This window comes from Humulus lupulus, chromosome 7, assembly GCF_963169125.1.
Source record: "Humulus lupulus chromosome 7, drHumLupu1.1, whole genome shotgun sequence".
Classification (NCBI taxonomy): Eukaryota; Viridiplantae; Streptophyta; class Magnoliopsida; order Rosales; family Cannabaceae; genus Humulus; species Humulus lupulus.
The window spans coordinates 59,910,258-59,982,346 of record NC_084799.1 but is presented as its reverse complement, the minus strand read 5'-3'; the positions used below and the strand labels follow the sequence as shown (position 1 = coordinate 59,982,346).

The following is a 72,089-nucleotide window of genomic DNA, read 5'->3' as shown; positions in this document are numbered from 1 at the left end:
ATGGAGTCCCCTCCCTAAAAGTAGGGGACATCCTCGAAAGGTCCCTATAGACGTTGGTGTTGGGGGAAGTGAGATAACACCACCACAAGAAATAAAATCTACACGAAATTTGGATTGACAGAGACTTTAAAAAGATTGAGAAAGAACATGCAAACCCAAGTAGAACAATGGTGTTCTTCAACTTTGATGAAGCTTCACACCCTAGGCAAGATCACCACATTGAACCAATCCTTTGAGCAAACCAAACACACACCAAGGCTTATACACGTTGCAAAACACTGTCCTAATACTCAATTTCCCAGCCACCATTGATCCTTGAGGTCTTCTCTATAGGAAATGAGGATTGAGATTGAACAAGCCATCAACTCTCAAAGTCAAGCACTTTCTTGGAGAGTTCTTGGAGAAAACTTAGAGATTCTTGGAGCTAGAGAGAGACGATAGAGAGAGATTGGAGAGAGTGATCAAGTATTCCAAATCATTATTTTTGACCCTTATATAGAGTAGGCACCGTAATTATGTCTAACCAATAGAATTAGACTTGAAAATGCGTCATTTAGGGCATTTACGATATTTCATGTAATACAGTAGATGATGTGTCGCCTGCATGCAGGCGATGCATCATGTAACATCCCAAATTTGTTAATAAGGCTTAGCGCCTTTGATTGACGTGTCCGGAGGGCAATAATTGATTTAATTATGTTATTATGTGGACTAAATGATTATGTGATTAGAAATGCATGTGTTTGGTGAATTAAATATGCATGTGGGCCCATTCTGGTTAATAGGGGCATAATTGTAATTTTGGCCCGTTTAGGTCATAAATGTGATTATATGCGTGTTGTGTTTGATACCACACGATGGTGGTGATGTATTTGTGGTGTGTGATCCAAGACGGTCCTAGGAAGTGGAATAGCGAAATAGTCACAACGGGGTCGAATACCGGCTCGGGGTGAGCCTAGGGGTATTATGGGTACATAGTGTGTGTTCGGGATTACGGGGTAACGGGTAGCGATTTAGTGATTGTTTAAGTATGTCGAGGATTATAAGAACACTCGAGGAATAAGCGGAATGTGCCAAATGACAGGATTGCCCTTGGTGGCATTAAAGAATTAAGGATAAACTTGGGGGCATTTTTGGTACTTAGGCAGCTGAGGATAGACCCAAGCCAAAATACAATTCTGGAACTAAGGACAAACCAAGGAAAAAAAAAAAGAACCCCCTCAGCCTTGTTACTCTCTCTCTCTCTCTCTCGACACGTTCTCTCTCCCTGTCTAAGCTTAGAAGCTTGGTGAATTTTGAGGATTTAGCTAAGGAATTGAAGAACTAGAAGTTTGAAGTGCTTGGAGATTAGCTCAGTTGAATTCTCAATGAGGTAAGGGTTTCAAACTTGATCTTTTCTGTTGATCCTACTGTGATTTTTGATAAGTTTTCTTAGGTTCAAGCTTAGTTTGATTTTTCGGTTTTGATGAGATTATGAGCTAGTTCTTGGAATGATTTTGCTGACGAAGTTGCCTAGACATGAATTATGAGTTTAATTTTGAGTATAGGGGTTGAATTAGGTGAGAATTTATAAGTTTTTCTAGGGTAAAACGCAATAGAAATACATGGATTTCTGGGTTTTTGGGGCTCGCGTCGCAACCCTATTAATCAGGCGCCGCAACCCGTGTGTGCAAAGAGGCTTGGGAAGCCTCTGAGTTTGCCCAAGCACCATGGTGTAGGCAAGGCGCGCCGCGGACCATGTCCCGCAGGTGAGAGAGCCAATGCTCTCTGACTTGCAGCGTGTCGCAGCTCAAATTAGGGGAAAAGGCCAATTGAAGGTTTTAAGCTTGGGAACCCAAATGTTAAGGCTCGAGAAGGATTCTACTACCCAGTTTAGTATAATTTGAGTCCCTGAAGGCTAGTATTATAATCTGAAGTTTTAATTGGTTAGGTATTGGTTGATATCTATTTATTGTGGCGTTGTGAGTATGTTTTACGTCAAAGCTCGGGTTTAGGGGATCGTGCTCAGGATCGCATTAATTTGTCAGCTCGGGACATCGGTAAGAAAACTTTTTATGCCCGTAGAGCAGGGCATGGCCCTATTATTTGTGTTTCAGGGCATGGCCCTAATATTTGTGTTTAATATATGTGTGAATACTTGTAAATACTATGCTACGTTGTACATGATTATGAATAAACGGCGAAGGCCTAGAACCGCAAAGAGCTGAGAACTGCGAAGACCGAGAACGACAAAGGTCAGAAATGGTGAAAGCATGCTGAGTGCAGGCCGCTAGGGCGAGAGCCTCTGAGGGTGTTGTATATGCCCGCTCGCTGAAGACTGCGAACCCAGGGCTTGGTAAAGCACATGCGTCGGCATAGGCCGCTATATGTTTAATCTACTGATTGTTTAAATTGTACATTATTGGATTGATTGTGACATGTTATGTGTTGAGTTTTCTTGCTGAGCTTCAGCTCACGGGTGATCTATGGTGCAAGTAAGGGCAAGGGAAAGGTCAATCAACCATGAGTTGGAGAGTGTGGAGTGACATGTACATGTTCGGCATACTTGGCTGCCACGGTCAGGGTTGTTAGATGGCTAATTTTGTCTGGTAGGTCAACTATATTATTAATGTTTACCCTAAAAACGGCTACTGATGACATGGCAAGGATTTCTCCTACATAGTTGACACGTGGCAGGAGTACTGCTCGACTATCGACCAGAAGCACATCGTTTCGCCAGGGGTTAAATTTTAGATACAACCAGGCTGGTCGTATAACCTGACTTATTTCGTTCTTAAACTGTAATCTTATAATAATTGTGTGGAATATTTCTTCACTATTATCCTGATACGCAAAGATAGGGCACGTTGGCATATGTAACCCTCCTTGAGCCTATAAATATACATGAAATAGCTCAAGGAAGGGACTTTTGATTCCAGAATCTTTTTGCTAAGATAGAGAAAAAGAGAGAGCTATAGTGCAATTATCCATTGTTTTATTGTATTTCTTCCAAGGTTTGTGAAACTCAAGAACCCTAGTTCTTTGATCACGGCTTTGAGATTCAATCTTAATAATAGCACTAAGTGGACGTAGGTCATTACCATCTTTTGGGGCCGAACCACTATAAATCCTTGGTGTTTTCTTCTCTTCCATTAGATCATCTTTCTTACTTGCCATTTTATCCTTTGTCGTATATTTGACTCCGTGTCATTGGTCAAATCTTGGGTCAACATTCTGGTGCTTTCATTGAGAGTTTGACAAAAAACTGTGAAAAAATCTAATGGCGAAAACATCCAAGAAGACTGGATATGTTGTTGGCGCTGCACCGTCCCAACTTCCTCCCCCAAATGTGGCTGAGAATGAACCACATTTGGAGTTTGATGAGGAGGAATTAGATTCTGAAACACTAAGGGCAATGCTAGGAGTGTTGCAAGATGAGTTGGCTAATCTGAGGGTCAATCAGGAGAATGTTGCGGAGACGATGGCACTGGAGCAAAGGGAAATAGAGCGCCAGCGCCAAGAGTTGAGTGAGCGGCAAGTGGAAATGGATCATCGGCAGAGGGATGCCATGGCCGCCCTTGAAGCAGCCATTCAACTGGCTAGGAGTTAGGCTGTGCCAGCTTCCCAGCTAGTTCAGCCATCAAGTGCACCACCTCAAAGAGGTCCCAATCCAAGCCCTCCGCTCTAGCCAGCAAGCCTTCAAAGGCCAGAGAAGCCGCCTATGTCTCAGGATGAGGTCCTGCCTAGGGATCCTGAGCAACAGCCTCCAACCTAGGCTGGTCGAGGCAATCCCCAGCGCCTGAGGCAGAATAGGGCAGCCGCCCCGTAGCCCTAGACGCCCAGGGGACGAAGAGCCAAATCCATCGAGCAGGGGGCATCGTCCTTCTGCCAACAGGAGGAACATCGAGTCAGGCTCTACGATTAGGGGCCCCCACGGCATAACAATGCATGGGGACCCAACGACCAGCGCAGGCCTCCCCCTGACGCTCGGGAAATGCCAGCCTGAGGAGGAAATAGCGTGAACAGCTGGTCATGCCATAGTCAGCCATGATTCAGAGATGGCCATGACTATAACGAAGCTGATTTTGGCAGAGGAAATGCTGGCCGGAGAAATAAAGAGAGGGGTGGAGGTAGAAGCCCCCCACCTAGAGAAAATAGGCCAGCTAGCCACAACGCTGGGGGGCAACCCAGGCAGCCGAACGTCTTTAGTCGGCTAGGAGCTAGCGAGCAGAGACAAAGAGACGATGATCTGAGGGACGTACTCAACGACCACCGTGACAGGCACGACGAGTATGCTCCCCCGACACAGGTGGCCCCAGTAGTCTCAGAAGCTGTTCAGGCTCAGATTGATGCCTTGAACCAGGCAGTATAGCAGCTGGTCGGGGGACGAGTGTCCCATATCGAGTACCATAGGAGGAGGGGCACCCCTTTTGTACAGAGGATTGTTGCAGCCAAAACCCCCAGTAAGTTCAAGATGCCTACATTGCCGAACTTCGACGGGTATGGAGATCCAGTATCTCATGTTAATAAGTTTGAGATACAAATGGACATACAAAAAGTGTCTGAAGACGCCCGCTGCCGAATCTTCCCTGTGACACTATCTAACATCGCTCAGGAGTGGTTCTTCAAGTTCCCTCCTGCTAGTATAGTATCTTGGGAAATGTTCGTGAAGGAATTTTACGGACAGTTCTACGCGGGTCATGTACACCCCATAGAGGCCAACCAGCTAGTCGAGATATGCCAGAAAGAGGGAGAGCCCTTCAAAGAATATGTCCAACGCTTCATGTGAGCAACAGCTGGAGCCAAGATAGTGGGCGATGAAGCTAAGATGATTGCTCTAACTGCTGGAGTTAGGTGCCATTCTCCCCTCTAGAGTAGCCTCAGAAAGCATGGGGTTAGAAGTACCCAAGAATTCTTGGATCGTGCTAATCAGTATATCAAGCTCGAAGATGCGATTGCCAATGAAGGGAAATCGCCAACAAAAGACAAGGGGCCCAAAGAACCCGCCAAAGCTGCCAACGGGTCAGAAAAGCCCAAATGGCAACGGCAAAGGCAACGGGAATGGAAATGGTAGGAATGGAGGAAAACGGGCGAACAATGAACCCTAAACCTTTGAGAGTAAGCGCCCCAAAGGCAATCGATATGAGTCGAGATTCACCAACTACACGGCCCTTGTCGAAAGCCAAGCTGAAGTCTACCAGGCAACCAGCTCAAGCGTGCCTTACAAACGACCCACAACTATAAGGAAAGATATCTCTAAGAGAGATACAACAAAGTTCTGTCGTTTTCACAATGACTACCGGCACGACACCAATGAGTGTAACCAGTTGAAAGACGAGATTGGGTTCCTGATTAGGCAGGGACATTTGAGAAGATATGTGCGAGCCGCAGGAGGGTCTCAGCGAGAGGCTCAAGGTGGCAATGAGCAGGCGCATGCATGCCAAAGCTCGCCACCTTTACACCCAACTCATGTGGCAGGCACTTTACTCACCATCTGCGAAGGCCCACATCTTGCAGGAGACAGTGGGAAGGCAAGGGAACGATACGCTCAAACCCTATGCCACGACTAGGACATCGAGATGATGGGTGTGGAAGATCGAGCACCAAAAAAGGCTCGTACAGAGGAGGAATTCATAACCTTCTCTGATGGCGATACCCATCACGTACAATTCCCACACTCCGATCCGCTGGTCGTAGACGTACAAATTGCCAACATGATGGTGAAAAGGGTGTTGGTCGACACAGGGAGTTCGGTTAACATCCTATACAAGTCTTCGCTAGAAAGAATGAAGCTGTCCGTCAAAGACCTGGAGCCATGTAACCAAACCATTTATGGTTTTTCCAGTGAAGGGCTCGCCCCAAAAGGGTCGATTAGGCTTCCAGTTACAGCAGGTACTACACCCGCTAATAGGACATTACTCACTACTTTTATAGTAGTTGATTATCCTTCAGCATACAATGCTTTGATTGGGAGACCAATTCTGGTCGACCTACGAGCCGTCACCTCGATATGGCACCTCGCCATGAAATTCCCAACAGACGCAAGGATAGGTTGCGTATTGGGAAATCAACGGGAAGTGAGGGAGTGCTACAACGCCTCGATCACCAAGGCGAAGAAGGGTGTATCAAGAGATGTTCGCGGGAAAGAGTTGCAAATGGAAACTAATGCTCAGGCCCACTCAGGTGATAATGTCACCAAATAAGGCGTTGCCCAAAGTGAGGATAGGGATTTAGATCCTCGCTTTGGGAATTTTGATGAAGAAGTTGGGCCCATCGAGGACCTTGAAGAGGTCCAACTCAATGAAGAAAAACCGACCAGGGTTGTAAAAGTCGGTAAAAACTTAGAGACAACAACAAAACGAGCACTGGTGGAATTTTTAAAGAGGAACTATGAATTTTTTGCTTGGTCGCACAAAGACATGGTCGGGATAGATCCTGCAGTCATCAGCCATGTCCTAAACATCGACAAGAGTTTTCCACCAGTGCAACAAAAAAGAAGGTTACTCGACAAAGATAGATCAAGGGCCTTAAAATAAGAAGTCGAGAAGCTGAAGGAGAATGGGTTCATCAGGGTGGCGTTTTATCCATCGTGGGTCTCTAATCTCATGCTAGTTCCCAAGCTGAATGGCAAGTGGCGTACGTGCGTGGATTTTACAGACTTAAATAAAGCCTGCCTCAAAGATTGTTTCCCACTTCCAAGAATCGACCAGCTGGTCGATGCCACTGCAGGACATGAGATCCTCTCATTCATGGATGCATACTCCGGGTATAATCAGATTAGTATGCATCCCCCTGATGAGGATCACACTAGCTTTCGGACTAATACAGGGCTCTATTATTACAAAGTGATGCCCTTTAGTTTGAAAAACGCTGGTGCAACTTACTAGCGACTAGTCAACCACATGTTTAAGGAGCTGATTGGCACAAACATGGAGGTCTACGTCGATGACATGCTAGTTAAGTCGAAGAAAGCAGAAAGGCATATAAAGGATTTGCAGGAGTGCTTCAACTTCTTGAACAAATTTCAGATGAAATTGAATCCCCTTAAATGCTCTTTCGGAGTAGGATCAGGGAAGTTCTTGGGATTTATAGTTAACTCGAGAGGAATTGAAGCCAATCCTGAGAAAATTAAAGCCCTGATCGATATGAAATCGCCAGCAAAGATTAAGGATGTTCAAAGTTTAACCGAAAGAATTGCCGCTCTTAGTAGATTCATTTCAAAGTCAACAGATAAATGCGTTCCATTTTTTAATCTACTTAGAGGCAACAAAAAGTTTGAGTGGACGGAGGAATGCGAGCAGGCCTTTCAAGCATTAAAAATTCATATGGCGCAACCACCCATCATGTCAAAGTCGGTCGATAAAGAAACTTTGTTCATCTACCTGGCAATCACGGAACATGCTGCTAGTGCCGTTTTAGTAAGGGAGGAAAAAGGCGTGCAGAAGGTCATTTACTATGTAAGCAAAAGGCTAATCAGGTTTATGGAATCGTGCTCAGGATCGCATTAATTTTTCAGCTCGGGACACCGGTAAGAAAACTATTTGTGCCCGTAGAGCAAGGCATGGCCCTATTATTTGTGTTTTAGGGCGTGGCCCTAATATTTGTGTTTAATATATGTGTGAATACTTGTAAATACTATGCTACATTGTACATGATTATGAATAAACAGCGAAGGCCTAGAACGGCAAAGAGCCGAGAACTGTGAAGACCGAGAACGACAAAGGTCAGAAACGGTGAAAGCATGCTGAGTGCAGGCCGCTAGGGCAAGAGCCTCTAAAGGTGTTGTATCCACTCGCTTGCTGAAGACTGCGAACCTAGGGCATGGTAAAGCACATGCGTCGGCATAGGTCATTATATGTTTAATCTACTGATTGTTTAAATTGTACATTATAGGATTGATTGTGATATGTTATGTGTTGAGTTTTCTTGCTAAGCTTCAGCTCACGGATCATCTATGGTGCAAGTAAGGGCAAGGGAAAGGTCAATCAACCATGAGTTGGAGAGTGTAAAGCAGCGTGTACATGTTCGGCATACTTGGCTACCACGGTCAGGGTTGTTAGATGGTTGATTTCGTCGCGTAGGTCGACTATATTATTATTGTTTACCCTAAAAACGGCTACTGATGACATGGCAAGGATTTCTCCTACATAGTTGACACGTGGCATGAGTACTGCTCGACTTTTCGCCAGGAGTTAAATTTTAGATACGACCAGGCTGGTCGTATAACCTGACTTATTTCCTTCTTAAACTGTAATCTTATAATAATTGCGTGGAATATTTCTTCATTATTATCCTGATACGCAAAGATAGGGCACGTTGGCATATGTAACCCTCCTTGAGCCTATAAATATACATGAAATAGCTCAAGGAAGGAACTTTTGATTCCTGAATCTTTTTGCTAAGATAGAGAAAAAGAGAGAGCTATAGTGAAATTATCCATCGTTTTATTGTATTTCTTCCAAGGTTTGTGAAACTCAAGAACCCTAGTTCTTTGATCACTGCTTTGAGATTCAATCTTAATAATAGCACTGAGTGGACGTAGGTAATTACCATCTTTTGGGGCCGAACCACTATAAATTTGGTGTTTTCTTCTCTTCCATTTGATCATCTTTCTTAATTGACGTTTTATCCTTTGTCGTATATTTGACTCCGTGTCATTGGCCAAATCTTGGGTCAACAATTACCCTTTTATATTGTAATACATTTTGAAACAGTATTTTTGGGATCCCAAATGTATAAATTTTATGATTTTAATGAATGTCCAAATATTTAATGATTAATGTTTTCAAATGAGTCTTTATTTCAATTTAAGTACACTTTTTAACCTAAACCTCGATTAGTGAGCTAGTGGCACATTTATAAATCACACGTTAACGACTCTAAGGTATTATGGCATTACAACTTGGTATCAGAGCGTGCCAAGGTTTATGGTTCCTGGAGATCGACTGAACGTGTACACTCGCTGCCAGTGATAAGCTCGACTCAGGGTTTGTCGGTATTAAATGAACTTTGTGTTTAACTGCTTGTCTGAGTTGCTCTATTTTCCTGAATAGTGTAGATAGAGCATGATGAATGTGTTTATATATGCATGATGCCAGGGCACGACCCCTTGATTGCTTTATGCTTATGTTGTGTGCGATATGTTGATTTGTTGTTTGTGACTGATTGATGGGACTGGGAGGTGGTTTTTGGATGTTGTTATCATGCCTGATGTGCGACGTCGTTAATTGCAAGCATATTGTAATTATTCCTCGGTGATCGATCAGACTCCACGGCAATAGGGCCAAAGATGATAACCAGAGTCAGGACCCTCCACCTGCCCCACAGAATTGGCAACAGTTGCTTGCCGAAATGGAAGCCAGACTTCAACGAACGAAAGATGAGCTCCGAGAGTTAAGGCAACAGGCCCCTCCTCGGGGTATTGGATTACAAATTTCTTCGGCTGTGGCACCAGTGCCAGCCCAGCCTGTGATGGAGAATAGGTGGGAGCCTTTATATGAAAGATTCAGGAAGAAACACCCTCCCACCTTTGAGGGTGGTCTAGACCCACTGCGGGCAGAGCAGTGGATGAATATGATTTCTTCCATCTTGGATTTCATGAGGGTGGAAGGAAATGACAGGGTGGCCTGCGCCAGCTACATGTTGAGAGAAGACGCCCGCATCTGGTGGGACATTGTGTCCTAGAGGAGGGATGTCGCAGTTATGACTTGGGAAGAATTTAGGGACATCTTCAATGATAAATACTATTGTGTTGCAGTCCGACCTACAAAGGTGGATGAGTTTGTTAATTTGACTCAAAACTGAATGACGATTACAGAGTATGCACTGAAGTTTGACCAGTTGGTGAAGTTTGCGCCGGACTTGGTGCCTACTGATATGGCACGGAGAGATCAGTTTATGTGGGGATTGAATGTCACGATAGCCCGTGACATCAAGATAACATTAGATCCGAAGACTACCACCTATGCACAGGTAGTGGAGAAGGCCCTTATAGCAAAGGGGGCTGAAGATCAGATATGAAGAGAGAGTGCCGCAAGGCGCGATGCTTGGAGGACGGTGCCTCCTTTCACTGGTTCTAGTCTGGGCAGTGGCCCCAATGAGCAGAAGAGAAAGGTCCCACATTCTTTTTTTCCTCCTGGTTCAGATAGGAGGGCACGGGGTGCTTTCAGTGGCCATCGGGGCGGGGGAGAAAACTGGAGGAGCTTCCTAGAGTGTCCTTGGTGTAGGCGATGACATCAGGGAGAGTGTAGGGTCAGAACCTACTTCACTTGTGGGAGTATTAGTCATATGAGGAAGGACTGCCCACAAGCCAGAAAAGAAGAACCAAAGAAGAGCGACAGCTTCACTCCAGCTAAAGTATTCACCTTAACCTAGACTGAGGCTGAGGCTAAGGCTAGTCCCTCGGTCGTGACATGTCAGATTTCTAGTGCCGGTTCTTCATTTACTGCATTGATAGATTAGGGAGCTACTCATTCATTTGTATCTACTAGAGTGATAGACCATTTCTGTAGACCTAGTGATATGTATGCTAGGGGATTCAGGACTTTGTTGCCAACCAGGGAACTGGTAGTCTCTAGGAGATGGGTTAGAGAATTACCAATAAAGATAGATGATAGGGAGTTGTCTGTGGACCTGATTGAGTTAGGGATGGATGACTTTGATATGATTGGTTATCAAAGTATGGGGCGATGATAGACTGCAAGCGAAGGATGGTGACTTTTGAACCGAAAGGGGAGGTACCCTTTGTATTTGTGGGGATAGTGAGTGGACCACGAGTACCCATGATCTCTGCACTGAAGGCTAAAGATCTAATGTAGGAAGGTTGCATAGGATTCTAAGCAAACATAGTAGATACCTCTAGGATTGTTTCGGTTGGACCGAATGAGACCAGATTAGTATGCGAGTTTCTTGATGTGTTCCCAGCAGACTTTCCAGGGTCGTCGCCACCACATCGAGAGATTGAGTTCGTCATAGAGTTGGCATCAGGGGTGGAGCAAGTATCTAGGACACATTATAGAATGGCTCCAGCACAGTTGTAGGAACTGAAGATTCATTTACAGAAGTTATTGGATTTAGGATTCATCAGACCTAGTTTTTTTTCCATGGGGTGCTCCAATGTTGTTTGTCAAGAAGAAGGATGGATCCTTAAGGATGTGCATTGACTACAGAGAGCTAAACAAGTTGACCATTAAGAATAAGTACCCACTACGCAAGATCAATGACTTGTTTGACCAGCTACATGGGAAGACGGTATTCTCCAAAATTGACCTTCGGTCCGATTACCACCAGTGAAGGATTAGAGAGAACATACCAAAGACCACATTCCGCACAAGGTATGGACATTATGAATTCCTGGTCATGTCCTTTAGATAAACCAATGCCGTAGCAACCTTTATGGACTTGATGAATAGGGTCTTCAGGGATTATTTGGACAAGTTTGTGATCGTATTCATCGATGATATACTGGTGTACTCCGGGTCAGAGACAGAGCACGAGCAACATCTTCGTTTGGTACTATAGCGATTGAGAGAGCATAAGCTATATGCTAAATTCAGCAAGTGTGAGTTTGGTTACCCCATGTAACATTTCTGGGCCACATTGTAAGTAAGGAGGGGATTCTGGTGGACCCAAGCAAGATTGAGGCAGTGAGAGATTGGCCTAGGTCGAGCAGTGTACCAGAGGTTTGGAGTTTCTTGGGATTGGCAGGGTACTATCGGTAGTTCCTTGAGGGATTCTCCATAATAGCTACACTGTTGACTAAGCTGACGCATAAGAAAACCAAGTATGCCTGGACAGATAAATGTGAGAACAGCTTCAACGAGTTTAAGCGGCGACTGATCACCGTTCCAGTATTGAGTCTACCATCAAACAATGAGAAGTTTGTAGTCTACTACGATGCTTCAAGGCAGGGTTTGGGGTATGTATTGATGCAAGCTGGAAAGGTGATAGCCTACGCATCAAGACAGCTGAAGGAGTATGAGCAGAGGTATCCCACTCACGACCTAGAACTGGCAGTGGTGGTATTTTCACTGAAGGTTTGGAGGCATTATCTGTATGGAGAGAAGTGTAAAATATACACCGACCATAAGAGTTTAATATATTTCTTTACCCAGAAGGATCTGAAATGCACAAAAGGCATTGGCTAGAATTGGTAAAGGACTACGACTGCGACATTTTATACCACCCAGGGAAGGCCAATGTGGTGGCCGGCACATTGAGTCGAAAGGGCCCAGGGCAGTTATTTTGTTCGAGGCAGATATCAGAGAGGTTAGTTGAAGAGATGACCAGAGCAGGAATTGAATTGGTAGTTGGTCAGCTAGTCAATATCACCCTTCAGTCCACGCTCTTTGAGAGGATCAAGGAAGCACAGAAGGAGGATCTAAGATTGAAAAAGCACACAGAGGATGTCTTAGCCAGAGTGGCTAAGGACTTCTCTATTTCAGAGATGGGTTTACTGAAGTATAAGGGTCAGATTTGGGTTTAATGGATTCTGGTATCAAGCGAGAGATTCTAGAAGAGTCTTATACTAATCCCTACTCCTTACATCCGGGCATGACGAAGATGTACCAAGACTTGAGAACTTTGTATTGGTGGTCGTGAATGAAGAGGGATGTAGTAGATTATATGGCCAAGTGTTTAACTTGTCAGCAGGTGAAGGCTAAACATCAGAGGGCAGCAGGGTTGCTGCAGCCTTTAGGGATTCCGGAGTGGAAATGGGAGGATATCACTATGGACTTCGTGGTTGGATTATCAAAGACAATAGGGTAGTATGATTCGGTGTGGGTGATTGTGGATAGATACACCAAATCAGCCCACTTTTTGCCTGTTAAGACAACTTATACAGTAGAGTAGTATGCTAAGTTGTATGTAAAGGAAATTGTGCGACTTCATGGGGCTCCGAGGTCAATAGTATCTGACAGGGACCCCACCTTTACCTCCAAGTTTTGGGAGAGCCTGCAAAAGGCTATGGGTACGCAGTTGCGATTTAGTACCGTCTATCATCCTCAGACGGATGGATAGTTGGAGAGGATGATTCAGATACTGGAGGATATGTTGTGAGCCTGTGTGCTGGATTTTGGGGGATCTTGGAGTAAGTATCCTTTTATTGATTTTTCATATAATAACAGCTATCAGGTGACTATCGAAGTGGCTCCATATGAAATGTTATATGGGAGGAAGTGCATATCACCCATCCATTGGGATGAGACGGGTGAGAGAAAGTATTTAGCTCTTGATGCTGTTTAGAGGACCAATGAGGTGATTGAGAAGATTAGAGCTTGAATGCTTGCCTCCCAGAGTCAACAGAAGAGTTACTCAAACTTGAGATGCCGGAGGGTAGAGTTTCAAGTCGGTGATCACGTGTTTCTCAGAGTTTCTCCCTAGAGAGGGTGAAACAATTTGGAGTGAGAGGCAAGTTGAGCCCTAGGTTTGTTGGCCCCTTTGAGATTATGGAACGGGTTGGAGAGGTAGCCTATAGGTTGGCATGCCTCCAGCTTTATCAAGGGTTCACAACGTATTTCATGTGTACATGCTTAGAAAGTATGTATTAGATTCTACGCATGTGCCGAGTTATGAGAACATAGAGCTAGATCAAGATTTGTCTTATGAGGAGAAGCCGTGTCAGATTCTAGACCGAAAAAGATAAAGTCTTGCAGAACAAGACCATTGCCTTAGTAAAAGTGTTGTGGAGGAACAAAAAAAGTGGAAGAGGCAACTTGGGAACTTGAGACTGATATGCGGGATCGATATCCCGAGTTATTTAGGTAAATTTTGAGGACAAAATTTCTATAAGGAGGGGATAGTTGTAACGTCCCAAATTTGTTAATAAGGCTTAGGGCCTTAATTAACGTGTCATGAGGGAAATAATTGATTTAATTATGTTATTATGTGGATTAAATGATTATGCGATTAGAATGCATGTGTTAGGTGAATTAAATATGCATGTGGGCCCATTCTAGTCAATAGGGGCATAATTGTAATTTTGGCCCGTTTAGGGCATTAATGTGAATTATATGTGTACTGTGTTGGATACCACAGGGTTGTGGTGATTTATTTGTGATGTGTGATCCGAAATGGTCCTAGGGAGCAGAATAGCGAAATAGTCACAACGGGGTCGAATACCCGGCTCGGGGTGAGCCTAGGGGTATTATGGGTACATAGTGTGTGTTCAGGATTACCGGGTGACGAGTAGCGATTTAGTGATTGTTTAAGTATGTCGGGGATTATAGGAACACTCAAGGAATAAGCGAGATGTGGCAAATGATGGGATTTCCCTTGGTGTCATTAAAAGATTAATGATAAACTTGGGGTTATTTTTGGGACTTAGGCAGTTGAGGATAGACCCAAGTCAAAACACAATTCTGGAACTAAGGAGAAACCAAGGAAAAAACAAAACCCCTTCAGCCTTGTTACTCTCTCTCTCTCTCGGCACTTTCTCTCTCCCTCTCTAAGCTTGGAAGCTTGGTGAATTTTGAGGATTTAGGTAAGGAATTGAAGAACTGGAGATTTAAAGTGCTTGGAGATTAGCTCAGTTGAATTCTCAATGATGTAAGGGTTTTAAACTTGATCTTTTATGTTGATTCTGCTGTGATTTTTGATAAGTTTGCTTAGGTTCAAGCTTAGTTTGATTTTTAGGTTTTGATGAGATTATGAGCTGGTTCTTGGAATGATTTTGCTGACTAAGTTGACTAGACATGAATTCTAGGTTTAATTTTGAGCATAGGGGTTTTTATTGGGTGAGAATTTATAGGTTTGGCTGGGGGAAAATGCAGTAAAAATGCATGGATTTATGGGTTTTTAGGGCTCACGCCACATCCCTGTTCTTCAGGCACCGTGGCCTGTGTGTGCGAAGAGGCTTGGGAAGCCTTTGAGTTTGCCCAGGCACCGTGACGCTATATGTTTAATCTGCTGACTGTTTAAACTGTACATTATTGGATTGATTGCGATACGTTATGTGTTGAGTTTTCTGTTAGGATTAATGCCCTAAAAGCATGAAATACATTTTATTGGTTTTAAATAAAAGTACAATTTTATTATATTTGAATGTTATAATTATTGATTGAATTAATTATATATTAATATCAAGAAAATTCAATATCCATTCATGAGAATATGATCTTGTATTAGTACGAGAGAATTAAGATCATATATAATGAATAAAATAGTCAATAACATATTAAAGTAAGGAATCTTTAATGAATGGTTACTAGTACGGTTTGCTAAGCATACGAGATGCAAGTAATCTAGATTCAGATTACTCATATGGATAGACATCTTAGAAAAGGTGTTGTATATAATAGAGATTATATATGACAGGATCGATGAGAATTAATTATCCTTATAAACTTATCGTTCGACGTAAATATTTAATTTTTATCATAATAGATGATCATTTGTAGATCAGTCTAAATCCTGAGTATTCATGAACTCCTGTTTATGTTTATTGGATCTATTGATTCACTCATTAAGGTCTCTTAGAATAATGAGGCTAATGACTTTTGTTTTGGAGATTCAATATCATGGATGGCTTGGAACATGAATTACAATAATGGAATCCATGCTTTCCTAACGGATTGAATATTGGTTCCCTTAAGGGTTAATTATGGAATTGAATAGTTATTGAGCTCAAATCTATAATTAGATTATAGATTAATTATTCGCTAATGAATTAATGGTACTTAAGGATCAAGAGGTAAATAGAAGGGTAAGATGGTAATTTTCACCAGCTCTAATTAACGAACCAATAATGGAGGGCATTAGGGGTGAGCATCTAAACTGGCAAACCACGGTGACCGACCGCACCGCACCGCACCACACTACACCACAAACCACTGTGTCAAAAGTGGAATGGTTCGGTATGGTTTGTATCTTAGCTAAACCGCACGGTGTGGTGCGGTGCGCGGTTTGGCAGTGTGAAATTTTGGTTTGCACCACACCGCACCATATACTTACAAATATGTTAAAAAAAATTAAACTTTACATATTTTCCATTTTTTAGTAACCCAATCTGAAACTAGGAGTCCACTTAAATTAGGAGCCCACTTAAATTAGAGTATAACATTATTATCTAACACATCATACACGACAACAACTCATTCCTCTCTCATCTCGTTTGCGCCTCCTCCATATCACCATCTCCATCTCACACATATTTTTTAACACACTTACACTGTGGAAAACCACCCAAACCACACCGCAAAAAATGGTTTGGTTTGGTCGGTTTGGTGCAACGAAATCACACCGCACGGTGTGTTCTAGCTTCTATACCGCACTTGTGGCGTGGTGTATTAAAAAGTGTTCAAACCGCCCAAACCACACCGTGCACACCCCTAGAGGACATAACTACGTATAATGATTATATCAATGGACTACTAGAGAAAACTCTGTAAATATAATTCTATAAACACTTAGAGTGCAATTCCATATGTATAGTGGAGTAATCATGGAATTAATAAATAAGATTATTAGATTAAAGAGTTTAATTAATAATCTGGTTTATTAGAGCTTCATATTATAGATCCATGCTCCCCAAATCACCTATGTCCTACACTGTCAAGGGTAATGATGTCAAAAGAAAGATTTTTAAAGAGAAATGACTAAATTACAAAGGAATTAATTTTCCAGGGTAAGGAAATAATTATGTGATAATTATGGATAATTGATTAATTGTGAATTAATTAATTATTTAACTATATAGTTTTTATTTAAAAAACTATAGGTTAAAATTAATATTAATCTTGTTTGGATTAATATAAAGAGAGAGAGAGAGAATAATAAATATTTTGTTTATAATATGATATTTATTTATTTAATTTAAAACTAATATTTTAAGATAAAGTTAATTTTGAATTAACTGATATTTATGTTGGGATAAATATACTGTCTTAAAGATTGATTAAACAAACAAATGAGAAAATCAGGGAAACCTGATACAGGCTTGGGCGACACACACTGTATTGTATAGTGTGTCGCGCCTAGCATTTGGGATTTGAATTTTGAATTTCAAATAATTTTGTTTAATCAGTTATTCAATTATTCTTTTTAAATGTGATTTAAATAAATAATTAAATGAAAATATCTAATTAGTTTTAATTTGAATTATATTTTAATTAAATAAATATTATTTAATTAGATTAAATATCTTTATAAGTCTGATAGTATGTGACTTTAAAAAAAAAGTTTGATTATTATTTTGAAAAATAAAAAATAGACCCTCTATGTAAAGCAATAGTTTTCTCTAAACCTAAAAACTATTTTAAACCTTCTCTTTGTCAAAACTCTCTATATCTCATGTGTTGAGTACATCTAGGGAGTCACATAAATCAACATTTTGAATCCTACGTGCCTACACACGTTCTTGTGTGTTTGAGGATTGGTCTGGAAGATCAGGGTGTGAGATCTCAGAACACGAAGATCGTTAATTTATACAAAAAGACTCAAGGACACTTGATAGAATACAAGAGGTAATCCCTGATCTATTTGTATGTGATGTAATATTTATATATGTGTATGATCCTAGTTGGTATTAATATTCATTAAAATGGGTCCATATATTCTGCTGCGTACCTTTGATTTGATCATTTAATACCAACATTTTCTTGTTGGGCTTCGACTCCCGGGTGCTCTATGGTGCAGGTAAGGGCAAGGGAAAGGTCGATCAACCATGAGTTGGAGAGCGTGGAGCGGTGTGTACATGTTCAACCTACCTGGCCACTAATCATGTTTGTTCTTCCATGCAGATACTTGAGTCATTAAGGGAGCTGGCAGATGGTGAGGTGACCATGCGAGTTGGAAGTGGAGCGCTTGTCTCAGCAAGAGCAAAGGGAACAGTCCGTTTAATTTTGGGAAATAATTATTTAGTTTTGAACAATGTTTATTTTATTCCTGGATTTTCTAGAAACTTAGTTTCTTTATCTATGTTGCATGAACAATTTTTTTATATTTCTTTTAGTAATAATGCGATTGTTATTTCAAAGAATGGTTTCAAAATATGTCAAGCAGAACATAATAACAGACTGTATATGCTTAAACCAAATGAACGAACGCTCAATAATTCAGAATTATTTAAAGTAGCAAAACTGCAAGGTAACAAAAGACAAAAAGTTTCTAACGAATATGACACATATCTTTTGACCTCTGAGAGAACTAAGAGTTGGAACTCTTCCGGTTTGTGGATCTTGTCTAGAAGGAAAAATGACCAAACGTCATTTCTCAGCGAAAGACAATAGAGCTAAAGAACCTTTGGAGCATATACACACTGATGTTTGTGGTCCAATCAATGTACAAGCAAGAGGTGGGTATGAGTATTTGTTACTTTTATTGACAATTAATCAAGATATGGTCATACTTATCTAATGCTTAGGAAATCTGAAACCTTTGGTAAGTTTCAAGAATTCAAAGCTTAGGTTGAGAAGCAATTAGGTACGACTCTAAAGACACTTTGATCTAATCGAGGTGGAGAATATTTGGATTTATAATTCAAATATTTATTGCTGGAACATGGTATTCTATCCCAACTCACAGCACTAGGAACGTCGCAACAAAATTGTGTTTCTAAAAGAAGAAACATGACCTTGTTGGACTTGGTCAGGTCTATGTTAAAATACTCTTCACTTCCTCTCTCATTCTAGGGACGCACATTTTGAATGTAGTCCCATCTAAGACCATTAGAAAAATGCCACTGTAATTGTGGAATGGAAACAAACCTAGTTTGCATCATTTCTACATTTGGGGCTATCCTGCTCATGTTCTTAGACCTAAATTAGAGAAACTTGAATCATGGTCGGAAGTGTACATTTTTGTTGGCTACGCTCCAGAAATAAGAGGTGGTTATTTCTATAGTCCCAAGGATCAAAAGGTATTTGCTTCCACAAATGCGACCTTCCTTGAACTTGACTATATGAATAACTATAACCTCGGAGCAAGGTAGTATTGGAGGAACTCACAGCTGATAAGATTCCATCACAACCATCTTCATCATTAAATGATAAACGAAAAACCGAGGAAACCATGATTCCTGAAAAAGAATCCCCGGTGCAATGTCGTAGTGGGAGGATTGTGAGACAACCTGTTCGCTATGAACATGAGGCACATGTCCTTGTTTCTAATACAGACAAGGACGATCCATTAACCTTTAAAGAGGCACTAGATGATCCTGAAAAGGAGAAATGACAAGAAGCCATGAACCAAGAAATGGAATCGATGTATTCCAATTCTGTCTGGGAACTTGTGGATCCAACTGAATATGTCAGGCTCATAGGGTGTAACTGGATATACAAGAAGAAAAGAGGTGTGGATAGGAAAGTAGAGACATTCAAACCAAGGCTTGTAGCCAAAGGTTACCCTCAGAGAGAAGGTGTTGATTATGAAGAAACATTTTCTCCTGTGGCCATGCTCAAATCCATCTGTATCCTCTTATCCATAACGGCTGCCAATGATTATGAGATATGTAAAATGGACGTCAAGACAACATTTTTGAATGGCTATCTTGATGAAAGTATCTATATGGTACAACCAAAAAGAGAAAGGGGAAGATTAAAAGGTGAGGAAGTTGCTGAAATCCATTTATGGATTAAAGCAAGCATCTAGATATTGGAATATCACTTTTGATGAAACAATTAAAACATATGGCTTCGAACAGAATGTCGACAAAGCATGTGTGTATAAATACATCAAAGGAAAAGTGGTGGTTTTCTTAGTTCTTTACACTGATGACATTTTGATCATTGGGAACAATGTAGAGACATTGTCAAATGTGAAGAAGTGGTTAGCTAAAAAGTTCCAAATGAAAGATTTGGGTAAGGCAAGCTATGTTCTGGGAATCCAAATCCTAAGGGATAGGAAGAACAAGCTCTTGGCACTTTCTCAGGCTAATTATATAGATAAGGTGCTTGAAAGATTCTCTATGGATGTTGACGGTGAAATCTCGTCAATGAAATTAGATCGGAAAACTCAAAGGTAAGTCGGGTGATATTTATATAAGAACTTAGGATAAACTTTAAGGACAAGTAAAAACAGATCAACAATGGAGCAAGCCTCTGTATATTTCTCAATAGCCTCTGTACACAATGAATTCTCCAACCCCTTTTCAGGTGGAGTTACAGTTCATTTTATAGTAGGCTCTAATGGCCCTGGGTACATGGTGGTCCAGGAGACCAAGTTGTACATAAGTACATTGTCAGGATTGTGGTTCCAGAGGTTGTGGTCGTGCATCCAGTACAGGGGCAGGCGTCAGGAAGATGTCTCCACTACTTGTTCGTACTCATGTCAGAGGAGTGGTGGCAGACGTAGTGGTGCAGGTGGTAGTGGTGTCGACTCTGACTCCTGGCCGTAGACGTACGGGCCATAACTCCTATCCCTGCATTCCCACTCCCCCACTGGTACGGGTGTCCGTATTTCGACATACAAGGTCTTATGGGTCGTACCCAGTATGAGATCGTACAGGTACGTTCCGTTCAACTCATACCCAGGCCCCTACGCATTGGGGTCCCAAGGTATAGGGAACGGGACACTTGGCGCGCGTAAAGGTGGTGGCGTGAGGCGAGGCTCTCAGGTCCTTGACACGAGATGCCTGAAGCAGCCTGAGGTCACCTGCATGCATAAGTGATAGGCATGGGGCCTTGACAGACGGGTGCGAGGTGAGATGACTTCCTCGCGAGCCCCTTGGTGGCGAGGATCCTTTGATGCGTGGCCTCATTCGCGTGGCCACCTGGTGGTTCGGGCGTGGTTGTGCGAGGCCGAGGGCTTGCTGGGGCGCGAGGCCACCTGGTGTCACGGGCGTGGCTGCGCGAGGCCGAGGGCCTGCTGGGGCGCGAGGCCACCTGGTGCCGCGGGCGTGGCTGCGCGAGGCCAAGGGCCTGCTGGGGCACGAGGCCACCTGGAGCCGCGGGCGTGGCTGCACGAGGCCGAGGGCCCGCTGGGGCGCGAGGCCACGGCGCTGGGGCGCGAGCCTGGGTGCACGAGATCATCTCGCAGGGCACGGTCCTAAGCATGCGAGGCCGTTGCGAGAAGGTTATGGCTCGAGCATCTCGTGGCTCACGCATGCATTTAGGCCTTTAAGGGACCTCAGCGCACGTCTTGGTTTTTTTTATGGGCATGGAATATTGAGCATCCACAAAGGCCATACTTCAGGGCTCACTAAGTAATGCTTCCCTTAGGACAATCTCCCGGTTTCACAAGACTTATAGGTCTGAGCCTGATAATGTGACTAAGTGACCTTTAGCCTTGTATTTTCACCATGTACTGGGGATTTTTTTCTGGGTGGATTTTTGGCATCCATGATGGAGAATTCCAAGAAAGGTCAATTACCGATCAGACATGGAATTGCCCTCTCCAAGGAACAATGTCCCAAGACACCTCAGGTGGAAGAAGATGTGAGAAAGTATCCCTATGCTTCAGCAGTTGGGAGCCTGATGTATGTTATGTTGTGTACTAGGCCCGCCATATGTTATGCAGTTGGGATTGTAAGTCGTTATCAATCAAATCCTGGTTTGTAACACTGGATTGCAGTAAAGCACATTCTCAAGTATCTTAGGAGAATGAGAGACTATATGCTGGTATATTCAGGGGTGAGCAAAACCCTACTGGATACACTGATTCTGATTTCTAATCAAATAAAGAAAGTCAAAAATTGACATCTGGGTCAGTGTTCACTCTTGGTTGAGGAGCTGTTGTCTGGAGAAGCATAACAATCCAGCATAGCTGATTCAACCATGGAAGTTGAATACATAGCGGCTTGTGAAGCAGCTAAGGAGGCGATTTGGTTGAGGAAGTTCTACACCGATCTATAAGTTGTTCAATATATGGATAAGCCACTAATCTTATACTGTGACAATAGTGGAGCAGTAGCTAATTCCAAAGAACCGAGAATTCACAAGAAAGGGAAGCATATAGAAAGGAAATACCATCTAGTAAGAGAGATTATACACCGAGGTGATGTGACTATTATGAAGATAGTGTCGGAATAGAATCTCGCTGATCCGTTTACCAAGACACTTCCTGCAAAGTCGTTCATGAGTCATGTGCGCAATATGAGATTAAGGGAAATGACTCACTTTCTTTGAGGGAAAGTGGGAGAATGTTTGGATTAATGCCCTAAAAGCATGTAAAGACATTTTATTGGTTTTGAATAAAAGTACAATTTTATTATATTTGAATGTTATAATTATTGTTTGAATTAATTATATATTAATATCAAGAAAACTTCATATTCATTCATGAGAACATAATGTTGTATTAGTAGGAGAAAAATAAGATCATATATAATGAATAAAATAGTTAGTAACATATTAAAGTAAGAAATCTTTAATTAATGGTTACTAGTACGGTTTGCTAAGCATACGAGATGTAAGTAATCTAGATTCGGATAACTGATATGGATAGACATCTTAGTAAAGGTATTGTATATAATAGAGATTATATATGACATGACCGATGAGAACTAATTATCTTTGTAAACTTGTCGTTTGATGTAAAGATTTAATTCTTATCATAATAGATGATCATTTGTAGATCAATCTAAATCCTGAGTATTCATGAACTCCAGTTTATGTTTATTGGATCTTTTGATTTACTCGTTAAGGTCTCTTAGAATAATGAGGCTAATGACTTTTGTTTTGGAGATTCAATATCATGGATGGCTGGGAACATGAATTACAATAATGGAATCCATTCTTTACTAACACATCGAATATTGGTTCCCTTAAGGGTTGATTATGGAACTGAATAGTTATTGAGCTCAAATCTATAATTAGATTATAGATTAATTAATGGTACTTAAGGATCAAGAGGTAATTAGAAGAGTAAAATGGTAATTTTTACCAGCTCTAATTAACGAACCAATAATGGAGGACATAACTACATACATTGATTATATCAATGGACTACTAGAGAAAACTATGTAAATATAATTCTATAAATACTGGAATTAATAAATAAGAATATTAGATTTAAGAGTTTAATTAATAATCTGGTTTATTGGAGCTTCATATTATAGGTCCATGGTCGCCAGATCACCTTTGTCCTACACTGTCAAGGGTAAGGATGTCAAAAGACAGATTTGTAAAGTGAAATGACTAAATTACAAAGGAATTAATTTTCCAGGGCAAGGAAATAATTATGTGATAATTATGGGTAATTGATTAATTATGAATTAATTAATTATTTAACTATATAGTTTTTATTTTGAAAAACTATAGGTTAAAATTAATATTAATCTTGTTTGGATTAATATAAAGAGAGAATAATAAATATATTATTTATAATATTATATTTAATTTAATTTAATTTAATTTAAAACTGATATTTTAAGATAAAGTTAATTTTGAATTAACTGATATTTATGTTGGGATAAATATATTGTCTTAAAGATTGATTAAACAAACAAATGAGAAAATCAACCTGATACAGGCTTGGGCGACACACACTGTATTGTATAGTGTGTGGCGCCTAGCATCAGGGATTTAATCCCTGGGATTTTAATTTTGAATTTAAAATAATTTTGCTTAACCAGTTATTCAATTATTCTTTTTAAATATGATTTAAATAAATAATTAAATGAAAATATCTAACTAGTTTTAATTTGAAGTATATTTTAATTAAATAAAGATCACTTAATTAGATTAAATATCTTTATAAGTCTGATAGTACGTGACTTTAAAAAAAATGCTTGATTATTATTTTTGAAAAATAAAAAGATAGACTCTCTCTCTAAAGCGATAGTAGTTTCTCTAAACGTGAAAACTATTCTAAACCTTCTCTCTGTCAAAACTCTCTAGATCTCATGTGTTGAGTACATCTAGGGAGTCACATAAATCAACATTTTGAATCATACGTGCCCACACACGTCCTTGTGTGTTTGAGGATTGGTCTGGAAGATCAAGGTATGAGATCTTAGAATACTGGATAGGAAGATCATTTATTTATACAATAAGACTCAAGGACACTTGATAGGCTACAAGAGGTAATCATTGATCTATTTGTATGTGATGTAATATTTATATATGTGTATGATCCTGACTGGTATTAATATTTATTAAAAGTGGGTCCATATATTCCCCTGCGTACCTTTGATTTGATCATTTAATACCAACATTTTCTTGCAGGGCTTTGACTCACGGGTGCTCTATGGTGCAGGTAAGGACAAGGGAAAGGTCGATCAACCATGAGTTGGAGAGCGTGGAGCAGCGTGTACATGTTCGGCCTACCTGGCTGCCATGGGCAGGGTTGTTTGAGGAATTTACTGTAGATGGATGATTTTGTCGCTTAGGTCGACTGTATTATTACCTTTTGAATTGTAATACATTTTGAAATAATATTTTTGGGGATCCCAAATGTATAACTTTTCTTATTTTAATGAATGTCCAAATCTTTTATGATTAATGTTGTCAAATGAGTCTTTATTTCAATTTAAGTACACTTTTTAACCTAAACCTCAATTAGCGAGCTAGTGACACATTTATAAATCATATGGTAATGGCTCTAAGGTAGTAGGGCGTTACACATCGCCTGTTAGGGTTTATGGAAACCCTAGCTTTTAGGTGATGTCTCACCTCTTGGGTGGCGATGACACTTCCAAAGGTCCCAAAATTGCTCCAAATGCCACCAAACTTTTTGGGAACCCTTAGATACTCTCATGTATCACTTTTGACCCAAATTTGCATTTTATAAGTGCCGACAATTGAAACTCAAACTCATATCTTCATTATGTGAATTCTACTAAGTGTTTATACCTTGCTTGTATTTTAACACTTATCATTTGTATTTAACCAATCATAACAGTTGGTCCCATACTAGCGGCTATCCCATCCCAAACTTCGTTTAGACTGTACATCGTTTGGTATTTCCCCAACCAGCTATCAAACCTATGTACTTTAAGGTCTACCCCTGACGAGACCATGAAATTGTTCTGGGGATTGTTAAATAAAACTATGGTAGTGGATTCCTATCTAAGCAAAGTGGGAGACCATTTGGACAGGTCGAGCACAACTTTGCCTCCTTCAGACGAGCTCATTGAGGCCTCATCTTGTGCTTCGTTACCCAAGCATGAAGGTTCGACGGGCTGAGGTACCAGTTTGCATGAGCTCGAACCCACATGTTTACTCTGGTGGGGAGCTTGGCCATTGGCACTAGGAATTCTTCCCACCTCGCATATTTGTAGATTCCTGAGTTATCTGTAGACTCGCCATCACCAAGGAGGCCACAAAGTTGGAGCTTGTCCTCGTGAAGAAGGTAGTTGAGAGATCGTCGACCGTAGGGGAGCTTAAGGATTGCTTCGCTGTGGTCCTTCATGGCCTTGGTAGGCTATGGGCAATGATAATTGGCTACAAGAAAAGATTGGATGAGAATTTTGAGCTTAAAATAAAATAGGAAATCAAAGACCCATGACAGGATACTTATGAATCTGTTGGAATGAGTAAAAATGGGAGGGAGCGAGACCGTCTATCCAGAAGAACATGGTCTTGAAGTTGGGAGGATGGTTGGGGATATCCTTGAACTATCGTCTCTCCTTTGGATAGCTCGATAGGTAGTAAAACCCGTCTCTACCATGAGCTCGAGAGGGGTTGCTCTTGAGCCAGAAGAAGTATAGAATCTCCCGTGCCGAAGGCCCATACCACTTCATCACGTGGTATAAGGATCTAAGAGAGGCCAAGATCCTATATGAGTTGGTTTGGAGCTGGAACGAGGTGATGCTAGCATAGTCCATGAAGCTCCGGAAGTAGTCCCTTAGGGTCAGTAAGGCCCCAACTCGCATGTGCTTGTGACTCCAGGCTGCAAGCTTGAACTTCCTCTCAGGATCGCCTTCGCCTCAAGTGAAGCAGCTCCTCTCATCGGAGCTGGAGGGTCGGCACATCAGCTTGCCGGATAACTTTAACCTATGGCAGGATAATAACTCTGATATCTGCCTAGTTGAGGTAATGGAACTTTGGTAATGCTCAGCCTCAAAGAAACTGTCCTCCAAGACTGGAATGGAAAGGGGCTTAGAAGTGGTTGGTTGGTTCGAAACATTCTCCATGAGGTTGAATGACAGTGCAGCAGGTGAGCAGGCTACGGTGACTTTAAGCTTAGGATCTAGTAGAATTGGCCGGATCTAGGGGTCCGGATCGGGATACACAGCAACCTGAAGCTTATTTCTTTTTCCCTCTTCGACCTTGTCGATGTGACGTCAAAAATGGGCTTAGATGTCCTCTCTTTTGAGTTGTTCCCTGTGCTCGCGGATTAGCCGTTGGTTTCGTAAACGGTGATTCAGATCGAGGAGAGGGTGGATAGTAAGGGATGGCAAGCTCGGGCCCCCACCAATTCTCTAAAGACTGCGATATCTAACAAGAAAGAAAAATGGGAGGGCCCATTATAAAAAAGAAAATGGAAAAGATTAAGATCTTGATAACTCGAGTTTGCAAGCTCGAGATAACAAGATCACTTTAATCGAGCCTAAAAGCTTGAAATAGTGAGATTAACCCAAATGCCAACACCGAACTATTGAAAAGTTCAGAGCATCGAGAGTGTACCCACACGAGAGTGGGACAGTTAGTATCAGTTTGGAGTATCCCGAGTTTCTAGGGAAAAATGGGCAGTTACCCAAAAAAGGAGATACTATTGGGATGCATGCATTAAAACCCTATCCAAAACCCTTTTTCTTAAGCTACACGAAAATTATAACCTAACACCCCATAACCTAAAAGGTTCCATTTTTATCAGTTTTTACCATAATTTTTTGCCTAAAACGTATCTCCGATCTATGCAAGTCTACACAATCAAAAACTATCTATTACAAAAGGGATTTCAAGAATTTGGTAAAAACCAGAAAAGTGTTCTTATGTACAGAGGAAACGTATACAAAAAAATTATGAGTAGTAAAGACCAGAAAACTTACACAAGGTTGTTTGTGGAGACGAGGAGATCGTCGACTGAAGAAGAGGAACCAAGAGTGATCCCACAGAGCCAAAGGTGGTGAGGTTGCTTTGTTTCTTCGATTTGGAAAACATGCAAAGAGAAGAGCTATGGTTCGTGTTTCTTTTTTTGAAAACTAAAATGTAAAAGTGAATGAAGTGATGAAGGAGAAAGGGCATATATATGCAAACAAAATGGTATAATTCGAATGGATCTGGACCATTGCATGATGAATTGAAAAATGCTGACGGGTCCTATTCAATCTTGAAAATGGTGACAAAAAGGGAATAGGAGAGGACATGTGCAGGTTAAAGGGTACTCAAGTACTCTCAGTAAGCTATCCCCCAGCGACGCGTGTCCACACTCGAGTGTGGTAGATAGGCACGTTTTCTGAAAAGTTTCATTCTCAGAGGATTCGAACCAACACTTTTGAGGGGGCAAAATGTTACACCCAAATTTCGAGAATAAATTAAATAGCCTTGAACTGTAGGCTCGAAAAAGTTAAGCTTGTACCTACAAATGTTAGCAGTACACTTATACAAATTGTCAAGTGGTTTAAGATCTGTTATTAGCACTCGAGCACGAGTCGCATTGTTCGAGCCTGAGTTGTAGGCTCAAAGGCACCAATCTTCTCTGAGATACAAGTTCGACCAAATTACTAGATAAGGAGGAGGTTATAACTGGAACAATGGCCAGTCTCAAAAGCGCGTCAGCACAACGATCGAGCTCAGTGACGCGTTTTGCACGCAAAAATACTGTTAGGAAATCCCTATTTCATAGGAATTCGTTATTATCATATATTAAATCCCTATTGTCATGAGATATTGTGTAATTAACGCATTTATAGTATTTATTTTCAATTTATTTGATTGATTGTAAGTTCCATGAATTAAAGGAAGATATTCTCACAACCAGGTCTATAAAAAGCCTGGAGTATTTCATTTGTATTCACACACAAATTGTACTAAAGAATACTCTGCCAAATTGCTTTCACCCAAAGCTTTGAGAGAGTAGTGACTCATGGAGTAGACAGATTTTAACTGCTGAACCACGTAAAAAACCTTCGAATTCTTCTACTTTTTATATATTCTTGTTTAGTATTCTTCATATTTAAGTTGACGAAAAACAACGTCAACAAGATTATTAATTAAACTCTTTAATCTGATAATCTTATTTATTAATTCCATGATTACTCCACTATAAATGTGAAATTGCACTCTAAGTATTTATACAATTATATTTACAGAGTTTTCTCTTGTAGTTCATTGATATATTCAATAAATGTACTTATGTCCTCGATTTATTGGTTCGTTAATTAGAGTTGGTCAATACTACCATTTTACCATTCTAATTACCTATTGATCCTTAAATACCATTAATTCACTAGCGAATAATTAATCTATAATCATATTATAGATTGAGCTCAATAACTATTCAGTTCCAGAATTAACCCTTAAGATAACCAATATTCGATCCGTTTGGAAAGTATGGATTCCATTATTGTAAATCATGTTCCCAGCAATTCATGATATTGAATCTTCAAAACAAAAGTCATTAGCCTCACTATACTAAGAAACCTTAATGAGTGAATCAAAAGATCCAATAATCATAAACAGGAGTTCATGAATACTCGGGAATTAGACTGATCTACAAATGATCATCTATTATGATAAGAATTAAATATTTATGTCAATCGGCAAGTTTATAAAGATAATTAATTCTCATCGGTCCTGTCATATATAATCTGTATTATATACAACACATTTACTAAGATGGTGTCGATGTGAGCTTGAAGAGGTTCATAGAGTAAGTGGGTATTGATTGGAAGACAGCCTTGAGTAGTACCTCTCTACCTCCTATAGAGAAAAGTTTTTCCTTTCAACTGAAGAGCTTTTGCCAAATATGGTCTCGAATTGATTGGAAGAGGCTTTTTTTTTATTGGCCCCTGCAAAACAAGGAAGTCCTAGATACTTCTCATGGCAAGCTACTATGTTAACATCCAGAATATTCGCCATAGAAGCTCGGTCTGCTGTAGAAATAGTAGAACTGAAATAGACAACAGATTTAGAAAAGTTAACCAATTGACCAGAAGCTTGACTGTACAAACCAAGGATTTCCTTGAAACAAGTGCAAGCCTCCATAGATGCTCTGAAAAAGAATAAACTGTCATATGCAAAAAATAGGTGAGAGACTGAGAGGCCAATTCTACCACAAGATATACCCGAGAGTAATCTAGAATCACAGTCCCTTTTAACAAGCGTAGATAAGCCTTCGGCACACAACAAGAACAAAAAAGGGGATAGGGTCACCTTGTCTGAGACCACGTTCAAGAGCAATGTGGCAAGTGATCTCTCCATTGACAATGACTGAATAGTGAACAATTGAGATACATGAAGAGATCTTTTTAACCCAGTTCTCATGGAAACCAAGCTTTCTCATAATACTACACAAAAAGGGGCCACTCAACACGGTCATAAACTTTGGACATGTCAAGCTTCAAAGAAAAAGCACCAGATTTACTAGAGATGCATCGTTTAAGGGCATTCGCACATTCAAAACCTATCATTGTGTTATCAGTGATGAGTCTTCCACGAATGAAAGCACTCTGTTCTCCTGATATGACTGCATCGAGGATCTCTCTCAACCTATTGGTCATAGCTTTGGCAATAATTTTATTGATAACATTGCACAAGCTATTAGACTTGAATTTTGTAGGGCTACATGGGTCATTTACTTTCGGAATAAGGGCAATGAGGGTTTTATTAATGTTTTTGAATATCACAATCACCATCCAGAAAAGCTAAGCAAAACTCATTAACATCAGTGTCAACGATATCCCATAATTTTTTATACAAACCTGTACTCAAGCCATCTTCGCCAGGATTAGTGTTGGGGTTCATTTGAAAAAAGAGCAAACTTTACCTCGTTTACTGTGAAAGGCTTGATAAGTTGATCATTCATTAGTTTTGAGACTTTATTTGGGATGGCATTGAGAGCGGGTAGTAGAAACTACATTTTGTTGGCCTGAAGTGAAAAGTTGGCTGACATTTCATCATAGCAAATTTGTAAGAAGTATTATCAACTAAAGGCATTCTATATAAGGAAAAAAAATAACATTGGTGAGTGAGGGATATGTATTATACTAAAATGAACTTATTTAGGATCAAATTGTAACAAGCCACATAACTAAGGGACTAATAAAAAAAAAAGACAAGCCAAGCCAAACGATAATCTTGATATCAATCAAACGACAAGTCGTATAGTGCGAGAAAATAGACAAAACCGACAAGTCGTCTTCAACAAATAAACGACATCGAATTCTTGAAAAGCCGTTTTGAGTAACCAGAAATTGGCGGGTAAAACCATTGAAGACATTGTCAATTTCCATAATAGCCCTCAGAAAATTTCTCAATCTTCAAATCCCACCCTTCTATTTTCTTGATTAAGAATGGGGCTGCTTACGTTGAAACCTACTCTCCTTAGATATTATCTCTTACGAGTCCTCTCCTTCAGTGTTTTAATACTAGCCGTTAGATTCGCTTTCATCGTCACCGTCGCCGGCGGCTACTGTGGCTCCGACAATGGCGGCCGCTGCTTCTTCCCCAAGAACGATGCTCTCCCCGGAGGCGAAGACGTATGTCAACGACATACTAGCGCCGGAGAATCTCTAACCCGTGACCTCTTTACCACTAAGAGATACCGGAAAACCGTCGATTATTATTCCTCCGTATTCCAAGATTTGGTAGACGAAGGCTTCTTATCGTCCGATTCTAAGGCTCTCTGTGTCGAAACCCTAACCGGTGAGGACGTGGTGGCCCTTAGAGAGATTGGCGTGTTTGATTCTATAGGAATCTCCAAGAATCCCTCGCCGCCGTTGCTTTTCTCCGGAGAAGCCTATCGCCACCCTTTCGATAATAACACCTTCGATTTCGAGTTCGCCGGAAAAAACCATCTGGACGGGTCAGGTCGACCTGGGGATTTTGCTTCGGAGGTTTGTCGGACTTTGAAACCGGGTGGGTTTTTTGTGGTTCACACCATGGCTAAAGATTTGTACAGCTTCAATTCTTTTCTTGATTTGTTCAGCTGTTGCAGACTGGTTAGGGCTCTTGAAATCGATGGCTTTGATTCTTCATCAATTCGCGAGATTGTGATGAGGAAGGAGACTGAATTTCTTGGCCGTGGAGATGGAATATCCATTGGGAATAATTGCTCGGTTCCGGCGTATAAACGAGTTATTATTGGGAATGCAGAGCCATTGATCGAGGAAGAGCCATTAAAGCCTTGGATTTCATTGAAGAGGAGCATAAAGAGCATAAAGTACCTGACTTCAATGGTGGACATTAGCTTTAAGCAGAGGTATGTTTACGTTGATGTCGGAGCTCGTAATTATGGTTCAAGCATAGGAAATTGGTTTTTGAAACAGTATCCAAAACAGAACAAGACCTTTGAAATTTATGCAATTGAGGCAGATAATGTTTTTCATGAAGAGTACAAGAGGAAGAAAGGGGTAATTCTTTTGCCTCATGCTGCGTGGATCAGGAACGAGACTCTATTTTTCGAGATTTCGAGAGACACAAGCAACGTAATTGGGAAAGAAAGAAGACGCAGAGGGATGGGTAGGATTCAGCCAGTGATGCCTTCAACAAGTTATATGCAAGACCTAGATAAGATTCAGGGATTTGATTTCGCTAATTGGTTGAAGAACACGGTGACTCGGAACGATTTTGTGGTGGTGAAGATGGATGCAGAAGGAGCTGAGTTTTATCTGATACCCAAGTTGATTAAAACAGGAGCAATATGTTTGATTGATGAGCTTTTTTTAGTATGTCATTACAATAAGATGCAAAGATGCTGCCCTGGTGTGAGGAGTTCCAAGTATGAGAAGACATATGGTCAATGCTTGGACTTGTTCAATTCGCTTAGAAAGAGTGGAGTTCTTGTACATCAATGGTGGTGACGACGGGTAACACAAAACTCTGTCTCTGCTATATTTCTTATTTTCTTTATATGATAGGCTGGATATTCTTGATAGTGAGAGAACCATGTACATGTTCTTCTTTCTTTTTTCTTTATTGATTCAATTGTGACGATTTTTAAAGGAAGAATGAATCAAACACACATTCTTTTGTATCAATTTTTCAACTCCTTTATCATTACTATTTATTTTCTTTGTTCTCTGGTTTGCTGGTTAACACATAATCTTTGTTGAGTTTGTAAAAATGGTGATGATGGTTTGTTTTGTTAGACTTCTCAGTTTGTCCTAATCATGATTCTAATTAATCAACGTCCAATTTTTCTTACCTTCCGCCCAAATCGGGGTTCAGTTTCTACATGTCTATCCTCAGTAGGCTCATTACCTTCTCTCTAAACAAAGGAGAGTATAAAATATAAAATGTAACGAATAAAGGGGAAAATAAAATAAAATTTCCGGGTACATCTCATAAATACTAAGCGGGGTGTATGGAAAGGCCAAATTGACAAATAATTGTCCTTTGCCAAGTGGATTGGTCAAAGGTCTCGACGTATAAGAAGGAACAACTACCTCTCATTTTTGGCTCTTTTGTTTCCATATGTCTTTCAATTTTTCCCATGCAACAGCCATAGCGTTGCCTCTCTTTTCTCTCCGTTGCTTTCTCCGTAAACCAAAAAAGTAGAGGGTTTGTCCACACCTCTCTGTATTATGCTGCAAGGTTGAACTAGCCATTGACGCTGGCAGGGGCAAGCCGGTACCGGACCCAATGCTTATGGGTAAGGGTGCTCTTAAGGGAGAGGTTACAACCTCATACATTTGCCATCTTGTTGATCAGATCAACTCCGGCGGTATATGGTTTGGAGATGATCCTCTGGCCTTCTCTGTTCCATTGTTGCTGCTGCAGCTGTCCCTCGTATCAATTTTCACCCGCTCCATCTACTTCGTCCTCAAGCCATTTGGCCAGCCCTTAATTGTTTCTCAGATTCTTGTAAGTGAATACCTTGTTGTGGATTTGTGATACATTAATGTATACATAACTCATGTCTAATTTATGTTTTTTATTGGACTTTTGTTACCAGGGTGGTTTTATTTTAGGCCCCTCAGTTATAGGAAGAAGCCCAACATTTGCAACCAAAGTTTTCCCACCTAAAGGGAGAGCTTTATTTGAGACATTATCACTTTTTGGTTTCATGCTCTCTGTTTTCTTAATTGGGGTGAAGATGGATCCTTACATTCTTCTAAGATCAGGTAAGAGGGCCATTGCTGTAGGATTCTTAGCCTTTTCTGTTCCTTATGCCTTGGCTGGATTTGTTGCCTTCGTCCTCGACCATTTTCTCTCTTTGGATCCTGATGTTTCCAGTGCGCTTCCCTTTGTGGTTGCACTACAAACCCTAACAGCCTTCCCTACTGTAGCTTGCTTTCTCGATGAGCTCAGGCTTCTCAATTCAGAGATTGGACGTCTAGCGTCTTCTTCATCGATAGTATGTGATGTGTGCCACTGGTCCATCTTTGCCATGAAGTTTCTAACACACTTAGCTTCACAGAGGTCGATAAGAATATCATTTGGGTTTTTATTGTCAGTTGCCCTTTTTGTTGTAATAGTATTCTTCGGAGTCCGTCCAGCAGTTTTGTGGGCAATTCGTCAGACCCCAGAAGGAGAACCTGTGAAAGAGGCATATGTTTTTGCTGTTCTGATCAGTGTACTGGTATGCGGGTTTATTGGAGAAGTTATTGGTCTAAATGCTTTTATCCCATCTTTCCTTTTGGGTTTGGTCATTCCAGACGGCCCCCCTCTTGGAGCTGCTTTAGTAGAGAAACTCGATTGCTTCGTCTCAGATATACTCATGCCCATCTTTTTCACCGTGTGTGGATTAAGAATGGATATATTCGCCATTCAACAGTTTAAGAATGTGGCCACTATTCAATTGATCGTTTTCCTTGCTTTTACCGGGAAGATTATTGGATCAGCACTGCCTCCCCTCTTCTGCAGAATGCCTGTCCTAGATGCTATCTCTCTTGGTCTCATCATGAACTCCAAAGGCGTAGTTGAACTTTTCTTGCTTATGGCTTGGAAAACTGAAGAAGTAAGTCACCTATATAGCATCCTACTTTTTGGTCTAAACTATAACAATTTGGTTGCTTAATCAAAATATAAATGACCCTATAAATTAATGTGCAGGTACTAAACGAAGAATGCTTCGCCATTATGATTATCTCTGTGGTGATTGTTACAGGAATTGTCTCACCTCTTGTGAAAGTTCTCTACGATCCGTCAAAGCGTTTCCTGGCATATAGAAGGAGGACTATTCTACACCATAGGCAAGGGGAAGAGTTGAGGATGCTAGCTTGTGTCCACAGGCAAGAGAATGTATCTGCCATTTTGGACCTTCTCGCAGCCTCCAATCCCACCAAGGAAAGCCCCATCAATCTAGTCGTCCTCCACTTGATCAAGCTTGTTGGCCGAGCCTCGTCCCTCCTTGTCTCCCACCAGCCGCGCGAAAAGCCGTCTTCTACTCAGTACCCGTCTCAATCTGAGCGGATCTTCAACGCATTCCACAAGTTCGAAAAACACTACAGCGAGCACGTGACGGTGCATTGCTTTAAGGGCATTTCTCCTTCCTCGACAATGCACAACGACGTCTGTTCTTTGGCTCTCGAAAAGCGGTCGACCTTCATTATCATCCCTTTCCACAGGATTTGGGTAAACGGTTCGGTTGCGGAGACCTCTCACTCTCTTCGCCACCTCAACAAAAATGTTCTTGAAAAGGCTCCTTGCTCCGTAGGGGTGCTAGTCGACCGAGTGAACCGCCGGAAGTATCTTTCCTCTCTTCGCATAAACACGTCGTTGTATAGGGTTGCAGTGCTCTTCTTTGGTGGGGCAGACGACCGAGAGGCATTGGCGTACGCAGGCCACATGTCGAAGCATTCCAACATCCTGACCACTCTCTTCTGCTTCTCTTCTTCAACGGACATAGTGGAGGGCAGCGCCAGGAGCAAGGCACTCGACACTGATGTCTTGAGCAAGTTTAGGCTCAGCGCCTTTCGCGACGACCGAGTGTCATTCGAGGAGGTGGGGGTCAGTAGTGGGGAGGAAGTGCTTGACGTGCTGAGGTCGATGGATGGCGCTTATGAACTTATCATGGTTGGAAGGCGCCATGGGGAGTCGTGGTTGATGGCTCAGATAGCGAAATGGAAAGACCGTGGTGATCTTGGGGCGATCGGTGAGCTTCTTGCTAGCTCTGATATAAGAGTTGCTGCTTCAATTTTGGTAGTGCAACAACAAACCAGAGTTTGGGGGCTGCGTGATCCTGAGGAGTCTATGCATTTGCAAAGAGACAGTACTAATCCTAGACAAGATGCTTAGCATGTCCTATTGTATTATGTACAGGCTTAGATCTAGCAGTGTTTGTCAAACTCAATATTATACTACACATTTCCATATATGGTTTGGTACTCTCATGTTTATGCATGATCACAATTATATTCTGTGAAGTTAACAACGAGAGTATGAATCATTAACCAAGAGAGAAAGAGAGTGATTGTGCTTACAAAGAGCATTAACTCGGTTGATGAGCCACTTCCAAAATGTGCTTTCGCTAATATATAGACTTCCTCTTAAGCTACTAAATATCTAGTGATCAGGAGGCTGAACTTAATTATCAATGGAATGCACAATTTAATGATTTTGCTTATTGAGTATAATAATTAGAGCCTACAAAGATAATAACTCAAGGGCAATTTTAATAACTATTCAATTTCCTCTTTTTTTTTTTAATTTTTTATTGTAGAGAATAGAGCATTGTTATTTATGTTTTTTTGTTCCCATAAACTATTATAATTCATATAATACACCAGCGGTTAAGAATTATATTCTTTTTGCTGTTAGATGTTTTTTTATAAATTGTAAGGTGCTATAATATAATGGTTTAAATTAAGGAAAATGGATTGACAATATATCAAGAACAAACTGAACAAAGTACTTATAGAAAGACTAGGGAAAGGACTTCTCGGAATAAATAAGGTGTTAACGAAAAATCAAAGATAAATGTGACTTGTTTGGAAAAAAAAAATAATAGAAGAAGAAGCAATGGTAGGAAGATTAGTAACTAAAGAAGGTATAACTCCTAGGTTAGGAGGAGAAGAATCCCAACCAATAATTATATATAGACAAAAAGAGTGTAAAGAAGAGATAAGATTAGACAAACAAAAAAGGAATGAAAGAAAGAAAAAGAAAAGGCTGGCATATAAAAAATAACTATACAAGGAAATTAGAAGCCTGCAAAGAAGAGAGCAAAGAGAAACAAATAAAACCATTCAGGAAAAAGTGACAACAAAAGGGGATTCTAAGAAAAAAGAAGAAATACTAGCTCTTCAATTGAAAAAGAAATAAAAAAGAAAAAGTGATCAAGAACTCAAAAAAAAAATGCACAGGTGATTCTATCTACATGAATAATGAGAATATTTGTAGTGTGCTTCTATACAATTATAAAAGAATTCTCAATAGAACATCAGGATGTATCTTCGAGTTGCTCCATCCATATATTCAACACCTCCGAACAAGTGAATTATTATGAATGAAATGTTTCCTATTTAATGACAGAACTATTCTCTGTTCTGTTTTTTTCTCTAGAAAAACTCTAGTGAATTATGAAAATATTCAGAGTAAACAACTATGGCTTAGAAGCTATTAGTATTTGGGCTTGCATGGCTGCATGGGTTATAAAGAAGATTTTATATTTCATTGCTGGTTGTAGTGTACTGTGAGTTGATAAAATCACATTGGTCATATTATATACACCAGCTTATGAAATGTAAATAGTATTTGTAAATACACAAGTAAATACTCGTTAGGGAACTCACGTATGACATTAAAAAATTACACTCAATAATATCAATATAATGTGCTGTGGATTTCAATGATTCTTCTTATTTAGGACCAAGTTACTTTAAATATATATACACAAAATCCTAATTCTTGTATGGTTGGTTGTCTAATCCTAGTATTAATTTAAACGTAATTGTCAACCTCATGACTTGAGCCAAATAAGTGGTCAATTATGAAACCTTAACATTTGAAATAAAATAGAGTAAATATAAAGCATTAGAGATATTTGGCCAACAATACCCGCTTCATTCTCTCACCCACTCATTCCCATGCACCATGCAATCCCATAATCCCAAAAACAAAAATAACATTGGGCCTGTTTGGCATTGTTTTCTGTTTTTTGTTTTCAAAATTTTGTTCTCAGAAATGAGAACAGAAAACTATTTTTGTAGTTTTCAAAAAATAAGAGGTGTTTGGTTAATGTTTTCTAAAAACAATTTTTTAGTTTTATTTTTTTTTAAATCTTAAATAAAAAAATTAACAAATATATTTACAAAGAGAAAAATATTTTAAAAGTTTGTAATAAATAATGAGATAAAATAATTTGAAAGAAAAAATGATGAAAAATAAGAAGTAAAGTTATGAAATTTTTTTTGAGAACAACAGAAAACAACTTTTTGTTGTTCTCAAAATTTTCTGTTTTTTGTAACTTTGTTTTTAAAAATTGTTTTCTGAAAACAATGCCAAACACCCCCACTTGTTTTCAGAAAACAGTTTTTAGCTTTTAAAAACAAAAAACAGTTTTTTAGTTAAGGTACCAAACACCCCCATTATATCTCTCTCTTTCTCTCTCTGTTTTTAGTTTGGTTTCTCTGATAATTTTCCAAGAAAATTTTTTGTTAGTTATTTGGAAGCTGCAAGGAGCAAGCGGGGCATAAACTAATTTCTCTGTGCCCAGATTGTTGAAATGAATGAGTCGACGACTGGGGATAAGAGATGGGTTTGCGCGGATCTCAAGGTTGTAAGGTCCGCAGGCATCTTTTTTGGCGACAATCCTTTCGATTCCTCTACTTCGGTCCTTTATGTACAGCTCTCTATATCTGCCTTGCTCACCGCTTTCCTTCAATTGATTCTCAACCCACTTGGCCAAAGTGCTTTCATTTCTCAAATGCTCGTACGTACATTTCTATATATATATATATATATATATTTTTTTTTCTCAATATTTTTAATGACATTGCTGGCCTAGTATTAACTTCGCCACACAGCCCACATGTGTTTGTTTATATGCCCCAATGGTTTTTCTTATACAAAATATGACCAGGGGAAATGGGCATGCATAAAGAGTTGTATCTTGAATACTTTTATCCCTTATTTGCTCAAGCTAATTCTGATAAATGTTACTCAAAACTGCAGGTAGGCATTGCTCTGGGACCATCGGTTATAGGGGATAATACATTTGTAAGGACAATCTTCCCTGAGACCAGCTTTTATATCAGTGGAACGTTTGCCTTCTTCGGGTGCATGCTCTTTATGTTCCTTGTGGGAGTTAAAATGGATTTGGGTTCGGTGTTAACTTCAGGTAGGAAAGCAGTGGCAATCGGCCTCTGTTGTTTTATTCTTCCTTTTTTGGTGAACACGTCCGTAGCTGTAATTTTAAAGCGCTCGGTGAAAATGGATTCAGTATTAGATAATTCCTTATTTAGCATAGCATGCTTTCAGTCCATGAGTTCTTTTTACGTCACGGCATGTCTTCTAACCGATCTGAAGCTCCTCAACTCGGAACTCGGCCGCTTAGCTGTGTCTTCTTCAATGATCAGTGGGACGCTGTCTTGGCTTGTGATTCTCATGGCGTTCACTGTTAGACAGAGTACTTTTGGAAATGGACACCCTCTGCCACATTTGGCAATAAGTTTGTGCGTTATGTTGGTTGTCATAGTGGGTGTCCTCAGGCCTGTTATGCGCTTCATGGTTAGAAATACAAACAGAGGAAGAGCAGTCCAAGAGCATTACATTGTTTCTGTTTTTTTAATGGTGTTATGGTGTGCGTTCCTGGGCGAGTTTGTTGGGCAGCATTTCATGTTGGGGCCTATGATTTTGGGTCTGGCTGTACCAGATGGGCCGCCATTGGGATCGGCCTTAGTCGATAAGCTAGAGTCTTATGTTTCTTCAATTCTGTTGCCAAGTTACTTTGTGTACAGCGGTTCCTCAATCGATCTAGATACGATTGACATGAGAACATTTGGGATTGTTTGGCTTTTGGTCTTTTCTAGCTTCTTTGCAAAACTTGTAGCAGCTATGGTGCCTTCATTCTTGTGCCAAATGCCTTTGGTTGAATCCCTAGCGCTTGGCCTTGTCTTGAGTACCCAAGGCATCACTGACATTCTGATATGGCAACATGGCATGATGCTCCGGGTAATCAACTCATGAAATTCCTTTTGCTAATTCTTATACAGTTTATCAAAGTATTTTTTTAAAAAAAAAAAAAGAAAAGAGAAAAATATGAGCAAAGGGATAAAAAATAGAATGAATCTTAAAATGCAAACCAAAAAAACCATATGATTAACAAGCAGCCTAGTTACATACATGAATCTTAAAACTGATTAAGATATACACACACGCACGCACGTACATGATTACTTGGATCAATCTGAATGTTTTTTCTAGCTAAGTATTAACGTGTGCTTTTGTATGCATATCTTTGATTTTCAGTTGGTCGACAAGAGATCATATGGTATCATGGTTATATCAACCATCGTAATGACTGGAACCATAACACCACTAATTAAACTACTCTACAACCCATCAAAGAAATACGCATCCAGCAAAAGGAGGACCATTGAGCATGCCTCCGAAAACGATTCCGAGCTCCGGATGCTTGCCTGCATCCACCGCCAAGACAACACACCTTCCATCATCCATCTCCTACAGCTCTCCAACCCCACAATGAAGAAACCCATCTGCTTCTACGTCGTCCACCTAATCCGGCTCGTTGGCCGATCCTCCGCGCTTCTCATAACTCACCGGCCAGGCAAAAGAAAGTCTTCTCACTCCATCCACTCCAGCCACATAATCAACGCATTCCACCACTTCGAGGAGGGAAACGAAGGCAAAGTCATAATCACCGCCATCACGGCCATGGCACCCTCCGCCAGCATGCACAACGACGTGTGCACTCTCGCTATGGAGAAAAGGGTTTCCATGGTGATCATCCCTTTTCACAAGCAGTGGACTCGACACGGCGCAGACGAAACATTGATGAGCAACCCTGTGAGGACAGTGAACCTTAACATCCTCAGAAACGCACCCTGCTCAGTCGGGATCCTGGTCGACCGTGGCGCCTTGAGTGGCAGCATGAATCCTCCTGGCTTTTCCTCCAAGACAATGCACTCGGTCGGAATGATCTTCGTTGAAGGGCCCGACGACCGCGAAGCATTAGCCTACGCAACTCGAATGGCTGAGCAGCCGACGGTGGGCGTGACTGTCGTTCGACTCAGAGATTTGAGCAAAGATGTAAGAGGGGTTGATTCAGAGGACGATAAAAACATACTGCTTGATTCCAATATGTTAGAAAAGTTCATGGTGGTGGCGAAGGAAGCCGGGGGGAAGAAGCGGCATCACTTCAAATACAAAGGTGTGAAGAACTGCTTGGAAATGATCGACGTGATTCGGTCAATGGAGAAGTTATACGAGTTGATTGTGGTGGGGAGACGCCATTCGAGCGAGTCGCCATTGTTCTCTGGGCTTATGGAGTGGAGTGAGTATCCTGAGCTGGGTTTCATAGGAGATCTTTTGGCATCATCGCATAATGATCGTGGGGTCTCGCTTTTGGTAATTCAACAACAGTCCGATGAGGGCAAAACGAAGCCTAAGAGCCCCAGGCTCATTCTTACCAATAATGTAGGCTCGGTTCGTGTTGATATACCGCGTAGTCATAGTCATAAAGTGCACCCACTTTCTCAGGAAACAAACAGACAATCATTAGTGGTATAGTTCAAGTGTGTACATATTTACATGTGCTTATATATTACAAACGTACATATATTGTATATGTATATTTATAGTATTTTCACTCAATATTTTAGGGATACATATGCATTAATAATTAATACACTTTTTTTATATCTATACATGCATACGTATAGAACTAATATTTTAGATGATTTTGATCATTAATTTGTTAATTATTTCAAATTTGTTAGTATATGCATTTTAATGGAAAAAAGTAATGGTACACTTCGTAAAATCATCAGGTCTGATTATATATAAATAAATATATAGCACTGCGCATATGTTAAAAAATGGAAAGATAAAAATGAAACAGCTAGCAAAGAAATAACATAGAAATGAAAAATAATGATGTCGTTTTATTAATTATGTAATCCAAAATACCAAAACATGAATATATATTTATGAATCACTACTACAAAAACATCCTTTTGGTACACTTTTTTAGATACTCACGTATATATGAGTCTTAAAAACAGCTCCTGGAGCGAGTCCTAAAATCTCTGTGTCCTAAAAAAGTTTGATTTTTTGTTTTAAAAAAACACCTCCTGGACTTTTTAGGACTCGCTTAGGACACTCATTGCAAGTCCTAAAAACTTATGTGTCTCCTAAAATTTTGAATTTTAAAAAATCACAAATTCCCTCCAATCTCATGGACTTTTTAGGACTCGCGTTGCGAGTCCTAAAAACTAATATGTGTCCTAAAAACAAATTAAAGTTTTATAAATAACTAAATTAAAAAAAACAAACCCACACTTATCAGCCCCCTCTTCTTTCTCTCTCCTCTCTCTCGCCTGAAAGTTTGTCGAGCCTGACCGTCGCCTTCCCCGCCGCCACCAGCAACATGCGCCGGCCAGGGAGCTTCAGAGGCCACCGAAGCTTTGACCCCCGCGAGCTCGAGCTCGAGCACTCACGCCCCACCTAAGACGGACAACAGAGAAGATCAGTTTGGGTTTTCCCAAAGTTTCCGACGAGATTCCGACCACCTTGGGTCGTTGTGAGTCGAGCCACCACCACCATCGTACTCAACACTTTCATGCGAGCAAAACCCAACCAAGGATTCGGTTAGAAGTCGCCGGATTTCATTTTTGGTGTTCGTCGGAATCTATGGAGTCCGAAACTTTTTACCTCCAATCCGGCCACCACATTCCATTCCACGAAGAACCACCACCACCACGATGTTCCTCAAGCCTTAGGCTTCGAAAGCCAATCATTGTTTTCTCGAACCACCATCGTCGGGTGGTGGCGTCGCCGCTGTTGCCAGAGCTCTGGCAGGAGCTTTGGCTACCAATTCATTTTTTTAAAATTAATAATAAAATGCGAGTCCTAAAAACATTCTTTTAGGACTCGCACATTCTTTTAAGACTCGCCTAAAAAACCTCAGTTTTTAAAGCTCTCAAATAGAGGACTCGCGTCCCGTGAGTCCTAAAAACCCTTTTTTGTAGTAGTGAATAAATAGTATTTTTGGTCTGAACTATGACTAGTATATGTCTGTGTGCCCCTGAATGATTCCTTTTCGCCCTAAGTGGCTAACAGATTAATGATGTGGCATTTTGTCTGTTGATGTGGTAGTGTCATGTGTAGAATAATTAGTAATTTTTCTGCCGAACTTTGACCACTACCAAATTGTGCCATTTATATAAAAACTAAATTAGTTTTTTTTTTTTAAAGAAAATGTAATTTTTTTCTTAAAAATAATATAATTAAATCTTAAAATTTTAAAAAAAATCATTTTAAAAAATTAAGAAAATAAACAATACTAAAAGTTTCAAATTAATTAAATAAATTTTCAAATATTCAAAAATTAAAAATTTAATTAAAAACAAATATTTTTTTTACTTTTTTTTACAATATAAAATAAATATATCTTAAAATAAAAATTAAAAATAAATCGAAAAACAAAGTTTTTTCCCCTTCATAGCCCTTGTTGACGGTGAAATCTCGTCAACGATATAAGGTTAGAAAACTAAGAATATATTGCCAAAGGTATCTCAGAAGAAGATGGAGAAAACTTAAATGAGCAAAAATGTAGAACTGCAATGGAGTCGAAATTGTATATTACTTAACATCCTTTGCATACAATCAATTTTCCAACCCCCCTCCAAATGGAAGTGGAGTTTATTTTATAGTGGGCTCTAATGGCCCTGGGTACATGGTGGTCCAGGGGACCAAATGGTACACAAGTACACTAACAGGAGAGTGGTTCCAGGGGTAGTGGTGTCGGCTCTGGTACATGGTCAGAGTTTGTGGGAGCACCTCAGATTTTGTACCCGGTCATGACTCCACTACATGGTCGTACGAATGTCAGAGGCGTGGTACCAGGTGTAGTGGCACTGGTGGTCCTGATGCATGGTCAGAGAGATGCACGGAGTGCCTCCACCATTGGTACTAACTTGTACCATCGTTGCCTGTCTGGTACGGATGTTCAGAGCTACGCCTCTTAACTCCTCATCCTCGCATAGCCGGTTTCCGTACGTGTGCCTTGCATCTAAAGGTTGCTCTCGTGTAGCCATGAGCGAGATAAGCGTGCAGGAGTCGAGCCCCGCAGATGACACCTTCCTTAGAAAATAGAGAAAAGCCTCATCAGCGGGGCACATCCTTACACCATGGAGGCGCATCCTGCGAGACGGTGCGTGTGGCCTAAGCATGGCCGAGACATGGCCTCGCGGGTCATACGGGCCCCCCACGAGATACTGAGAGGGTGGCACGGCCTTGCGTGGGCGCGCTGAGATGACGGGCCTCGCGCCTGGGCACGGGTCTCGCATGGCCAGGGCGAGGCGCTGAGATGTTGGGCCTCGCGTGGCCGAGGCTGAGCGCAAGGCGGGGAGATGACGGGCCTCGCATGGCCGAGGCGAGGCGCTGAGACGTTGGGCCTCGCGTGGCGAGGCTGAGCGCGAGGCGGGGAGATGACGGGCCTTGCGCCTGGGCACGGGCCTCGCATGGCTGGGGCGAGGCGCTGGGATGTTGGGCCTCGCGTGGCCGAGGCTGAGCGTGAGGCGGGGAGATAAAGGGCCTCGCGCCTAAGCACGGGCCTCGCATGGCCGGGGCGAGGCGCTGAGACGTTGGGCTGAGCGCGAGGCGGGGAGATGACGGGCCTTGCGCCTGGGCATGGGCCTCGCATGGCCAGGGCGAGGCGCTGAGATGTTGGGCCTCGCGTGGCCGAGGATGAGCGCGAGGCGGAGAGATGACGGGCCTCGCGTCTGGGCATGGGCCTCGCATGGCCACGGTGAGGCACTGAGGTGTTGGGCCTCGCGTGGCCGAGGCTGAGCGCGAGGCGGGGAGATGACGAGCCTCGCACCTGGGCACGGGCCTCGCATGGCCGGGGCGAGGCGCTGAGATGTTGGGCCTCGCGTGGCCGAGGCTGAGCGCGAGGCAGGGAGATGACGGGCCTCGCGTCTGGCACGGGCCTCACATGGCCGGGGCGAGGCGCTGAGGTGTTGGGCCTCGCGAGGCCTGCGACTGGAGAAGTGGGTCCTCACGTGGCCTGCGACTGGAGAAGTGGGGCCTCGCGTGACCCCTCGGATCTCTTGGTACATCTTTACTAAGTATTCCAACAAGACACGGGCTGAGGGAAAAGTATTGGGTGGTTCGGATTTCCTGAGGCTAATGAGGGTCGACCTCCATATTTTCCCTTGGTGGAATTTGAGCACCCACAACTTGTATTCCAACCATGGGCTTAAAGATTTTTTCTTTTTGGTGGAGTTTTGCCATCCACACTTGCCCCCCAGTTTAGAGGGAGGCCTTTAGGCGTTCTTGTAGACTCTTCTCTCCCTTTTTATCATAGATATATATATATTTTTTTTTTCTATTATTTTTTTTTTTTGTATTTATCATGCTCGAGGTCCTTTGGAACCCACGCGAAAGGGGGTTCAGTAGGTCTCTCTTTGGTGCACCTTGATTGTATCTATAAGAATATATTGACCCCTTGGGTTCTGGTTATCCTTTTGCATACTTTTGCGCGCGCTTATTATTTCTTGCGAGAAGCGTCCTTCTCGTCATTAGGCATAGTACTATTTTTGCAAGCGTCTTCTTTGAGACCCTTTTTGCAAGCGTCTTCTTTGAAACGCTTTTTGGAAGCGTCTACTTTGAGACTCTTTTTGCTAGCGTCTACTTTTGAGACCCTTTTTGCCAGCGTCTACTTTGGAGACCCTTTTTGCAGGCATCTACTTTTGAGACCCTTTTTGTAAGCGTCTACTTTGGAGACCCTTTTTGCAAGCGTCTACTTTTGAGACCCTTTTTGCAAGCGTCTACTTTGGAGACCCTTTTTGCAAGCGTCTACTTTTGAGACCCTTTTTGCAAGCGTCTACTTTGGAGACCCTTTTTGCAAGCGTCTATTTTGGAGACCCTTTTTGCAAGCGTCTACTTTTGAGACCCTTTTTGCAAGCGTCTACTTTTGAGACCCTTTTTGCAAGCGTCTACTTTGGAGACCCTTTTTGCAAGCGTCTACTTTTGAGACCCCTTTTGCAAGCGTCTACTTTTGAGACCCTTTTTGGAATTTTTGAGGTGACCTCCCCCCGAGTCGGGACTTTCATGGCTAGAGGGTCTACGTTCAATCTTGAACTCATTCAGCGGCCCCTCTAGCGCGACGCCCCCTTCTATATGGAATCTCCAGTCGTATTGGTAGGAGGGCAGCTGGAGGAGGGTTCGCTTTCTTCAACATAGGAGTTCTTATGGCCCTCTTCCACACGTATGTAATTCTGCGCTCTCTCTCGAAGTCATCCAAATTCGAAACTTCTCTTTTGAGCATGCTACCCCACAACTTGCTTCCTGGATGAACTCCGGCTGTAATAGCCATCTTGTGCTCCGCTTTGGTTAAACCTCCCACCTTTGTTGCTTCTATACTGAACCTATGGATGTAGTCCTTCAGACTTTCATTCTCGCCTTGCTTTATGTTAGCGAGGCTGGTAGTTGGCATGACATAATCACAGGCTGCATGGTGTTGCTGAAGAAATTCATCAGAGAATTGTTGCCATGACTCGATTGTTCCCGGCCTTAACCTCTTGAACCACGTGTACGCCACTCCTTTAAGTGTAACGACAAAGCAATGACACTTTGCCCTGTTGTTGACCCCTCTTAACCTCATCAAGTTATTGAAAGGAGTTTAAGTGATATTTCGGGTCTGTAGTACCCTCGTACGGAGTCATGCGAGGCTCTCTGAAGCCAGTGGGCATTCGCCCAGGCTGAATTTTCCTTGTGAAGGGTGAATCACGGTTGAATTCTTTGTCATCCATGTGCCCCCCAAGTGCAGTGGTGATCTTGCCTTGAGGGCTTCACATTTTGGTGTCTAGTCCCCTCCTCTTTTTGCATAAGGAGTTTTGCGGGTTCTCGGGCTGATCCCTTGCCTTGGTTATGTTCCTCGGGGGAACCGCAGGGGGTGCGTTTCTTACTTCTGACCTCTTCCCATGGAGCTCTTTTCTTAGGCCAGGGGGTGCCTCTTTTGAGGGGACTTCGGCCTCGTTCTTACGACCATTACCTTCCTTCCGCCTTTGCTCCTGGGGACATTTCGTCGGCCTAGGTCCCCCCTGGTACTTTGTCTGGGGGGTTTTACTGGTGGAAAGTTAGGTTCCCCCATCGTCTATGGGGACAGTGCTTCCCCCTTTTTCATGCTCCTGCATGTTCCCTATCGTGGTTTCCAACCTTCGAGTCTTTTTATGCAGCTCGTGAATCTCCTCCTTGTAGAAGCGAGTTCTTGAGCTGGAACTTACCGAGCGTACCCCGGGACTGGGGTCCTAGTGGCTTGAGCGTGGTGTCAACGGGGGCCGGTTAAGTGGAAACACTAGTGGTTCTGAATGACCTCCGTCGGGCTGGATAGCCGGGGACGATGCTTCCCTCTCCTCCCCTGGGGGAAGAGGTTCTTCCGGTCCACCTCCATGCTTGGGCGGAGGGGGGTCTTTCCTGGAAGCCCTCTGCTCTACTTCGTCTCGGCGAACCTCATCCTCTTGTATTTGCCGTAGGCGTTTTGAACGTCTTAGCATCTTTCTTTGTTGGAAGTGATGGAAGAACACTGGCCTGATGCTTGTTCTTCCCACAGACGACGCCAAACTGTTGACGGTGAAATCTCGTCAACGATATAAGGTTAGAAAACTAAGACTATATTGCCAAAGGTATCTCAGAAGAAGATGGAGAAAAATTAAATGACCAAAAATGTAGAACTGCAATGGAGTCAAAATTGTATATTACTTAACAGCCTTTGCATACAATCAATTTTCCAACCCCTCTCCAAATGGAAGTGGAGTTTATTTTATAGTGGGCTCTAATGGCCCTGGGTACATGGTGGTCCAGGGGACCAGATGGCACACGAGTACACTAACAGGAGAGTGGTTCCAGGGGTAGTGGTGTCGGCTCTGGTACATGGTCAGAGTTTGTGGGAGCACCTCAGATTTTGTACCCGGTCATGACTCCACTACATGGTCGTGCGAATGTCAGAGGCGTGGTACCAGGTGTAGTGGCACTGGTGGTCCTGATGCATGGTCAGAGAGATGCACGGAGTGCCTCCACCATTGGTACTAACTTTTACCATCGCTGCCTGTCTGGTACGGATGTTCAGAGCTACGCCTCTTAACTCCTCATCCTCGCATAACCGGTTTCCGTACGCGTGCCTTGCATCTAAAGGTTGCTCTCGTGTAGCCATGAGCGAGATAAGCGTGCAGGAGTCGAGCCCCGCTGGTGACACCTTCCTTAGAAAATAGAGAAGAGCCTCATCAGCGGGGCACATCCTTACACCATGGAGGCGCATCCTGCGAGACGGTACGTGTGGCCTAAGCATGGCCGAGACATGGCCTCGCGGGTCATACGGGCCCCCCACGAGATGCTGAGAGGGTGGCACGGCCTTGCGTGGGCGCGCTGAGATGACGGGCCTCGCGCCTGGGCACGGGTCTCGCATGGCCAGGGCGAGGCGCTGAGATGTTGGGCCTCACATGGCCGAGGCTGAGCGCGAGGCGGGGAGATGACGGGCCTCGCGCCAGGGCACGGGCCTCGCATGGCCGGGGTGAGGCGCTGAGACGTTGGGCCTCGCGCGGCCGAGGCTGAGCGCGAGGCGGGGAGATGACGGGCCTCGCGCCTAGGCACGAGCCTTGCATGGCCGGGGCGAGGCGCTGAGACGTTGGGCCTCGCGTGGCCGAGGCTGAGCGCGAGGCGGGGAGATGACGGGCCTCGCATGGCCGGGGCGAGGCGCTGAGATGTTGGGCCTCGCGTGGCCGAGGCTGAGCGCGAGGCGGGGAGATGACGGGCCTCGCGTCTGGGCACGAGCCTCGCATGGCCGGGGTGAGGCGCTGAGGTGTTGGACCTCGCGTGGCCGAGGCTGAGCGCGAGGCGGGGAGATGACGAGCCTCGCACCTGAGCACGGGCCTCGCATGGCCGGGGCGAGGCGCTGAGATGTTGGGCCTCGCGTGGCCGAGGCTGAGCGCGAGGCGGGGAGATGACGGGCCTCGCGTCTGGCACGGGCCTCGCATGGCCGGGGCGAGGCGCTGAGGTGTTGGGCCTCGCGTGGCCTGCGACTGGAGAAGTGGGGCCTCGCGTGGGCGTGCTGAGAGCGAGGCGGGGCCTTGCGTGACCCCTCGGATCTCTTGGTACATCTTTACTAAGTATTCCAACGAGACACGGGCTAAGGGAAAAGTATTGGGTGGCTCGGATTTCCTGAGGCTAATGAGGGTCGACCTCCATATTTTCCCTTGGTGGAATTTGAGCACCCACAACTTGTATTCCAACCATGGGCTTAGAAATTTTTTCTTTTTGGTGGAGTTTTGGCATCCACAGCCCTCCTTTTAAATTAATTTTTTTATTTGTTTAAGTTCTTCATCATTTGTGCTTCTCTTTAATTAAATATTTTTAATTTGTTTTAGTATTTATTTTAAATTTTTATTCTAAAATAGATTTATTTTATATTGTAAAAAAAAATGGAAAAAGTAAAAATGAGCTATTTGTAATTAATTAGATTTTTATCTTTTTGAGGATTTAATTATTATTTTTAAGAAAAAAATTATATATTTTTTTCAATAAAAATGGCAGAATTTGGTAGTGGTTAAAGTTTGATGGACAAAATTGTTAATTATTCAATACACGACACTACCACATCATCAAATAAAATGTCATATCATCAATCTATTAGCCACCTACAACGAAATCTAACAGAAGTTTAATATTTCAGTAACGTGTATAATTTTAGAGGAATTTTTAATATTATAAATTGTTCGAGAACACGATCATATAATAATTATAGTTCGAGAAAAAAAATACTATTTATTCTATATTTTATATACTATTCCCTGTATGTAAACTAATTATAGTATATATATATATATTCCAGTGATAGAAAATGATAATGGTTGGCACATTATTATCTCTAGATCGAAGATGAACTTCGAGATCATTAAACCCAGGACAGTACTATGTGAGGTGGACAGAAATGAAATTTTGAGTGTAACTTAATTTGTTCAAATAATGTATCACCAAAGATTGAGGAAATCAATTATTATCGATAAAGTGAAGTGAATGTACATGTAGATGTAGATGAAGTGACGCACGCTTGCAGGGCCCCGCACATGCCATTGTTGGCAGACCCCACCATCATGGGCCCAATCAACCCAACCCAACCCAAACTCAACCAACCCAACCCAACCCAACTTCCAAATAGAAAAGAAAGAGACTGGAGTAATGGAAAGTATTGTCTTGTAGGGCTGTTTTGTAGTTGTATCCATTAATTAATAACTGGAGAAAAAGGAAAAACTGATCATGTATATTGAAATCAATCAAAGGAAACACCATGCAATAACAGCCATATGTAATGAAAAGAAAATATAATAATTATTCTAAGTACCTCACAAGAAAAGATGCTTCTTTCTTATTAATATCATTATATTATATATATATAGACACGTGTGATCTTCCCATTTGCTCTCTCACATCCCCATCATACCTAGCCAAAATAATAATAATGATATTGAAAAAAATGACTGTTTTAGCTTGATAGATCTAGATGACACAGGGCAATGCATGAACTCCCTTTTGATGATATTGAGTTCTGAACAACTAATAGTTAGCCAGCAGGGGACATTGACAGCAAGGATATGGGTCAGTCTTTTCCAATAATTATAGACTTTTTTTTGCTGTATATTGGAAAATATTAATTTCATTTTACCATTTTATTTCCATATTGAGGTAACTATTTATACATGGGGAATTTTTCCATTCCTCAGTTTGTTTTGAAGGACTTAGTCCTGTGTTGATTTTGAGCATTTGGATTTATTGTTTTAGAAAATGGATGGTCAGATTTAGTTGCTGAGTTTATTGGGTGTCAAAGTACCGTTATGCCCTTCGTCATCCCTTAGTAACCAGTCAACTGTTTTTTTTTATTCGTGTTTTCGCCCGTTTAGGCCATTCTTCTCCTTTCAAAAGGGAAAGTCCCTCCGAACCCAAATAATAACTTTTTTGAAGGAAAATTCCCTCCCATTTAGTCCATTATTCTCCCTGAAGAATTCGAGGTAGATTTTTTTGTTTGGAGTAGTGGGGATTTCGATTGAGCTTGGTAATTTTTTCCGGTGTGGTTTGGAGGTGTTTGATTCTACATGCGATGTTGTTTGCCGTGAGTTTGAAGGACCGAGTGCCCACTTTTCTGATGTAAAGCATAAATCCCTGCATCTTTGTGTCTAGTTCTTCGAGTAAGTTCTTATAGCACATTTACTCAATATGTTTTAGGCATTAGCTATTTAGTGCCCGATCATATATAATAGTGACCACCTCATGTTTGAATTTTTGTTTGAGAGAAATTATAATAGCAATTCCGTCAAAATGGAAGTCAAAATACATGAAGAAGAAAAACATCAAAATGGAAGTCAATTCCGTCTCCGTTCTTATTTTTCTCAGGTACCGTGCTCCCAAAGGTCCTCCCACGTAATACCACTCACAACTCACGTGACCATGACGTGCTAAAACGCAAATTCTAATTCTTCCCACGTAATACGTGACTGCTTCCTTATGTTTCTAAAAATAGCATACTTTATGTAATTTTGACTGATGTGCAACCCTATTTTTGATAAGTGACAGTGCATTAACAACTCCACCATTTACAGGAAGACCTCACCTTACACTTACTTGATCCACTCCTCCATGCTTGTGTTTTCTATATGTATATATATATATGTGTGTGTGTGTGTGTGGGGATCGTGTTGACCTCAATTCAATCTCTACCATCCTACATGTATACTTGTCTATCCTCATTTTCTCTCTAAAATGGGCTCCATACCTTTCCCAATGAATAGCATCGTTAACTTCCCGTCGTTTGATGACAATCATCTTGAGCAAATGCAATACATTAACCGAATTGTGCATGACAACGTCAGGCTGGCCACCGAGCGGAACGAATGGGAGAGGAGATACAATGCGTCCATCATCCAGAACACTCTCCTTAAGTCTGACCTACAGTCCATCGAGATGTTTCATTTATTCCCCAACAATCAAGCAAGCAAGCAAATACTGACTCTCCTAATTAATCAACCATCTAAATAACATTTTTTCATACCTAATTGAGTTAGTGATTCATTCATCCCAATATTGAATAAATGAAACTTCTCCAAGGAAAAAAGTTTAAAAAATCTTATAAAACAACTATAAAATATATATCAGTTTTACTTACGTGGTTATTGTTGCGTCTCACTCAACATAATATATAAATCACTTGGCGGAAGCACAATGCTTACGTTACCAAAATCGTAAATATCTCTCAAATTCATATTAAGTTTACGATCAAGTCCTCAACTGTACATATTTTTGGACAGGAAATTACTTTTTTGCCCCTACTTTTTATACTTACATCACCAGCAACTTTCCAACCGGTTCACACAACCGGTCATTGCAAATCAAAAACAAATGTGAAAAAAAGACTTACTCCTATAAAATTTGGACAATTGGCAAAAAATTAGACCCCACACTGAAGAACTGAGTCCTGTGAGGGACTGAAGAATTCGCCTTTATATATATATATAAATACAGTTGACATCTTTTTTTAAAGAAACTATAGTCTCCTTGAGATAATGATCGTTTGTCATGATTTGGGTTGCAGTTATATAATATAATTTCAAGTTGATCTTGGGGATGTTTATCATAGTTTGAAGACTCCATATTGACCAATTGACTTTGAAACTCAAATCCCAATTTTCATATGTATAATATTAATTTGTATAGCAAGTTATGCAAAAGAGTTTATATATATATATATGTGTGTGTGTGTGTGTCTCCGATCAAGCTATTGGACCCGTGAATTAAGATCGTTTTTGTCATAACCAATACTTCTCAAGGCTCAATGAGTGCTTGAGTTCATTGGGATCTCCCATTTTTAGTCCTTTAATGTCTTAGTAATAATTTAACTAATTACATTATAGTCCCATGATTAGTGCTATAAATTATAAAGGGAAAAAGACCCATGTGGATATGTATGTTTTTAAATAGTGTTAAAATATATAAATAAATATAAAAGTGTCTATGAAAATGGAAATGTAGGATCTAAATATGGCAAGAACCTATGGAGGGGGTTGTGGTGCAAATAAGAATATAAGTATATATATATATATATCTATAAATATGTACAGAGATGTAAAATAATAAGATGAATTAATACGTGGGAGTAGGAGTGGGAGAAGAAGGAATCCATGCGAGGAAACCGAGTTATACGAAATACGTTTGAGAAGATTTGCCAGGTTGTTTGCATTTAATACTATGTAGCGTGAAGGTGTTGTTTTTCGGGAAATTTTGGATTTATATGCCAATTAATAAAATAATATCAATACTATTTTTTTAAATGACTATAAATTAAAGGGGGTTTGGTTGGAGCTTCTGTTTGAGTGTCTTCTCTCCCTTAATAAGAAAAATCAAATATTAATTTTATTATCACCACAGTCAATTTTATGTAAGTTAATTTTTTTTTTTAAATTACTACATAATCTAAGGTTGTTATTCATTTGGTATTTTATATTTTATCAAACTACGAACTTAATACCTTAAGTTTTCAATAATACTTATCTAATATTTTGTAATTTGAAATCCCACATATTGGGTACCCTAGACTCTAATTTAATAGATAAAATTTTCTTAATATTATCAAACTGTCATTAGCTATATATAATTAAATTTGAATTTAAACTTATATAATTGATGACAATTTTGTCATATTAGCAAAATTTTATCGATCAAATTTGAATCAAAAATACCAAATATATATAATTTCAAATTATAAAGTACTAAGCATTATTGAAAATATTTATTTACCCAATAGTTAATACTCTATATAATGCGTAAGTCTCAAATATTTTATTGGAATCCGTAACCAAACTCAAATTAATATAGAAAGTTGATAATTTTTTTTAATAAAGATTATAGTAATAAGTGTACAAAATATATAAATGTACAATTTTTTCTTTAATTTTATCGAGACCAATATATATTTTTAATAATTTTTTTTTCAAAAATATATTGTACAAAGATATAGAAAAAAAAAATTAAAGAAGGTCATGGCTACCCCAAGTCCCCCTCACTATTACAAAAATAGGCTTTAACTTCGGTTTTTATACATAGAATTGTTGGGAAATACATAAAAAAACGAAGTTAAAGCTTTAATTGGACTTTTAAGTTCGCCTTTTAGTTTGGCACTCACAGGAATTACGCAACTACTTCGGTTTTATTGAAAATAAGTAGAACGGAGCTTTTAACTTCAGTCTTTTCATAATAACCGAAGTTAAATGTCTTTAAAATCCTTTTTCACCTCTCATCATTCTGAAACGCAAAACAGAACCAAAATCCCCTTACCACTATGAGAGAGAAAGGGTTTCATCTATTTTCCATCATTTTTCTTGTTTTCTTCCAATTTCTTCTATCATTTTTGCTAAAAAATAACTCATCTAGATCTTAGAAAAGTGGTTGTGTTTAGCTTTGAGAGGAAAAAGTTGTTCATTTGATAATGGGTATGGTTGATGGTCTAATATACCAATTGTTTTGGGTTTTTAAATGGATTTTTAACATCTAAATACGTTTTTTGAGATTTGAAATAGGTATAGATCGTTTAATATTTGTTCATATGATTTTTTAATTTTTTTTGCTTATAATTTCAGATTTATTATATTTTTTATAATGTATAGGTTTTTAAGGTTGATAATCTTGATTTGGAGTTGCATTTGACTATTTAAGAAGGTATGCATCTTCCAAATATGTGTTTATAATAATTTTATTTATTAATCCGAATTTAATATTATTATATTAATAAATTTATAATTTTCGGTTATTTATAAAATATTGTTATTTATAATAATTATTTGGTGTATTAATCAAGTTAATATTTTGTTGTTGAAAAAAAGACAAATTAATATGTTGTTCTTGTAAAAAAAATTAAGTTAATATTTTGTTCAAAGAGTTATTTGTATAAATATGTTTTAATGTTTAGTTTGTATTAAATATTAAATATGTTTAGTACTAGTTATATATAAACTCAATAATTTAATACTTTATTTTTGTTTAAACTTTTTAGAACGATTATTGTTTTGGCGGTATTTTGGTTTTGAATTGGCGGTTACTAACTTGAAGATTAATTTGAAGGTGAGTAAGTATTTTAGTTTTATTTATTACTATTGCACATATTTATAGAATTATAGTTAAATCATATTGAATTTAGTGGAATTAAGTTTGAAATTAAAATTAGTGAAGTAGGTTCACTACAAGAAAAAGACTCTACAACGACGACCTTTGTCGTCGCTGTAGATCAAGAAGTCGTCGCCAAAGCGGTGTCGCTGTAGATCCGTATGTGTAACAACCTACAGCGACGACAAAACACAGTCGTCGCAGTAGTGTTTTACTACAGCGAGGACATGTTGGTCGCAGTAGAGAATTTTTTTTTTTTTATTGGACTGGGATATTGCGACGACATGTCGTCGCTGTAGGTGGTTGCAAATTTTGAAATTTTGAATTTAAAAAAATCCTACAACGACGACATGTGGTCATTGTAGGTTTGTCGACTGCCCCATCTATAGTGACGACATGTCGTCGCTGGAGTGTGTATCGGTTTATATACCTACAGTGACGACATGTCGTCGCCATAGTGTCACGAAAATTTCAGATTTTCGTGTTCAGCGAGCACCCTACGGCAACGACATGACGTCGCTATAGGTATATAATTTTAAAAAATAATTAATTATATTGATTAAAATTTATTTAATAAAATATTAAATATTAATTAAATAATAAAATCAATTTAACAATATCCATAATCTCCAAAATGTAGAAAACAAAACATAAATATTATTGTCTCCAAAATAAAAAAAACAACACAAAATAATAATATAATAAAACTAAATGTCATCAAAATCAATTCCAAATTCATTATCGTTAGGCTCTTGTGGTGGATGTGGTGGTTGTGGCTGTTGTGGTTGAAAGTTTGCCATCATAGACTGTATTATATTCATGTCCAAGTTGACAGGCTGAAATTGTGGAGCTTGGATGTTCGAATTTGTTGCTTGCAAATTTTTTTGCATTTGCTGAAAGTTGTTATTTTGGGTCATTATGGCTTGACTGAAGTGTTGAATCATGGGCTGGAAAGCCTTAGGTGGTACAACTGGAGGGCCGACTGTGGTGGACGGAAAGGGTGATGCCTCTGATTGTGAAGAGGATCTGGTGGCACCTGAGGCAAAGGTATAGTGCCCTTAAAGCAATTGTAGTTGAAATTTTTTTAAATGAAATAAATAATTGAATTGAATTATTATATATATAGACTATGTCCGATATTATATGATAATATTAAGTGAATATCAGAAAATTCCAAAATTTATCTATGTGTTCTTAATCTTATATTAGTATGGGAGGATCAAGATTAAGATAATAAACTTAAATAGTTCGCAGTAAAACAACGTTATGGAATCTTTAGATTAATTACTGCTAATACAGTCCACTAGTATTATGAATACATGTGACCTAGATTCGGGTTACTAGTGTAGTAGGACACTTTAGTGGAGATACTTTGCATGCTGAGAGTATGTAGAATTAGACCATATGTGATTTGTTAATACTTGTTTAAATACCGTTTCATAGTATTAATCAAACACATCAAACGATGAACATATACACGATAATCTTAATCATGAGGTTGCTATGAACTCATATATATGTCATATGATCCTTTGATTCATGCGTTAAGGTTTGTCAGAATGATTAGGCTAAGAACAATTGTTTTGGGGACTCAATGATGTATATGGCTGGGAACGTAGTTTAACAGATATGAAATCTATACCTTCTTATAGATTGAATAATGGTTCCCTATTGGGTTGACTTTTGGAACTGAAAAAGGTTATGGGCGCTCAAGTCGCAAACTTGTTGTGACGGAACCTTCACTAGTAAAGTCAATGGTACTCTAGGAACAAGATATAACTAAAAGGGTAAAACGGTAATTTTATTCCCTTTTAATTATGAACCATTAATAGAGGATTAACGCTGTATGTAATGATTATATCAATGGACATTTTATTCTTTAATAAAGTACTCAGTAAATATATGTCTAATTATCAAGAGTTCATTCTCATATTTTTAGTGGAGTAATCATGAGATTAATAAATATGATTATTTAATCAAAGAGCTTTGATTAATAATGTAATATTTATTGGAGTTGATATTATAAGTCCATATGTAATGACCCAAATTCCCTAATGTGGCTTAATGCCTTGAATAGGGGGTCAGGAAGGCCATAATTGATTTAATATGTAATTATGTGATTATACGCATGATTATGTGAGTTATATTATTATATGATGTTAATTGCATGCATGTGGGCCCACTTCTTATTAGAAGGGCATTTTCGTAATTTTGGTCGTTGAGGGCATATTTGTATATTTATGTGCATGTATGTGATATATGGATGGAACCACATTATTATGTGGATATATTTGATTTATTCAGCATGAGACGATCCTAGGATGCAAGTTACTGGTTTTGTCATAACGCGGTCAATTATTGGGATATTGGATATTGAGAATGATTATGATGATATATTGGGAGTTAGTGAGATCAGGAGGAAATTCTGGGAATTTTGACTATTTTACCCCCAGGGGCGTTTTTGGGACCCCGAGCATTAGGATTTGCTTGAGGTTACTTAAGCTTGAAGTAACCTGTCAGAAGGAAAATATGCTCAAACACTTTTTCTCTTTCTCCTGTTATTCCTTTTTACCGTTCGTCGCATTTTCGAAGGAAACTTGAGTTTTAGGACTCAGATTCAAGCGAGGATCGAGTTATAATGATTCTAGGAAAGATTAGAAGCTTATTAACTGGAGGATTTAGCGAGAAACAACTCAATCAGAGGTAATCCAAGCTTTAAGTTTTTAGTTTTCGAGTTTCTATGTTTTGAATTGGATTTTATGTGTTGATGAGTTTTTGAGTTGTTTGAACCTTGGGTTTTGATGATTTTGGATCATTGGGATGTTTGGGAACTTTGATTTTTGGATTTGGATATGTTTGGATAGGTTTTTGGAGGATTTTAAAAGAGGAAAAATGAAGGTTTTTGGCTGAGTTCCAGGTGGGGTCGCGACCCTGTTCTTGGGCGCCATGGCCCAAGCTTAGTGAAGATGAGAGAGGAGGCTGAAAGGCGTTGGGGCTGTGGCGCCTGGGAGGCGGGCCGTGACGCATGGTGCAGGCTGATTGTAGCTAGCGCCTCTGTATGGAGGAGGGCTGCGGCGCTTAAGGGCATTTTTGGCCAGAACTCAAACCTAAGGCCTCGGGATCGTTCTCACTACCCGGTTTAGTATCATTCGACGTCCCTGAGGCTAGGTCTTGGTTCGAGAACCTTTTATTACTTATTTATTGATGGGATTTTATATTTGGTTATGATTAGGTGACTGCTAATGGACTTAAGGACCGATCGTTCTCAAAGGTCGTTCTTTTATTATTTCACGCTCGAACCAGAGGTAAGAAAACTGCACCCAGTATGTGGCATGCATGGTTATTGATGAAGCATGTTGAATGCTCTATATATGGACATTGATTGCATTGTAAATGTAACGCCCTGGTTACTCCAAGACCGTTACTGTGAACTTTGAACCGTGCTTAACTCGCTAATCTAGTCCTTTGGTTATAAACGTGCATCTAAGTGTTATTAATAGGTTAAGGTGAAAAACCAATCAAAAGGAAATGATATATTTTATTTAAAACATAAAACTGTTCATGGGCCCATAAAAACGTTTACAAGTTATTTACGATACAAAACAATCATTATAGTACGAAAGTTACAACCCACCAACCTAAGCGGGAAAAATAGGGTTAACCTCTAGTCCCTCTGAGAAACTTCTTGGCTGTGGTGGTCAAGCGGCCGCATATGTACACATCGCCACCTAAGCTCTCCACTCAAGGCTGGGTGAGCTTTTCTTTCCCTTTACCTGCACCACACAGCACCCATGAGCCAAAGCCCAACAATAAAGCTCATTACTGCATGTATATAATATCAAATGATGATCATGATAATCATCCAAGACTTATAGCCCTAAACAAAGGAGTGATAGTTGTAAAAGTCACTAATGTGGGTTCCATACCCTTTACAAATGAGTAACCAAGTCACTAGCTTAAATAGGATAAGTAACTGATGAGCGGGTCATCGATGTAAACCAAGGGAGTGATAATGGAGTCAATACTGTGGGTTCCGTACCCTTAGCCATGTGACGATACGGTCACCTGGGCCTTCTGGCCCTGTCTCTGAGTAACTAGTCATAGAACTAGACAAGCACTTTTAGTTTTCATCGAACTTGGGGTCGGTCTGGCATTAATGCTCATGATGAGTCATTCAATGTAGATGTAGATGTCGATAAGATCTAATCTTTTATCAGCCCTGCGTTCATGACGCTTATGCCGCTCCTAACTCATAGGTCAGTAACATACGACTAGTGCTCAAAACTACTGTCGAACCTGACTAGTAAGTCACAACTTCACAGCTAGTTCTGACACCATTGTCGGTTCTGACTAGTAAGTCAGTGCCATTCACAAGTAGGCAAGATTTGCTAAGCATTTGATATGCAATCAATGTCCACATTTAAACACTGAACATGCCTCAATTATAACCATGCATGTCACATATAAGGTGCAGTTTTCTTACCTCTGGTTCGAGCGAGAATTAGTAAAAGAACGACCCTTGAGAACGATCAATCTTTTAGTTCCTTGACGGTCACCTGGTCATAACCAATTATGGGATTCCATCAATAAAATGAGTAATATAACTTTCCCGGACCAAGACCTAGCCTCCGAGACATCGAATCCTACTAAACCGGGTAGTAGGAACGATCCTGAGGCCTAAGGTTTGAGTTCCCATGATCAAAAAACTACTTTGGCCACAATTTCCCTCAAGCACCGCGGCCCTCAACCAAAACAGAGGCCCCAGCCTCAAGCACCTTCCCTAAGCGCTGCAGCCCGCCTCCCCAAGCGCCGCGGCCCTCAGGCCCTTCAGCACCACCTTTCCTCTTCAATGAGATTGGGTTGCGGTGCTCTAGAACAGAGTCGCGACCCCACCTGAAACTCAGCCAAAAACCCATGTTTTTCCCCTTCGAACTCATTTCAAAACTTTATTAAAACACTTTTAATATCACAAATCAAGGCCACCAATTATTACCATAGCATATCCACCTTATAACCATAAAAACCTAAGCCTTAAACCATTCAAAACTTCATCAAATTCCCATTTCAATGATCAAAACTCCAATCTCAAAACCAATCCAAAAACAAGGCAAGAAACCAAAACCTTAAATCAAATCCTCCTCAATGGATGAACTAAAGTTCTAAGCTCCAAACCTTGATTCCCTAGCTTGGTTCTTCAAATAGGGTTCAAAAATTCCAAAGGAGGAAGGAGGAGGATGGTGATCGAGAGAAGGAAAGAGAAGGCTCTATTTTGGTTTCAGTTTCTACAGCTTGAATGGCTGATATATATCTTAGGGGTGAAAAGACTATTTTGCCCCTAGGTCATTTAAAGTCTTCTAAAGGCTCCCAAGGGTAAATCTGTCCTTTCCCGCCTATTTCGTTAATCATAATTAACACCCTTCAATCCCCATTATTCTTGATATTCTCAAATACCAATATTTCATATCTTGTTACCCTTTAATTCTCGGCAACACTCTAATCACCAAAATACCCCGAGACTCACCCCGAGCCCCGAACTTAATCACGTTATGACCAAACCGCTAATTTGCACTCAAAAATAGTCTCATGCTGAATGGCTCGAAAAAATCCACATTATAATGTGGCCTTATCAATAATTCACCAACATGCACAAAAATATACAATTACGCCCTCAATGGGCCAAATTACCAAAATACCCCTGTGATGAAATGTAGACCCACATGCACGCATTTAACATCATATTATAATATAATTCACATAAACATGCATATAATAATTTAATGGCATAATAAATCAATTATGGCCCTCTCGACCTACTAATCCAACCATTAAATCGCATTAGGGATTTTGGGGCATTACAGTAAATGCATAGCAGCTTTGCTTATCTGTTTATGGCATTGACTTATTAGTCAGAACGAAAATGGTGTTTAGTATTGATCATGAAGTTGTGACTTATCAGTCAAGTTACGCGGTGATATGAGCACTGGTCGTATGGTATTGGCTTAAGTGTCAAGAATGGGATTAATGTGTGTAACACAGGCCGAAATGATTAGATCTAATCAACATGAGCATGAAATGTTTGACCAACCCCAAGTTCTATGAAAACTAAAAGCGCTTGTCTAGTCTAAAGGCCAGTTACTTAGAGCCAGGGCTAAAAACTCAGGTGACTAAAATGTTACATGGCTAGAAGGGCGTAGGACCCCAGAGATAGACTTATCAGTTATCTATACAGAGATAGACTTATTAGTCATCTATCCAGAGTGTGAATCATTAGTCACCTATCTGATTAGGGCTGCAAGCCCCAGAATGATTACCATAATCATTTATTGATATAAAATACATGCAGTAATAAGTTTTCTTGCTAAGCTTTGGCTCACGGGTGCTATGTGGTGCAGGTAAAGGGAAAGAAAATCTCACCTAGCCTTGAGTGGAGAGCTTAGGTGGCGATGTGTACATATGCGGCCGCCGCTTGACCACCACGGCTAATGTGTTTCTCAGAGGAACTAGGGGTTAACCCTATTTTTGCTGCTTAGGTCAGCGGGTTGTAATTTTTATACTGTAATGACCATTTTGGATTGTAAATAACTTTGTAAACACTTTTATGGCCCCATGTATAGTTTAATGTTTTAAATAAAATATATCCATTCATTTTAATCAAGATTTTCACCCTGGCCTATTAATGATACCTAGATGCATGTTTATAACCAAATGACTCTTATAGCGAGTTAAGCACTGTTTAAAGTCCACACTAACAGTCTTGGAGTAACCAGGGCGTTATAACTTGGTATCAGAGCGTGCCAAGGTTTAGGGTTCCTATAGACTGACTGGGCATGTACACTCACCATTGAAGACAAGCTCGACTCATGGTTTGGTATCTATTTATGTGGTTATGTGTTTAACTACTTAAATAGAATATAAATGCTTTACCTACCTACATGAGATACATTAATAAGGTTGGGCCTTGACTACTGCATGATAAGGAAGAACGTGCTTATTAGCGCTAATATTGCTAGAACATGCTTATTAGTATTGTTAATTGTTGAATTATTAACTAATAAGTGCTAAATGCTAAATGTTATGATCATGAATCAATATGTTTTTCTATATGATTGTGGAACATGGATGAATATCTGCTTGATCTAGGTACGTGAGGTGGCAAGAGGTTTAATTATTACTGCCTAAATGGCAGCATTGATTATTTCAGCACAGTATAAGCTATAAGTATGATTCCAAGGCAGACAGATTCATCGGCTGGCCAGGATGAGCAGGGCCAGAATGATAGACAGGGTCAAGAGAATAACTAGAGTCAGATTCCTCAGCAAGCTCCTGATAACGGAATCATCTATTTTCTAATTTACATGCAAGAGTTAGGAGGCAGGAAGAAGAAATCCACCTCCTGAGACAACAACAAGTTCCTGGAGGGAATGTTTTACCAGAGGCACCATCTGTAGCGGTGCCATCAGTTGAGTAGCTGCCAGAGGCTCGACATAAATGGGAACCTCTTTATGAAAGGTTCAGGAAACAACAACCTCTATTTTATTAGGGCTGTGCAGATCCAGCTAAGGTAGAGCAATGGATGAGCATGATTACCACCATCCTTGACTTTATGAGGGTGTCTGGTAATGAGAGGGTGGCTTATGCCATATACATGTTTCGGGAGGATGCCCGAATTTGGTGGGAAGTGATATCCCAGACCAGAAATGTCAATGCCCTGAGTTGGGAAGAGTTTCAGACTCTGTTCAATGAGAAGTACTACAATGATGCCATCAAGGCTGCAAAAGCTGAAGAGTTCAGTAGATTACTTCAAGGGAGATTTTGAGTAACTGAATATGCTCTGAAGTTTGACAGATTGGAAAAGTTTTCCATGGAGCTGGTGCCCACCAATGGGATCAGAAGGGAGAGGTTTCTCCAGGGGCTATAGCCTAGAATGGCCCGGGATGTTTGTATCACCATTGTGGCTAAAGTTACCACTTATGCACAGGTGGTTGAGAAGGCGCTCACAGCAGAGAGCGCAGAGAACAAGAACTGACAGGACAATGCAGCCAAAAAAGAGTTGAGGAGGACATGTCCTCCATTTGTGGGTTCAAGTAGGGGCGGAGGCCCCAGTGATCAGAAGTGGAAGGCTCCTGATACCTTCCTAGCTCCAAGTCTTGACAGGCCACCACATGGTATTTCAATGGGTCGCTAGGGTAGCAGAGAGGCCTGGAGGACTTATCCTGTAACGTCCTGGATAGCCAAGATTGCTACACTGTGTGTTTGTAAAGGTGTAGGACTTGCTAATCAAGTCATTAAATCAAAACGTATCACTAATCATAGGTGTGCTAGGGTTAAAAGAAGTTTTGGTCAGAAAAGATACATTTTATAAAATTAAACAGTTTCACATATGGGATCCCAAAAAGAAAATAGTGTTTAAAAGTTGGTTTAAAAAATCTCAGAAGTTAAAGGCAATCATCAGTCATACTAAGGCAAAATAAACATTTTCGGTCCTCTCGTCCCTGCCTTCCCTCTCAACCGTGGCGGCTGAGCAGCCGGTCATGTACATTCAGCCCGCAGAGCTCTCCAAATCAGGGCTGATCGAGCTTGCCCTTGCCTTTACCTGCACCACGCAGCACCCGTGAGCCAAGGTCTAGCAAGAAGACACAGTACACATCATATACAGTATTAGCAAATAAGTAACCTTTTAAGCATGTTCAATCACTCAATGTTCATATCAACTCTATAGCATGTAATCATAATCCAAGATACAAGTAAACACCATTAACAATCAGATTACCCAATAATCACATTAATCATCTTTAATAGCCAAAATACACAATAATCAGGGTCGACGACTTAGGCCGCACCCTCTGTTTAACCCACTGACTCCGACCCGCTTAAATCGAGCTCAGTGCATAATAAGCTGTCCTCGGCTACCAGTGGCCGAGCTGCGCCCTGTGCGCTAGTTTAACCTTGGCACGCTTAGGCCGTTTGTTTAAAATTTACATGGCATAATACCATTCTTTCAAACATACATATTAGGGAGCCCTTAGTCCCGTTTCAAATATTCAACCGGGTATAGTTTTCTTACCTTTAACTTCTTCGTTTATTAGTTATGAGCGACGTCCCTCGAGCACGATCCTTTCCCGAGGCCCTAACTTTAGCACCTAATCACAACCAAGGTATTGGGTTCCATTAATATTCAATTATAGGTTTTCGAGTACAAACTAACTTCCGGGAAATCAAATCCCACCAAGCACGGTGGTGAAATAGATCCCAAGCACACTAGGCTCGATTCCCATGCTTAAAAACCCTAAACGTTCAAGTATGCATCTAAGGGCTGCGGTCCTTGAAAACTAGCCGCGACCTTGACCTCAAAACAGAAACAAGGGCATTCCTGAAAGAAGACACGCGCTGCGGCCTTTGCTTTGTGCGCTGCGGCACTCACCCTTGGCCGAGCCCTCCTGGCTCATCTTCATCCTAGGGTCGCAGCGCTCTAGAACAGAGCCACGACCCTTCCCTTCGAACCTAGAAATCCCTCCATTCCAAGCTTAAAACCTTACCCAAAATCACCCCAAAGCTTCCTAATTCAAAACCAATTAATCCCAACACTTTTAGAGTGACTTAAACAACATAATCCAACTGAAAACTCAACCTAAAACTCATGGAAATCCCTTCTTCATTTTCTGAAACTCAAGAACTTCAAACACTAAAACGAGCCATGCAAAACTCAAATTTAAGCCTCTAAATCATGAATTATAACTTACCTCTTCAGCTGAGCTCCTTTTCTAAGCAGAATCCCTGTTAATTCCCAATTTTTCCAGGTCCAATTCAACCTTAAACATCAATATCACAATCATCTCATTACTCAGCCAAAAGCTCAAAGTTTCCAACTTCAAAACACAGTTTAATTCTTACCTTATCCTTGATTAAATGTTCCCTGGATAATCCTTGAGCTAGCCTCTAATTTCCCCTCTGAATTCTTCTGAAATCCCAGCAATTTCTCCAAAATTCTCAGTGTTCCTTGTGTTTTCTTCTTAGTTTCCTTGAGAGAAAGAAAAGAGCTGAGAAGGAAAAAAAAGGTCGGTTTATTTCTTTCTACTGTTTTCTATTTTTTTGTAAATCTATCCTTTATCACTTAGGTCAAACCCGAGGCTCGAGGTGCCAGAAACGTCCCCGAAGGCAAAACGGTAAAATTCCCCAATATTCCCGCCTAGACTTCCTAACCTCAAATATATCTCCATATATTTATTTTCATAATCCGGTAGTCTAAATAACTACCCGATACCTAAAATACCCCTGACTTATCCAAAGTCAACCATTAAGCCCCATTGTGACTTTTCCCGCTTTCAAGCCCTAGGATCGCCTCGAGTCATGCCCTGCAAACCTACCCACATAATAATGTGGTTCTCACAAATACCATATATATATATCACATTAATATCAATATAATCATGCAAGGATTTTAATCATATAATTATGCATTTAAATCAATAACTCACTCAAATCACATTTAACTCAATTATGCCCTCCCGACACACTAATCAAGGCCCTTAAGCCTTTTTAGTGAATTTGGGTCGTTACTACTATCCCCTCCTACTGAGAATTTCGTCCTCGAAATTTACCTGAATAGCTCAGGATACTGATCCCGCATCACTGTCTCTAACTCCCAGGTCGCTTCCTCGACCTTACTATTTCTCTACAACACTTCCACTAATGGAATTGTCTTATTCCGTAAGACTTTGTCCTTCCGATCCAAAATCTGAACTGGTCGCTCCTCATAGGACAAGTCTGTCTACAACTCTAAGTCCTCATACTTCAGCACATGTCTCGTATCTGAAACATACTTCCGCAACACGGAGACATGGAACACATCATGAACTCCTGACAGCGACGGTGGCAAGGCCAACCTATAAGCCACATGTCCAATCCTTTCCAAAATCTCGAAAGGTCCAACAATCCGAGGGCTTAACTTTCCCTTTACTCCAAATCTTCTCACCCCTCGCAATGGTGAAACTCGCAGAAACACGTGGTCCCCAAACTGGAACTCCACGTCCCTACGCTTAGGATCATCGTAGCTTTTCTGCCTACTCTGTGAAGCAAGCATTCTAGCTCGAATCTTTTCAATAGCGTCATTGGTTTTCTGAACCATGTCTGGCCCCAAATACCTTCTCTCACCCATCTCATCCAAGTGAATGGGTGATCTGCACTTCCTTCCATATAACATCTCATAAGGAGCCACTCAAATCGTGGACTGATAACTGTTGTTATATGAAAATTCGATCAACGGAAGATACTTACTCCAAGATCCCTCGAAGTCAATCCCACACGCCCTAAGCTGTTCTCCAATACCTGAATCATCCTCTTAGACTGTCCATCAGTCTGAGGATGAAAAGCTGTGCTAAACTTCAGTTGAGTCCCCATGGGTCTCTGTAGAGCTCCCCAAAACTTGGAGGTAAAGATAGGGTCTCGATCAGATACAATAGACTTTGGAACCCCGTGGAGACGAACTATCTCCCTCACATACAACTCTGCATACTGTTCCACTGAGTACGTCGACTTCACTGGTAGAAAATGAGCTGACTTGGTGTATCTGTCCAGTATCACCCACACCGAGTCACAAAGTCCCACTGTCCTGGGTAATCCTCCTACAAAATCCATCGTGATGCCCTCCCACTTCCACTCTGGAATACCCAAAGGCTGAAGAAATCCCGCTGGTTGCTGATGCTCAACCTTTACCTGCTGACATATCAAACATCTAACCACATACTCTACCACATCCTTCTTCATCCCGAGCCACCAATATAATGTCCATAGATCCTGATACATCTTTGTGGTACCTGGATGAAGCGAGTATGGCGTAGTGTGAGACTCATTCAGTATCTCTTGTCTGACCCCCTCATCTATCGGAACACAAATCCGTCCCTGATATCAAATCAAACATGTCTTAGAAATAGAATAATCCTTAGCTGTCCCCGCTAAGACATGCTGTCTAATCTCCTGCAACTGCGCGTCCACTAATTGACCCTCCTTGACCCGCTCTAACAGGGTCGACTGCAAGGTAATATTAGCTAACTGGCCCACCACCAGTTCTATCTTTGCCCTGACCATCTCATCAGCTAATTCTCTCGAGATTTAGGTGGAACTATACAACTGTCTTGGGCCCCTCCGGCTCAACGCATCCGCCACCACATTTGCTTTCCCAGGGTGGTAAAGGATATCACAATCATAATCCTTAACCAGCTCCAACCAACGTCTCTGCCTCATGTTTAGATCCTTCTGAGTAAAGAAATACTTCAAACTCTTATGGTCAGTGTATATCTCGCACTTCTCCCCATACAAATAATGACGCCACACCTTCAGTGCGAATACCACTGCTGCTAGTTCCAAATCATGAGCCGGATACTGCTGCTCATACTCCTTTAGCTGCCGCGATGCATAAGCTATAACTTTCCCATTCTGCATCAGCACATAGCCTAAACCCATCCTCGATGCATCACAATAGACCACAAACTTTCCTTCCTCCGAAGGAAGACTCAGCACAGGTGCAGAAATAAGCCGTCGCTTCAACTCTTGAAAACTGTTCTCACACTTCTCTGACCAAACAAACTTCTGATTCTTCCTCGTCAACTCTGTTATTGGTGAAGAAATCTTTGAGAACCCTTCTACGAACCGTCTGTAATAACCTACCAATCCAAGGAAACTCTGTACCTCCGAGGCGTTCCTTGGCCTCGGCCAATCTCTTACCGCTTCTACCTTGGACGGATCCACCTTAATCCCTTCCGCTCCAACTATATGCCCAAGAAAATTCACCTCTGGCAACCAAAACTCACACTTCTTAAACTTGGCATATAGCTGATGCTCCCTTAACCTCTGTAAAACCTGTCGAAGATGCTGCTCATACTCTGCCTCTGATCTGGAGTAAACCAAGATGTCATTGATGAAGACAATGACGAACTGATCCAAAAAGTCCTTGAATACCCTATTCATCAAATCCATAAAAGCTGCCGGGGCATTGGTCAGACCAAAAGACATGACCAAGAACTCATAATGCTCATACCGTGTCCGAAAGACCGTCTTCGGTATATCCTCATCTTTGATCCTCAGCTGGTGATAACCAGATCGAAGATCAATCTTTGAGAACACCGTCTTTCCCTGCAACTGATCGAACAAGTCATCAATCCTTGGTAGAGGGTACTTATTCTTGATAGTTAACTTTTTCAATTCTCTATAGTCTATACACATCCTCAAAGTCCCATCCTTCTTCTTAACAAACAACACTGGAGCGCCCCATGGAGAATAACTAGGCCTGATGAATCCCAAATCCAGAAGTTCTTGCAACTGTATCTTCAATTCCTTCAACTCTGCTGGTGCCATCCTATATGGTGCCCGTGATACTGGTTCTGTCCCCGGTGCCAACTCAATCTCAAACTGAATCTCCCTGCGTGGCGGCAACCCTGGTAGATCCTCAAGAAATACGTCTAAGAACTCACACACCAATCTAGTCTCTCCCGACCCTGCTGGCATAACCCTAGTAGTATCCACCACACTAGCCGAAAAGCCTATACATCCACCCTGTAACAAGTCTCTGGCCCTCAATACCGAAATCATGGGTACGCGGAGTCTAGACACCGCACCCACAAAGACAAAAGGATCTTCGCCCTCAGGCTCAAAAGTCACCATCTTTTTCCTGCAGTCAATAGTAGCCCCATATCTGACTAGGCAATCCATCCCTAAGATCATATCAAAATCCTCCATATCTAACTCAATCAGATCTAACGAAAGTTCCCTACTATCAACCATCACTGGCAGTGCCCTAATCCATCTCCTAGAAACCACCAGTTCCCCTGTAGGCAATAAAGTCCCAAACCCTACAGTCCGATACTCACTAGGTCTACACAATCTATCTATCACTATACTAGAAACAAAGGAATGTGTAGCACCAGAATCAATCAATACAGTAAAAGGAATGCCAGCGCTAGAAAGTTGACCTGTCATAACCGAGGGACTAGCCTCGGCCTCTGCCTGAGTTAAGGTGAATACTCGAGATGGAGTCAAGCTATCCACCTTTCCCGCTTCACCTTTCTTCACTGTTGGGCAGTCTTTCTTGAGATGCCCCACTGTTCCACACACAAAGCAAGCCTTGGCCCGACACTCGCCCAGATGGCGCCTTCTACACCTCGGGCACTCCGAATAAGTCCGCCATGCCTCGCCGCCACCCTGACGGCCACCCTGACCACTTCGACCCCTCCTATCAGGACCAGCAACGGTCGAAGTGTCAGGAGTCTTTCTCTTGAAGTCACTGGGGCCTCTGCCCCTACCTGCCCCTGAATAAGGAGGCACCACTCTACGGCCCTCGCGTCTCACCGCACTTTCTTTCCAAATCTTATTCTCCGCTTCTTCAGCGGTAAGAGCCTTCTCAACGGCCTGGGCATAAGTTGTTCCTCCAGGTACCGTTGTAATCCTAACATCCCGGGCTATCATAGCATTAAGCCCCCTGATAAATCTTTCTTGCCCAGCAGCATCAGTAGGCATAAGATCTGGTGCAAATTTCGCAAGTCTGTCAAATTTTAGGGCATATTCAGTAATAGTCATAGTGCCCTGCACCAAACTCACAAACTCATTAACTTTCGCTGCCCTGACAGCAACATTGTAGTATTTCTGATTGAACAAATCTCTGAAACCTTCCCAACTGAAAGTAGTAACATCCCTGGTCTGCGATGCCACTTCCCACCAGATGCGGGCATCCTCCCTCAACATATAAGTGGCACAGGCCACTCTATCATGCCCCTCTACTCTCATGAAATCTAGAATTGTAGTAATCATAGTTAGCCATTGCTCGACTTTCAATGGATTCGGTCCACCCTCAAAGATTGGGGGTTGCTGCTTCCTGAACCGCTCATACAACGGTTCCCATCTATTCCCAACCTCTCCTGGCTGCACAACTGGTACCACTGCAGGTGGTACAATGGGGGCAGCACTCCTTGATGGAGCCTGCTGTCGTAAAATACAGATCTGCTCATCTTGGCTCTGCAACCGAGCCTGCATATCGGCCATAAGTTACTGCCAGTTCTCAGGGACTGGCGGAGGAATCTGGCCCTGGTCATCACCCCCGGTCCCGGACCTAGTGTCAGCTAGTCACGTAGATTTTCTTGGACACATAGCTATCCAAGTTAATCTGCAATCAACGACTCGGCAGTCAGACCATGATGACAGGGTAACAGCTTCTCCAAAATCCACCAATAGAACATAACCACACACAAACAATCAACATATAGGCATTTATCCACATGCACCGGCTGCTAATAAGCATGCCCCAATCTCATCACACAATTTCTATGTAACAAGCATCCATCCATAAACAATATGCAGTTAATCATCCAAATATTCATATACATGCACGACTATGCTAAAAAACATGCCTCAATATTCTCACACAACAGTCAAGGGTCAGGCCCTATCAGTATCTCATGCTCCCTATTAATCCAACAGATAACATCAATCATAGTTCATTCCAGGCATATAAGCATATGAGCACATATACACATTACCAAACCCTGAATCGAGCTTGTCTCTAGCAGCGAATGACATGTCCAGCCGGTCTTCAGGAACCCTTAAACCTAGGACACTCTGATACCAAGTTGTAACGTCCTGGATAGTCAAGACCGCTACAGTGTGTGTTTGTATTGGTGTAGGACTTGCTAATCAAGTCATTAAATCAAAACGTATCACTAATCATAGGTGCGCTAGGGTTAAAAGAAGTTTTGGTCAGAAAATATACATTTTATAAAATTAAAAAGTTTCACATATGGGATCCCAAAAAGAAAATAGTGTTTTAAAAGTTGGTTTAAAAAATCTCAGAAGTTAAAGGCAATCATCAGCCATACTAAGGCAAAATAAACATTTTCGGTCCTCTCGTCCCTGCCTTCCCTCTCAACCGTGGCGGCTGAGCAGTCGGTCATGTACATTCAGCCCGCAGAGCTCTCCAAATCAGGGCTGATCGAGCTTGCCCTTGCCTTTACCTGCACCACGCAGCACCCGTGAGCCAAGGCCTAGCAAGAAGACACAATACACATCATATACAGTATTAGCAAATAAGTAACCTTTTAAGCATGTTCAATCACTCAATGTTCATATCAACTCTATAACATGTAATCATAATCCAAGATACAAGTAAACACCATTAACAATCAGATTACCCAATAATCACATTAATCATCTTTAATAGCCAAAATACACAATAATCAGGGCCGACGACTTAGGCCGCACCCTTTGTTTAACCCACTAACTCCGACCTGCTTAAACCGAGCTCAGTGCATAATAAGCTGTCCTCGGCTACCAGTGGCCGAGCCGCGCCCTGTGCGCTAGTTTAACCTTGGCACGCTTAGGCCGTTTGTTTACTATTTACATGGCATAATACCATTCTTTCAAACATACATATTAGGGAGCCCTTAGTCCCATTTCAAATATTCAACCGGGTGTAGTTTTCTTACCTTTAACTTCTTCGCTTATTAATTATGAGCGACGTCCCTCGAGCACGATCCTTTCCCAAGCCCTAACTTTAGCACCTAATCACAACCAAGGTATTGGGTTCCATTAATATTCAATTATAGGTTTTTGAGTACAAACTAACTTCTGGGAAATCAAATCCCACCAAGCACGGTGGTGAAATAGATCCCGAGCACACTAGGCTCGATTCCCATGCTTAAAAACCTTAAACGTTCAAGTATGCATCTAAGGGCTGTGACCCTTGAAGCCTAGCCGCGACCCTGACCTCAAAATAGAACCAAGGGCATGCCTGAAAGAAGACACGCGCCACGACCCTTGCTTTGGGCGCCGCGGCACTCACCCTTGGCCGAGCCCTCCTGGCTTATCTTCATCCTAGGGTCGCAGCGCTCTAGAACAGAGCCGAGGCCCTTCCGTTCAAACCCAGAAATCCCTCCATTCCAAGCTTAAAACCTTACCCAAAATCACCCCAAAGCTTCCTAATTCAAAACCAATTAATCCCAACACTTTTAGAGTGACTTAAGCAACATAATCCAACTGAAAACTCAACCTAAAACTCATGGAAATCCCTTCTTCATTTTCTGAAACTCAAGAACTTCAAACACTAAAACCAGCCATGCAAAACTCAAATTTAAGCCTCTAAATCATGAATTATAACTTACCTCTTCAGCTGAACTCCTTTTCTAAGCAGAATCCCTGTTAATTCCCAAGTTTTCCAGGTCCAATTCAACCTTAAACATCAATATCACAATCATCTCATTACTCAGCCAAAAGCTCAAAGTTTCTAACTTCAAAACACAGTTTAATTCTTACCTTATCCTTGATTAAATGTTCCCTGGATAATCCTTGAGCTAGCCTCTAATTTCCCCTCTGAATTCTTCTGAAATCCCAGCTCAAATCCCAGTAATTTCTCCAAAATTCTCAGTGTTCCTTGTGTTTTCTTCTTAGTTTCCTTGAGAGAAAGAAAAGAGATGAGAAGGAAAAAAAAGGTCGGTTTATTTCTTTCTACTGTTTTCTATTTTTTTGTAAGTCTATCCGTTATCACTTAGGTCAAACCTGAGGCTCGGGGTGCTGGAAACGTCCCCGAAGGCAAAACGGTAAAATTCCCCAATATTCCCGCCTGGACTTCCTAACCTCAAATATATCTCCATATATTTATTTTCATAACCCGCTAGTCTAAATAACTACCCGATACCTAAAATACCCCTGACTTATCCAAAGTCAACCATTAAGTCCCGTTGTGACTTTTCCCGCTATCAAGCCCTAGGATCGCCTCGAGTCGTGCCCTGCAAACCTACCCACATAATAATGTGGTTCTCA

General features: G+C 41.0%; 3 protein-coding genes across 3 annotated transcripts; all 3 read left to right on the top strand.

The window, feature by feature from the left end:
• Positions 1-30,169: 30,169 nt before the first annotated feature.
• On the top strand, positions 30,170-32,195 carry LOC133792769 (uncharacterized). Its single transcript, XM_062230709.1, has one exon. The coding sequence runs from the start codon at positions 30,314-30,316 to the stop codon at positions 31,820-31,822; it is 1,509 nt and encodes a 502-aa protein (XP_062086693.1). The 5' UTR covers positions 30,170-30,313; the 3' UTR covers positions 31,823-32,195.
• Positions 32,196-32,373: 178 nt separating this feature from the next.
• Positions 32,374-35,517, top strand: LOC133792768 (cation/H(+) antiporter 15-like). Its single transcript, XM_062230708.1, has 3 exons — positions 32,374-32,825; positions 32,917-33,921; positions 34,017-35,517. Exons 1-3 carry the CDS (start codon positions 32,604-32,606, stop codon positions 35,199-35,201), a joined length of 2,412 nt encoding a protein of 803 aa, XP_062086692.1. The 5' UTR covers positions 32,374-32,603; the 3' UTR covers positions 35,202-35,517.
• A 1,978-nt stretch (positions 35,518-37,495) lies between these two features.
• On the top strand, positions 37,496-40,744 carry LOC133792767 (cation/H(+) antiporter 15-like). The gene is made up of 3 exons (XM_062230707.1): positions 37,496-37,836; positions 38,079-39,077; positions 39,375-40,744. Exons 1-3 carry the CDS (start codon positions 37,630-37,632, stop codon positions 40,653-40,655), a joined length of 2,487 nt encoding a protein of 828 aa, XP_062086691.1. The 5' UTR covers positions 37,496-37,629; the 3' UTR covers positions 40,656-40,744.
• Positions 40,745-72,089: the final 31,345 nt, after the last annotated feature.

What these genes read in the sequence shown, in the direction of transcription:
- LOC133792769 (XM_062230709.1), top strand. Translation starts at nt 30,314, where the DNA reads ATGGGGCTGCTTACGTTGAAACCTACTCTCCTTAGATATTATCTCTTA.
- LOC133792768 (XM_062230708.1), top strand. Translation starts at nt 32,604, where the DNA reads ATGCTTATGGGTAAGGGTGCTCTTAAGGGAGAGGTTACAACCTCATAC. An exon ending in TAATTGTTTCTCAGATTCTT is followed by an intron (nt 32,826 to 32,916) that starts GTAAGTGAATAC and finishes TTTTGTTACCAG; the next exon opens with GGTGGTTTTATTTTAGGCCC. An exon ending in TGGCTTGGAAAACTGAAGAA is followed by an intron (nt 33,922 to 34,016) that starts GTAAGTCACCTA and finishes ATTAATGTGCAG; the next exon opens with GTACTAAACGAAGAATGCTT.
- LOC133792767 (XM_062230707.1), top strand. Translation starts at nt 37,630, where the DNA reads ATGAATGAGTCGACGACTGGGGATAAGAGATGGGTTTGCGCGGATCTC. An exon ending in CTTTCATTTCTCAAATGCTC is followed by an intron (nt 37,837 to 38,078) that starts GTACGTACATTT and finishes TCAAAACTGCAG; the next exon opens with GTAGGCATTGCTCTGGGACC. An exon ending in AACATGGCATGATGCTCCGG is followed by an intron (nt 39,078 to 39,374) that starts GTAATCAACTCA and finishes TTTGATTTTCAG; the next exon opens with TTGGTCGACAAGAGATCATA.